The sequence below is a fragment of the Polistes dominula genome, unplaced genomic scaffold (assembly GCF_049000335.1).
Source record: "Polistes dominula isolate Pdom_NZ unplaced genomic scaffold, Pdom_raw_medaka contig_241, whole genome shotgun sequence".
NCBI lineage: Eukaryota > Metazoa > Arthropoda > Insecta > Hymenoptera > Vespidae > Polistes > Polistes dominula.
Genome location: NW_028300875.1, coordinates 90363 through 161985, shown reverse-complemented (window position 1 = coordinate 161985; position 71623 = coordinate 90363). Strand labels below are relative to the sequence as shown.

Genomic DNA, 71623 nt, shown 5'->3' with positions numbered 1-71623 from the left:
CAGAATTTGAAAAAAAGTTGAAAATGGTTAAACGAATTAAGTTATAATTATTGCTTTAAACGTTTTATTGATTCAATTTTTCTGTTTAGTTAAGGGGTTTAAGCTTTTTAATGGGTACTATGTTGGAATTAAATGCCGTTTGAGCGACTTCGGAAGTTTACTAAGTGTTTGTTACTCAGAGTCAGAAAGAGAAAACATAAAAGTTAAAAAAGAAGACGGCATTAGACTGTGGAATAATACTTCAATTAGTCCCGTTTAAATCGGGATAGCTTTGCTGGTCATCATCATATATATAAAAGAATGTTTCTTTAATTTTCTAACCCCTATTTCTGATAAAACAGTAAAAAAGTTTTAAGAAATGTAAAGTAATTTTCATGTCTTAAAAACATCATCTATCAGCATTTTTGTATTTAATTATGTATTTTGACAATTTCTCTGTATATTTGGGTCTAATTTGAAGTCTTTTTGATAATTTTAGAATATTATACAAATTTGATTAATTTCTTCACAAAAAAAAATTTTAAAAAAAGCTTTCAAAGAAAAAAATTTTGACCCCATTATGTTTACATCAAGTCAGCAAAATAAAGATTTATGTGAACTCAAAAGTAACACATGCAATAGTATCTCTCACGAGAATAACAATAATACAGATAACATTGTTAATCTGTTTAACAATAGTGTTACTTTTAAAACTGCTTTAAAAAACCACAAAAACAATGGTGACGAAAAAATTAGGATTAACAGCATATTTAGTTTCGTTTGTGATGATGAAAATCTGAATTCTGTGTCTAGGACTCTACCAAGACTTGAGAATGTACAGAATGTTGAAGAACATTATTGTGGAGTGTTAGATAGTAAGTGTAAATTCTGTGGAGCATTACACTTTCCTGATGAAGCTAATAGAGAGGGTCTCTTTAAAAGTTGTTGTCATTTTGGCAAAGTAAAGCTGCAAAGGACCAAGAAGTATCCAGAAATGCTGCAGAGTCTTATGGCTGGGGAGAATGATCTTAGCAAGAACTTTAAGACTATCAGATCATACAATTCAACATTATCTTTTGCTTCAATGGGAGCAGATACTGAGACAATAAGCAATGGTCCATATTGCTTTAAAATCCATGGACAAGTATACCACAATGTTTACAATGTAAACAATAACTGAGAAGGTGATGTTAAGAAGTACTCACAACTCTACGTCTTAGACACAGAAATAGCAACAGACATTAGGTTACAAAATGGATCTAATTTCAAGTGTGATAGGACATTAATGAAAGACTTAGATGTTCTTTTAGGAGAAGTAAATCCCTATTCAAATTCATTTAAGAATATGGGAGAGGTAATCAATGAACAAGTTAGTGCTGGCAATGAAGTTAAAGATTTAGGATTGTTCTTTAGAAAGAATTTATTAAGAGACCAAAGAAGATACAACAATCCTAGAGCAAATGAAATTGCCATAGTGTTTACTGATTCAAATGGTGAACCTCCATTTGAACGTGATATTAAGGTATACAATAGAAGTGATGCATATAATTATACACGTTTGAATATTCTAAGTCCACATCTGGATCCCATGACATATGCTATCTTCTTTCCACATGGAGAGTCAGGATGGGAGCCGAATCTAGCTCTTAGATCATATACCGGTGAATTCAACACGATATCTCTTCTTCAATACAAGATAGCTCAACTCAAAATAAAAAGCGGTGTTTTTAATCCATTATTACATGGAGGAAAATTACTTCAACAGGGAGCTGTTGACTCTTATTTGCAAGTTGAGGCAAACAATCTTAACTTCATTAAGTTGAACCAAAAAAAAGCTAAGAGTAGATTATTATAAAGGATTGGTTGACTATGTCAATAATAATTCAACAGACACATCAAGACCCATATTACTTCCATCTACATTCCAAGGATCTCCTAGGAATATGAGGGAAAGATATCACGATGCCATGGCTATTGTGACTAAATATGGGAAACCAGATCTATTTATTACTATGACTTGCAATCCAAATTGGAAAGAGATAAAGGAGAACTTATTTAAGGGACAAACTCCTTTTGATAGACCAGATTTGGTAGCTAAAGTTTTCCATCTCAAGTTGAAAGTAGTCATGGATGATATTCTATCTGGCAAAGTATTTGGAGAGGTGGTAGCTCATATATATTCTATAGAGTTCCAAAAACGTGGACTACCTTATGCTCACATTTTAGTTATCCTAAAGAGTAAAATTAACAGCATTAAGCAGATAGGTAACTTTGTTTCAGCAGAAATTCCAGATAAAACAGATTAGATTCTCCACGAACGTGTCCTTAAGCATATGATACATAGACCATGTGGAGAAGCAAATATCACCCAGTCCATGTATGGAAAATGGAATTTGTACAAAGTCTTTCCAAAGGAGTTTGCTGAGAAAACAAAAATAAATAAGGATGGCTATCCATCTTACAGAAGAAGCAAGAATGGTAGCTGTAATATCAAAGGGTACAATGGTACTAATGCAAATGTTGTGCCTTATAATAAGTACCTGCTTGCTAAGTTTAACTGCCATATTAATGTCGAAGTTTGTACTTCTATAAAATCAGTCAAGTACATATTTAAATATATTTACAAAGGATATGATTGTGCAGAAATACAAATTACAGACAATAATGAGATCGATCAATACATTAATTCTAGATATGTCTCTGCACCTGAAGCTATGTGGAGACTGATGGAATATAAGATGCATGATAGGTCTCACAAGATCAATAGACTTCCGGTACATCTTCCAAGAGAACAGATGGTGGTATTTAAAGAAGGTAGGGAAGAAGAAGCTGTTAGAAATTCTGATTTGCAACAAATTCAGCTTCTTGCTTGGTTCAAGCTAAATGAGGAAGATCCAGCAGCAAGAGATTACTTCTACAGTGAGATACCTCTTCATTATACTTATGTCAAAGGAGTATGGAAAAAAGGAGAAATGCATACAGTAAAATAATAACAAGACTGTATGCTGTTCCTCCCTTCTTACAAGGAAAGATTTTTCTTGAGACTTCTCCTCTTAAATGTTAAAGGAGCAACATCATTTGAAGATCTTAGAACATTTAATGGTGTTGTATATCCTTCATTTGAGGAGGCTGTAGAGGAGAGAAGACTACTTATAAATGATAATGAGTGGGATAGGGTATTAGAAGAAGCAGCTAATACTCAACCACCTGTTAGCATAAGACATTTGTTTGGATATATCTGTGCATTCAATCAGCTAAGCAGTCCTCTATTACTCTTCGAAAAATATTATGAAGACATGATAGAGGATTTCAAAGAGATAGATAATGCAAAAGATAGATTATTATCTATCATTAAGGATATAGTAAACTCACATGGTTGAAGTATGAATTCTTTAGGATTACAAGAACCATGTGTATATATCAGAGAGCAAGTCGAGCAATCAATTTCAAATTCTGAAAATGTACAGACAATGATTAGAAGTTTGAATTCGGATCAGAATGAAGCGTTTAATTTAATAATTGAACACATCGATAAGAAAGGCAGTCTATTTTATCTTGATGGTCCAGCTGGAACAGGTAAAACATACCTGTATAATGTGCTTTGTTCTTATCTTAAAAGCACAATACAGTTAGCAACAACTGGCATTTCTGCTGATTTACTACAAGAAGGAAGAACAATGCATAGTGTAATGAAGTTGCCAGTTCCTCTAACAGAGTCTAGCATATCTAGACTACAAAGAAATACTCCTAAGTCAGAAAGAATTATCAAAGCATCATTGATTCTGATTGATGAAGTTTCAATGATGTCTTAATTTGCATTAGATGCAATTGATGAAGTTCTCAAAAGGCTTATGAGCAATCCGGATATCTTTGGTTGAAAGATGATCCTGCTGGGTGGTGATTTCAGACAGACTTCAAACATAGTCTTAAAAGGATCACCTATGGATATTATAGAGAGTTCACTATTGAGTTCTAGATTATGGAAGCATTGCAAAGTATTAAGATTAAGTGTTAATATGCGTGCTTACAACCAGTCAGAATTTTCTAAATAGTTGCTTGAAATTGGCAATGAAACTTCAAATGACGCAAATGATGAAGTTTTTATTCCAGATAAGTATATAGAGAAGCATGATTTAGTTGGGAAAATCTTTGGTCAAGCGAAAATTTCTCAAAGTGATCCTTCTGTTCTGGATAAAATTATACTTACCACAAAAAATGATCATGCAAACAAGATCAATGAAGTGGTGGTACAGTTAGTAGAAGGTGATTCAAAAAATTATGTGGGTGCAAATTCAATTGTGACTAAAGATGCAAATGAGTTTATGCGCTTCCCACTAGAGTTTTTGAATAAACAACAGCCTTCTGGATTGCCACCTGATAAGTTAAATCTTAAAGTTGGATCAGTTGTGATGTTGTTAAGAAACTTAGATCCACAAAATGATCTGCTTAACGGAACTAGATTGTGGGTCAAGGAGCTAAAGGAGCATTTCATTGTAAGTGAGATCATAACAGGAAAGGCAAAGGGCAAAATTGGTGTTATTCCAAGGATTGATATGCAACCTAGCGATACACTCTTGCCATTCGTTTTGAAAAGACGACAATTTTCTGTTGTACTTTCTTATGCAATGACTATTCATAAGGCTCAGGGATAGTCATTTGAGAAGGTTGGTGTGTATTTACCTGAGCCATTATTTACACATGGACAATTGTATGTGGCTTTGTCTAGGGTAAGGCATGAAGACAGTCTTAGCATATATTTAGGTTCTAATGGTATATATAAGACAAAGAATATTGTCTTTAAGGAGCTTTTGCAGAAAAAGACATGAATAAAAAAAATTAGAAAGATTGTTTTTTTTTAGAGCACAAATGTATGAATTTTCTTGAGGAAAAAATCACTAAAAATTATTTTATGAATATGTAATGAACCCTTTTAAACCGTTTCTAGAACGGGTACCTACAACTAGTCTTATTAATAAAATTTTTATTTTTTAATTTTTAACTCCCAAAAATTTAAAAAAGTAGAAAATGACAAAAACAGTTAAGCATGTATAATAGCTTTAAATATTTTGTTGCTTTAACTTTTATGTTTAAACGTGTTTTTTAAGCATATTTATGTGTACTAAGTTTAATTTTGATTTCTTTTCTATAACTTTAGATTTTTTAGTACTTCAAAGTACAAAAGACTTAGTTAAAAAATTGGGCAAGAACAATTACATGTACAAGAAACAGTACTCAAAAAGTCCCGTTTTAAACGGGATAGCTTTGCTAGTCATCATATTAATAAAAGGATTTCAAAAAAATTTGTAACCCTTCCTTCTAAGAAAAACGAAAAAATTTATATCAAACAAGTAGATATTAGTAATTGAAAGGTTTTAATAATAGAATTTTTGGTTTCAAATAGGTTTTTAGAGCAATTTAATGGGTAATATGTTTAAGTTTGATTATTTTGTGAAAACTTTAGATATGAGATATGATTTTGAAAAAAGAGCAAGAAAGCCACGCACATACAGAATTTTGAAAAACAGATTGAAAGAAAGGGTTCAAATTTTCACCATTCCCGTTTCAAACGGGATAGCTTTGCTACTCTTATTAATAAAATTTTTATTTTTGAATTTTTTACCCCTAAGATTTGAAAAAGTAAAAAATGACAAAAATAATTTAGCGTGAATTATTGGTTTGTATGTTTAAGTAAGTTAAGCTTTACGTTTAAACATGTTTTCTGAGCATTTTTAAGTGTATTTTGTTAGTATTTGATGTCCTTTTGTCAACTTTGGATTTTCAGTAAGTTTTCTTAGAGAATAAGACAGAATACATCAAATTTAAACTAAACTAGAATAAGACAAATTATATCTAATATAGTCATATCTTAACAAGTCCCGTTTTAAACGGGAAAGCTATGCTAGTTTAATTATAATTTAAATTAATTTAACACTATTGAATCGAACAGGATATTTCTTTTAACCTTATAGTTATCGTTTCTAAAATTTAATTTTGATGAACAAAATTAAGTTAATGCAAAGATAATTTATTCTTAAGCTAAAAAATTTTCAAAAAAGGGGGCCGCGAAAAAATTCTATCAAAAAAAGGTTGAAACCTCTTGCCCTAGAGTGATAAATTCTTGAATTAAATAGTTTTTATGTATATTGCTAAAAAAAACAGCTTGAAAGTGTCCAGTTCTTACGTGTTAAAGATAAATCTATTGAATTAACTTTTTAAGAGCCAAACCAAGTTTCTTTAAACCTTGTTTTAGACGATTATTAAAATAAAGTTAATCAAATTTTATTATTCTTTAGTTATTAAATTGTCTAGTATTGATAAGTCTTTTTTGATTATATAGGAATAAAGAGCTTCTGATACCTCTATCAATTTAAACTTGTTAATATCTCTAAACCTGTTAAAATATTTAGAAATGTTATCCTTTGAAATGTTTTTACAATTTTTTCTAGTCTCAACATCTTTTATTTCAAAATCATCCAAAAGTTTATTTATAAAAATAATTTCTAATGAATAAAAGATATGCTTCAGAAAATTCTTTTTTAATATCAAAGTATCATAAATTTTTTTAGGGTCCCCTCTTAAGATTTCATTCATTCTTCTTTTCTTATCTTTACATATTAAGTAGTTTGAAATAAAACATATACCGTAATATGTATTCTTCATTGATTTATTAGTGATCTTGCTTCTAACTTTTGAAGTCTTTTTATCCAAAATAAGAAATATTAAATTATAACAAATAAAAATTCTATTGCCTTTATCTTCAATATCAGTATCTAACATCATGTTCATTACTCTTGTAAGAAAATAAACCATAAAAATTTCATAAAATTCATACTATTTAAATTTTAAAATGCAATAAATAGTAGTTAATTCTTTAAATTCATTATTTTTAGATTTAATCCTATCTACTTCCTTTATTATCTCCATAAAAGGGCTTGCCTTAGTACTAAATTCCTTCTGAATGCTTTCAACAACCTTTCTCAAGATAACTGAGATGTACAAATATGTATTCTTTCTATTAATTAAACTATTATTTCTCCTTAACAATGTAGACAATAACTTTTGGTTACAATTTAGAAGTACTCTAGTTAATGTAAATTCTGACAAGTATTGTTCTTTTTCCTCAAACTGATAAGATTTTTTTATATCGAAACTTGAAATAAAATTATAAAATTCTATGATTTTGTTGTTAATAAATTTCATGTATGATTGATCGATAGAGTCTACTCTACATATGGATTTTGAAGTTATATTTGAATAGTGTGAAAATGACATATCTTTTTCTGCCCCTGCTATCTAATGTTTTTTTCTAGATCTAGTATCTTGAGAAAAAAGAGACAACGGATGTTCAATAAAGTTTTCATATTTTTTAATAACTATGCTACAATTGTCCATGGTTGTCTCTAAACTATCTGTATCGAAAAAGACAGGTAAATATTGAGCAGGACTAAATGTTTCTGTAGTAAGAAAAAGATCATTGTAATTTATTTCGGAAAATAAATCTTCTTCGAGAGTCCTAAAATAATCAGAAGAATTATGAATTCCCCAGTTCTCTTGATTAGATAGATTAAAATTGGTTAATGCTTGTTCTATTGTTTGCAATTCATATATTGGCTTTTCTATTAAACTTAAGGATTGGTTTACCAAAGAAAATACTTTAGGGATGTTTTCATGCTCAAAACTATCTTGGTCTTTGGAACTAGTACAACTAATTGATACTTGTTCATTACAAAGTGTTGTAATCTCTCTTTCTTGCTTGTCATTGCATTGTACAATGTTTAAATTATTTGAATTAATTTTTTTAAACTCAACAAACTGACTTGATTTTAATAAACTATTATCTCCGATTAAATCTTTAGGTAAGCAAAGTGCATTGTATAGTATGGGATACTATAGTCTCTCTTCTTGAATTATTAAATTGCTTTCTTTTAAACAAGATGTATTAGGCACAAAATGTCTTTCTGCAAATGAAATCACAAATTTTTCTAAATCCTCTATTGGCAAGTACGAATTAATATGATTTTTATTTGAACCTGCATAATCTTTTCAAAAGTACAATCTATTTCTACAAGACACAGTAATATGAACATGGTTATAAGAACTCAAAACTTTATAAATTTTTAAATTAATATTTCTGATGTTTTAATAAATTTGTCTTTGATATTAGACTTAATACAAAGCAAATAACTCTATATTAATAAATCGCTAACTCCAGCTAAACTTTTTCAAAAATAATTTATCTATCCAATTATCCAAGGATACATAATGATATTAGAATGTGATCATGAAATCAATCTTATAAAAAAACGATTTTTAATCATGGAAAATAACAAATAGATAAGTTAGAAAAAAAATTGTAGAGTGTTTTTTACAAAAAGAATCAACTAAAAATATAAATTTATCAAGTATTATCTGATTTTATAAAACAATCTTTGAAAAATTATTATTAATTAATTCTTGTTATTAACGTCAGAAAATCATTGAATCTGAACTACTTCATTTATTTTTCTCAGTCTAAAACAAGTGAACAATTATTTCTATTATTTGTTAAAGAGTCCATCTTATATTTGATACACTATCATGTCTAATTTTCAAATCCAGAAATGTTAATGTTTAACCATTGGTGTCAACATTTTGGATTAGGAAAAACTTTTATCAAATCAAGTTATTATGTTGGTTGTTTACAACATGGAATTCTAAATAAACTTAATAATTAAGAAAATTACTTGAGTCCAACAGTTTATAGAAAATAAAAAAAATGATCATAAGTTATCAAAGCTATGCTCATTAGTAGTTTTTCAGATATGTAAAATATTGCAACCCTTCTTATTCTATGAAGTATTATCATGTTAGTAAATGTATTTTTCTTAAATTCTATTAGAATTTTTTCAAATAATTAAAATGTTTGTCTTGCTTTGGTATGGATTGCATCGTGTAAAATATTTTAGAAATATTTACGTCCCGACAATGTCATTATTCAATGCGCTTATCATTGTTGTTGCGTCGCTGCAAGTTATTACTTTATTCCCTCGTTCGTTGAAGAGTTTTATAAAATTTCATAAGCCTATAATTTAAAGACTACCTAAAAAAAAGATGAGGCGCCAATAATTAATGTAATGAATAGAATTACGAAAATGATCATTTTACAAATATAGTTATTAAAGAAAATTTATTGCAAAAAAAACAAAATAGACGAAGTTGACAAAATTTCATTTCAGAATGAAAGGGTGCTATAAAAATATTAAAAGTGACCATAGCTCAGCTGGTAAGTTACTGATCGAGAGGATAATGATGATAGTTCGACTGCCTCTGGCTGCTTAAAACATTAAGAAAAGACATATATATTATTTCTTGAGAATGGAAAAATTCTCAGTGTAGTGAAAGGGTTTTTTGGAATTACGTCTTTTTGGAAGCTGCAGGTAATCCTTAAAACAAATGGGAGACGTGAGTCCTATCATTATGAGTTTGTAGTTTAAGCGGGTGTGTTTTAATAAATTAAAGATAAGAATCGACTACACCGGAATGATGATAGTTTTCCGGTCTTAAAACAGACTTATTAATGCTGTATACTGTAGATCTAGATGTTCAACATGGATTTAGGCAGGGCTAATGAAACGATTTTATAATTTAATGGGTTTAATATTTTTTGACACATGGAGATACAATAAGATCGGGCTTTTATGAATATAAATATCACATTAATTAAGTGAGATAGAACCACAGTCTATTCGCAAAAGTCTTTTAAAGAATTTCTCTCTACACATGTGGGAAACAAAAAAAAGAATTGAGTTAAACATTACTTACGGGGGTTGTGAAAAGTTTAATTTGTGTCATGTTTAGGTAGAAAGTTTTCATTTAAGGGTTCATTCTGGTTTCTACGCCGAAAAAAAGGCTATTTTCACGATTTTTTTTTAGGCTTTGTAGGATACATATACATATGAAAGTTGTTGGGTATGATAAATACACTCTAGAAGTACAAGAAAAAAAATTTTTTTTTATTGTTTTTAACGTTTTTTGACATCCAAAATGGCTGACAAACGTGAACCCGTCAAAAAAAGGTATGCTGTTGGCGGGCATCGAAATTTGAGAACGGGTGATCTAAAACAAAAAAATTAAACGGTTTTAAATTTAGTATGACAATGGCTATCGGGTATGCTAAAACTATCAATTTTTATGAAACAAAACAAAATGACAGCCATTTTTCGAAAAAAAAAAATCGTTGATTTTTTCGCAGTTTTTTGTAAAAAAAAAATAGTAACAATTAATATTTTTACTTGGTTGTAGCATGCAAAATAGCCATTCATGTGTAGAGTATGTGGGTAAAATTTCAGAAGGATCGGTTGAGTAGTTTCGGAGATATCATGCCCGCCAACCGAAAAAACGTTGTTTCGAGAAAAACGCGTTTAAAGTTTCTTTTAACAAATTTTTAAAAAGTCTGACTTTACCTTATTCTGCGATGCCTGCATCATACAGTATGCCTTCTGCTTCTTCAAAATACTCATTTTCTTCCACTTTAGCCTTTTTTCGTTGTGTCCTGGCCTCTATCAAAGCTTCTCCGCTCAAACAATTGGCTGAGCGCACGCGCGTTTTGCCGCGGTTACTAGCGTAATTGACTGCGATAGGGCCAAGTTTTATCACCAAAACGTGCATTATTTTCAGTATTGGATCAAAACCTTCGTTGAATATACAAGCTGCCAATTTAAAAGCTATTTCCACAATTTTTTTACCATTAAATAGGTGTTTAGGCACCATAACCCAAACGCATTTGTTGAAGCACTCATTATTATTTTAAATGTATGGCCACCTAAACATCTTTCAAGTAATTCTGTTTTTGTCAGGTCAATATCAAACTTTTGTTTTTTGCTGCTATATTCATGCAGAGACATTTCCACTTACACCATCGCAGATGGTTTGTCTCCTCTATCTGTAATATCTCTATGTGTTTGGGTCGCAAAATAATATACTTAGACTGCTCGGATCGTTCTAAAATTTTTGTATGATAATTCTACACATGTCTACTTTCGAAAAATGCAAAAAAAAAATTATTTTTTTCAAAATGATAAACCAAAATGAACCCTTAAGTTAAAATTCTGAATTAATATAACTTTCTTGATATTATTCTATTTTGAATCTCAACTATGTAATCTTGTATCAAAAATAAATTAATACACTATGGTATTACAACCACATTTAAAAATATTTTATTTTTATTATTTCTTCTTCTATAATGTTCTAGAACAAATCATGTTAATAATCATCATCTTTTTAATAAAAAGATTTTAAAATAATTTTTTAACATCTTCTTAAAAAAAAGAAAAAATTTATTTAAAACAATAAAGTGAATATTATTGACTAAAGGACTTTGATTATCTAATTTTGGTTTTAAATATTTTTTTAAAGAATTTTTTTGAGTACTATGTTCAAGTTTGCTACTATATTTAAGTTTAATTAATTTTTTAAAACTTCAGATATGAGTTATGATGTGTTAAAATAAGAGAAAGAGAAAGTCTCATACATTATGAATTTGAAAAAAAATTGAAAGAAAGGAGCCAAATTTTCACTATTCCCGTTTTAAACGTGACAGCTATGCTAGTTAAATAATTCATTTTACTGTGAAATATGTAAGGTAAAAATGAATGTAAATAGAGCAAAAAAAATGCTGATAAGGAAGTTTTTTAAACGCAAGAATGTTCTTTCACTAAATCAATAATGTAGGGAACGTATTTTTTTGACATGCGTTTTTCATTGTGTCGCTGTTAAGATCTTTTCATGAAATTATTTATTAGGGTAAAAATTATAGATTTTTTAAATATCATTAACACATTTTATGAGCTTTTGCAGTTGGTGGTCTTATTTGTTAAAGATGAGCATTCCAAAGATGTCTATAGAACGGGGTTTTATTCGAAACCAAAAGTTGTTTCGTTTTTAGGGGTGTTAAGAAAATCTAGTACAAGGTATTGTGATAAGCGTTTTGATCAAATTGGTGCCAATGAAGTAGTTAAAATTAATGAAACTTTCATATAAGTATACGAAAATACAATAGAGGTCGGATCGCTTATTCTCCAATAGTTATTTGGGTGCATAGAACGTGCCACGGACAACTTTTGTCTTAGACTGATCAATAACAGGAGCAGATCGGTGCTAGAAAGTTTAATTAGGGATTGTATAATTAAAGATTCTATATTTCATAGTGACTGTTGGAGTTCTTACATGTCTCTGTTTGCATCTAGCACTGATTATCAACACTATTCTGTAAATTATAGCCAGAACTTTGTTGATCCAGTTACAAGAGCTCACACCCAATCATTTGGATCCCTTTGGTTTAGATTAAAGCGTACTTTAAGAAATAAAGGATTAGGTGATTATAGGTATCTTAATGATTATCTGGGAGAATTTACATTCCGAGTTAAAATAAAAAAGATTGCTTCTCAATTTCTATTTTTTCATTTGCTAAAAGATTTAAATGAATTTATTTAATTGTCAGATTTTTATATAATTGAATTGATCAATTAGAAGTTCTTTTTTTATTTTCCCTCAACATGACATGCCACGCCATCATATTTTCCTGCGCTACCCAAAATTCACCACACCCTTTTTATCTTCATTTAGGAGAAAACTTTTATTTAGTCATTATTTTTGAAAAATCCTTATAAATAAAATCTTTTAAGGGTAGATAAGAAGAAGAACAATTAACGTATCAAAATTATGACATCCCCAAGTTCGCTGTGACCTTAAATCTTTTTTTTTGTTGTTTTTAGCGATCTCATAATGTTTTGAATGCACACAAGATATATTAATACTTTTACATTAAAATAATTCTTTAATGATCTAAGCATGATAACTTGAATTAAATATGTTTATTAGAACTTTATATGCAAAACAACATAATGAGGTTGTCAAATGTATTCGCTTATTGCTGTTCAATAAATACAACATCAAAAGCACAAAGAAACTAAAAAGTCACACAGTTTAGAAAATAGTGTCAAATAAGTATGTAGAAATACGCGTCGATACTACTATTAAAACAGACATTTAGATTAAACACGATAGACCAGACTTAGTAACTATCAAAAAATTATTAAAAGAAATTTTAATAATTGAAACAGGAATAACTTCGCTGGAAAATCTACACCAAGTAGAGACTGAGAAACTACGAAAGTATTATGTTCTAACAAATAAGCTGAGTCTAATACATTGATCCAAGTCAGTGATAGTACCTTATATATTAACATTGGATAGTGTGATAACTAAGTACCATGATATGTATAGAAAGAGAATTAATCTGTCTATCTACATTGAAGCCTACATCAGTCTATAATGCTGAAAAAACATTAAAGTGTGTTTCCTTAAGGCACAGGAGAAAAAGAGACATAAGTGAGGAATGTAAGAGTTTGAAGCAATTCTCATGGGTCCTAAATCCCTCTTCTAAAGTCCTTAGAGCTAAAACAAAATAGCCTAAACTTTTGCTTCATTAATAAATTATTGAATTAAAGCTTTAAAAGAATTTTTTTGTGAAAAACTTTTGATTTTATGCTACAGGAACTTACAAAATTTCAGGATTTTTAAGTAACTATTTATGAAGGGGTCGCCAGAAAAATTTTAGTTTAAAAGGGCCATGGATCTAAAAAGGTTGCGCACTGCTTGTCTAAAAAGTCAAAAGCTTTCTTTAAATCTATCCATGCTTCCTTAAGTCTACTGTCGCATTCTTTATTAATTGCTTGATTTATAATTACTTACACATGTTAAAAGTTTCTAATCGATTTTCTGCAAGTAATTCTCTGCTTTTCATCTCAAATTATATAACCTGTGTAACACATTTTATAGTTAATTTATAGAGATTGTACATGCATGTTATAGGCCTAAGACATTACCTTTTACAGACTACCTTTGTGTATTAAGTATGTTACGCTTTTATAAAACCATCCTTCCTGTCCTGAACCAGATAAACATATATTTTCTATTGCTTCATGCAAAGATTTGTGTAAAATTGATATTTTCTCGAGAAAGAAATTATAGACTCCATCACAACCCGCTGCTTTCCAGTTAAGAGAAAATTTAATAACTTCTTTAAATTATACAAAACTAAAAAGTTTTTAGGAGTTTTGGGCAGGGGCAAAGTCAAGCATATTTTCACTATATTTTAATGAGATTTCACCAGACCAATTGTTTACACTATGTTTTGTTATAGCTAATTTATTTTTTTTGTCTATTCATTTATCTTTCATCAAAGATCGATGTAAACAATGATAGATCAATCCAAAAGCTTAAATACAAGCAAATTTGCCCTATAATCAGATCTTTATTTAAGGGGTCCTCTTCAGTTTTCTTCTTGAGTCGCAACGCGACACTGTATAGAAAGATGATAAGGCTATTTATAAAAAAAGGTATTTTGGTGTATAAAGTTAATTAACGCTCTGTTTATCAGATATTAACTGATTTTTAAATACCAGATTTAATTTACATGTTAAGATCTTATATAAGCCATTAATTCACATAAACTTTTATCCGAGCTCTTTTTCTTCTTCTTGCAAATAATCTATAAATTAAGTAAAAATCAATGTTTAAATAAAAAGTTAAAAAAGTACTGATTTGAATTCAAGAACAATGATTATATGTTTCAGGTCCTTTTTGTTATGGTACTTTATATGTAAATTTACTTATAAAAAACTATATAAGTTTAAATTTATTTTAATTATTGTTTCTGTAGACAATATAAAAGTAATATGTTAATTAAAAATATTACACTATTGACATTAATATTATGATAAATTCAAAGACAGATTAAATAACAGAAATCTTACAATATTTTGTAAACCTTTTGGGAGAAAAATGAAAATGATACCTGAATCATTGTTATTTTTTTATTGCGTAATAAAAATCATAGTTAAAAAAATTGACAAATATTCTAGATAATCTTGTAAAACATATTTCAACCTGGAAAAGCGCATATAAATACTTTCTAGATATAAACTTTTGTGGTCATTTGAAAAATTACTGCATTGATATGAACGAAATAAAAATTATAGAACGTTCGAAAAAAAAACAATAACTTTTGTCATCTTGCATCTACAAAAAAGTCTACTTCATACAATCGAGTTCAAAAAATATTTTAGGAAAAATTACTAAGAGTTAAGTCAAGATTTTTAATTAATTTGAAGATTTAAATACAAAATTCTTGTCAATCCCATGAACTTAAAGTATTTAATCAATTACTTTTTGTTGGAGAATGAAGGCCAGTTGTCAAAAAATTATGATCCAGTATCAGATTTTGAAGTTCTTCTCAATTCTTCTTTACCGTGTAAATATGTAATAGAAAATTTAGAAACTAGAATTCTTCCCAAGATCAAAGAGATTCATGAAAACCATGTTATTATTAATGTCAAAATTCATCGTTATTGGATAAGCATTTTAAAAGATGATATAAATTTACATCACAGTGCTTTATATCACAGAGATAATATAGAAAAAATAATTAAGGAAGAAATAGCAAATCATTTAAAAAATTGCAATGTTATAATTAATTTTGAATGTCATGAATCAGTAGAAAACTTTATCATTTCTAATCTAACCGAAATTATAAAAAATGTCGTTAAAAGAATTTTTATCGAAATTATCGTCGTCAAAATAAACAAAGATGCTATGTTCAAATTCTGCAAAAGATCATACCCCACAATATTTCAATATTTCTATAAAAGAAACGAAGACTATTTCTGTGCTTATATTAAAAATGATTTTTATAGTTTAAAAATTATGATGATATACCAATACTTCATTTTATGGTTGAGAGATTTACATGAAAAAACACCTTAAGCAAGAGTTTTCGTGAGTTTGATGAATTCTCTGGTGGCAGTCAGGATATTTAGTAATACATGGGTATATCTCTTATGTGGTCGAAAAGATTTTTGAAATGTGTGATTCGTTGACATACTTTGAAAATTACTTTCTAAGAGCAGATACCAATAATTTTTTAGATTGTTATGATTTGTTTAAAAGCAAAAAGGAATACAAACATATCTTAAAAAATTATTTAAATTTCATATCTGATGAAAGAAAAATTAGATTGGTTTCTATATGAAATTTTTTTTGTCTGTGCTGCACAGAAGATTCTGACAGGTATTCTCTTTGTCATAAAAAAAATAGTAGTTTTAAAAACGTTGGAGTCTGTCAAACAATAAGTGAATTTATGGATTCTGAAGATATTAAAAGAATAGTTTTAGAGTCTGTCAGCATGGAACTACAATCCTTTTTTGCATTTGTGTTTAAAAATAATCTTGAAGTTATCATGAAAGATAAGAAAAAATATGGTAAAATTATGAATGTTAACATAATATCGACGTTTGAGAAAGATTAAGAAAACGAATTCTATTTATAATATGCTATTACAACATTCGTAAAGAAGAAATTGAAGGTGAATATTATAAAGAAGTAACTGAAATGTTTAAGAAAGAATTATCTTCTAATGATATAACAATAATTGATGATTCTTTGAAAAAATAAAAATATTTTTTATTGGAGTTGTACATTTTCTTTAAACTTTTATGATTAATTACATTTAAAAAATTTTGAAAAAGAAATTATAACTAGGAAAAATAGGATAACATCGAAAATTTACTAAAACTAATCGTATTTTAGTAGTTTTAGCTTTTACTATGAATGTAGTGACAATTTCTGGAGATTTTATACTCACACGATCCTTCTTCGTCGCTCAATTCTAAAAAAGATCACACTCTTCACTAAGTTTTTTTTTGTAGTCAAAGATATGCTAAATAAAGTCCTTGCAAGAAAATTCGAAAAGTCAAAGGCCTCTATTGAAATTAATACCTATATTTTTAATACTTGTTTTGTGATATGCTGCCATTGTACTATCCCATGGTAGGGCAAAGGTTTTGCCTATTTGCTCTATCGAAAACTGCGCAAACGGCTAAAACCGATGTGGAAACTTTAGGTTATTGTGTGAGTTGGTAGTGAAAGAAATGTGTTTGCAATAAGTTAGAAGATAAGAAGATGACCATATCAGTGAGATTATGTTCTCTAACTTCGCTTGAAAACTGCCTACTTTGGATCTACGTATTTGGCATGGATATGACAAGCGTTCGCCACACACGAATACATAAAAGGAGAGGATTTTAGTGATTAAAAATTTCACGGTCCTCAAGTGGGTACATACCTACAGTTCATATACGATATTCTCTATGAGAATGTACCTTTACCTGTAATATATAAAAAAAGAGAAAGCTATCAGTTGTATTAAAAGTTACTTAAATTAATCTATATTTCTATAAAACTAATTATTATTGTTACTACATTTTAAGTGAGCTTATCGCTTCAATGTTGTTTTCTTGATTTTAAAAACATAAATGAATATTTATTTATTTTTTTCGAGAATCTAGAACTTTGATTCTTCAAAACCGAGTTCTAGATTTATGGAATTTTTTTTAGGTTAGAAACTTACTAAATTTGTATCATTTAGTTCTGTTTTCCTTGAAAGCTGGTAAATGCATTGTATGACTATTTTTAAATAAAATTAACATCTAGAAATATATGATAAATATAGAAAACAAAAATCTAATCTGCATTTTAAAATCTCTGAGGTCTTAAATCTTAAGATAAGTTTAAACATGAATGTTACATTCTTCAGAATTTTTAGGAAAAATGCTTTTATTTAGTTTACTCATACTTGTTCTGACAGACAAGTATTTATATTTAATTCTGCAACATAAGTTTCGGATACTATTACAATATATAATACTATTGGTATATTCGTTGATATCAATGTTTACACATTGATATCAACACTTAATTTTTTATTCAACTTTTTTAAGAAACTTTGGTATTTAAAGCAAAATGATGATTGGTTCTGACTAAAACACTTTACATTTTAGGCTTTTCATCCTTGCAACTAGAACTGATTTAAAGTTGTCTTAGATCATAGTAAAAAGCATTTAAGATTATAAACTTACAAACTCATAAAAAAATAGGTGAACAAACAAAGATATCAAATAAAAAGTCTTTAAAATAATTTGTTTTAGAACGTTATTTTTCAGGAGATCACGTTAAAAACAATTAAGATCTTTCAAAAGTTTCTGAAATTATCACTAATAACTTTTAACCACATACTTGACTTGTTTCGAAATTGAAAATATTATCATCGAGTTTTTGTACATTACAGCATTAAATATAAAATTCCTTAGATTATTTTAAAAAGATATAAAATGTCTCTTTGTCTTTTTTGTTGCATAAATTAGACTTCATCTTGCCCTTAACAAGATGCAAGAATATTTTATGTCATCTTTTTGATATATGAATTTCTTAAATTGGAAAGGTTCCTTTTAAGAACAAAATAAGAAAAAATAAATTATTTTATTCCTAAAAACTACAAGAAGTAAATCATATACATTCTATTAGCTTTGAAAGACATAAATGTACATACAGTTTATTTAATAAAATAATCTCCTCATCAAGTTGATTATTTATTTATTCAGAAATATTTTTAAAAATATTGAAAGTGATTAGAATCTTATTTTATGAAGAAAGATCTTTTATTGCTTTTGTACTTTATTAGAATATTTACCACGTTTACCTAAGAATTATATTGTTCTTAGATGAAGTTTGGAATACCTAAGACTGATTTTAGTTATTTTTAAGAATTATATATGTTTTTCAAAGATAATATTTGTAATACGTCATCAATGATAATAATTTATCATTTTACATTTTGCATAAGAATTTTATAAATTTCTTTTTAATTCTAGAAACTAGAACTTGAATAGTTAAAAAATATTTGTTATCTTTTGAGGTGTATTAATTTATTTTTGATACAAGATTACACAATTGAGACTTAAAATAAAATAATGTCAAGAAAGTTATGGTAATAAAGAATTATAACAAAAAAGCATTTCATTTATTTTTTAATGTAAGAAGAAGTAACACATAATCATAAACTAACAGTAAATGAAGAAGTGTATATAAAAGAATATTTAATTTATTATTCAAGAAATTCTTATAAAAACAAAAAATAGATTAAAATGTTGTTATTTCTTGTTTTATAGTTAAAAATACTTAGAAATCTTTTTAAGCATAAAATAAAGCATATAAGAATTATTAGATAACTTTTGTTCTTATCATAAACATATTTCTAAAATTGATAGTTACAGACTTTCTAAAATTAAATTTTTTAATATTTCAAGTCAACGAAATCTTAAAATAAATCTAGAAGTTTATGTTGCAAATGAAAATCATATTTAAAAAGTAATTAATCTACAACGGAAGTTATTCTGAGATCAAAATTCTCTTTTTTTTTGTCGAATAATAAGACTGCAATTTAATTTCAAAAAATAATTTAATATTTTAAACTCAACTTTAAATTTCCTAATAAATCAGGAATTTAAATATAAATAATTTAATTTATCAAGAAAAAAACTATAAAAAGAGATTACAGAGGGATCCTCATGCTTAGGATCTTATTCTACTTTATGATGGGTTGGACAAGAGATGCTTATTATCGTTTTGTCTTCTATCTCGGTGATCGTGAAGAAGATGTTATTTATGAGTACTGTAGAAACTTGTAGTGAAATTGAAATTGTAGTGATCCGGACCATGAAATCATTCTAAAGTGGTATTCTATTTATGTGTGGGACTTGAAGAAGAGTGTTCAGCAGATGGAATGGAGGATTGGGTTTGATGAAAGTGACGTGAAGCGCATTAGAGAATGTGAAGGAAAAGAATATGCAACGTAGTACGTTCGAGTTCCCCCGGAATATTTTGATGGTCTTTCAAAGATGGTTTTTTGTATCACCATAGAGGATCCTGCTAGGCAAATTAGAGATGCGAATGGTCCGTATTATCTGCAAGGATCAGGTCGTTTACGCTGCGGGTGAGTAATGGAGGATCTCTATGATGAAGATGCTAATACATTTAATGAAGACTTTCTAAAGGATAAATGTATGGGGTTCAAAGAGTTTGATTACGTTGCTAGTTGTACGGGTGATGATATGTTCCATTTTAGTGATAGAGGTGTGAGTGAGACTCTCACCAATTTCGTAAGAGAGTTTGCACGTGTAGCTTTTAAGAGACAAGCGGATGATGCTCATATGAATGCATTGGAATTTAAGAATTCAATTGGTATAGGTCCACTATGGTTAACATTTGAAGGTGAAAGGGGAGAAGGTTTCCACAAGAAAATAATACCTAGTAAAGTCGAGTGTTCTATTTCTTAATAAATTTAAGTTTATTGGATTTTTTTATGTTAATTTATTTTATTTGGGAGAAAGATGATTTGACCCTCCTATATTATGGGGTTGGGACGGCTTGATAGGGTGAGGAATGATGGACTTTTTTTGTTTTTAGGGTGTTTTATCATTTTTTTATATGGAGTAATTTAGCTTGCATGAAAAATTTGAATTCTGTTTAATACTAAGTTTATGGTTTATCTTGTGCTCATCTTCATTTATAGTAACGTTACTTTTTTTGTAAATTTCAAGAGAAGGCTTTATTGAAAAGGGGTTTTTATATTATTTTATTTCATAAGTTATCTTCATTATATTAGGTTGGGGAAAAAGTAATCCATTATTTTTTCGTTACATTACTTTAGTTATCGATTTCTCGCAAAATATCAATCAAACAATTTTAAATTTATCCTTGCTAGAAAGGTGACATTTAGAGCTAAAAAAATTCCTTTACCATTTTTTGTTTGGTCTATTCAATTGTGATTTACAGGGTGTTTAAAATGAAAGTCAACAAAGAGAAAATTCCGTACATTTCACACTTTTCTTTTCTAAAGACGAAAATTCAAGCTAGGCGGGTGAAATTGTTAATGGTGTTTACACTCTCAATACTGTAACAGATAATTACGTGCAATTTTGGTTTCGTCGATTCCGTTCAGGTATTTTTGATGTTAAAGATGCACCTCGCACAGGATAGCCTATTGTCGAAAATGTCGATAAAATCACAGAAATAATCGAAGTTGATCAGCTTCTTAGTAGTTGTAGCATCGCCCAGGAGCTAAAGATCGACCATAAAACAGTTTTAAACCATTTGCGCAAAGCTGGATTCAAAAAGAAGCTCGATGTTTGGGTGTCACACCAATTAACACCAAAAAACATGATGCATCGAATTTCCATCTGCGAAGCCTTGGCCAAACGGAATGAAATCGACCCATTTCTTAAACGGATGGTGACTGGGGATGAGAAATGGGTCACATACGACAATATTGTGCGAAAACAATCGTGGTCAAAGCGCGATTAAGCAGCTCAAATGGTAGCCAAACCAGGACTAACGGCCAGGAAGGTTCTACTGTGCATTTGGTGGGACTGGAAAGGAATCATTTATTATGAGTTGCTTAAATATGGCCAAACACTAAATTCAGATCATTACTGTCAACAACTGGATCATTTAAAGCAAGCGATTGACCAGAAACGGCCAGAATTGGCCAAAAGGAGAGGTGTTGTGTTTGATCAGAACAACGCCAGATCACACATGACTATAGTGACTTCCCAGAACCTCCAGGAGATTGGTTTGGAAATTTTGATGCATCCATCATATAGACCAGACCTTACACTAAGCGATTATCATATTTTTGTTGCACTGCAAAACTTTCTTATTGATAAGAAATTGACATTATAAGAAGATTGTAAAAATCGATCACAAGAGTTTTTCGCAAATAGGGACCAAGACTTTTATGAGACAGCCATTGTGAAGCTACCTTTAAAACGTTAATAAATTAACGAACAAAACTGTGCATATTTGAGCAAAATCAGGCAACCAGAAGTATGTTAAATAAAGGTTTGAAGTTAACGTAAAAATAATGGATAACTTTTTCCCCAACCTAATATTTTCTTAAGGTTGTTGTCCTTCAAACTATTTTTTAACTACATAGAAGCTGTTTCTAGCTTTTTTTAAGCACTTTTTCCACTATAAAAATTTTTTAAAATGTTTATTTATAAGATAATCTGAGTTGTATATGATTTACACTAAATTTTTTTATTTTTAATGTGTTTTTATAATTTTTTAATTAAAAATTTTCATATATATTTAAAACGTCAACCTGAATTTTTCTTTGAAGATTTGAAAATACCTATTAGGGCATTAAAAACAGACCATGTTTAGATAAATGAAATCATGGCTCTGAGTAGACATAAACCCGCTGGCTCTACTTAAAAAAAAGAACCCCCTCAAAAAAAAGAAAAGTTAAAATAGAGATAAGAAATTATGAAAAGTATTTAATTGATCATTTTAAACTTTTCTAAAAGTGTTATAAAGCCAACTTTATGTGTATATGAGTCAAAGTGAACAATATATTTTTTTTTCCATGAAAATTCTTCTAAGAAATAACCTATTCTGTTGTGGTTTAAGCCATATCTCCCCCTATATTCCTGTTTTAAATGAGACCATATATTTTCAATCTGGTTAGTATTTACACCTGAGGCAGTTACGAAACCTAAGCTATGGTTAACTACCTCATGTACAGATCCAAACTCATTAACTGCTTGTGGATACGATGGGTATCCATCAGTTACGATTACTGAACCAGAATATATGTGTTGTTTAAAAACTTCTGTCAAAACTTGGGATCTTCGATTAGGCACCAACTTTAGGAAAAACTTTCTACAGTCTCCCTCTACAACACCACCGACTATCCATTGTATGTTAGGAAGATTGTCCAGCTCATTCGAAGGATTACTAATTATTAAACCATTGCAAATGGCCGTCTCATCTACTTGAACCCTACTCCTACACCTCCTATTTTTTCTACTTCTAAATTACTGTCTCCTATTATCTCCAAGATAAGCTCTTTCATTTTAATATATGATGGCTCTGAAATCCTGCAAAGATTTATTGCCTGGTAATTCGTATAAGAATATACCCAGCAATAAAAACATCTCAAAATTTTCTTGCAATCTATAGTGAACCCCTTTAAATTTTGATCCTATCTTCACAGAAAACAAGCTTTTACATTTTTTAGCCCTACATCTGAATCCCATGCCATCAGAAAACTTTGTTGTATTTTGAATCTTCAAGATACCATCACGGTTAATCTTTTTGCATGGAATTTCCGATATAATAAGACCATGTCTTATCATGAATGATATTGCTTCTGTGTTATCTGTGAAGATTTTGTGGTAAGGATCGAGTTCAGTCATTTCAAGAGGAAGTGATTGCATTTTATGGGGTATGAAAAAATTTTTAGATACGTTCAAATTACCTTTACTAAAAAAAAAGAACCCCCTCAAAAAAGTTCTTTTAAAAGTGCAAAATAAATTATTTTTTTTCAATTTTTACCTTTACTTTTTTAAGGGGGTTCTTTTTTTAGTAGCGCTAACCCGCTGATCCGTAAATTCTATACATTATTTAGAAACTTATTTAAACCAATGTTTTTATTTAAAATGCATGCTTAATATTTATTGTATAAAATAGAAACAAGCATAAAAAACTTGATTTATATTTGTAAGACAATTTAAAAAAACCATTATCATTAAAGTATTAATAAAGTTTTTTGATAATCTAAGGAAATTAAAAGTATGGAGAATACTTGATAAGATTAAATAGCAAATCCTAGTGAATTTGCCCACAAGCATAAAAAGAATAATAAATTCCTACATTATGATATGAGATGATGTGGTAACTAAATTGCACAAGAGCTAAAGTGTTGTTTTTTGAGGATTGTTTTTGATGAACAGTTTCATGAATTCTTACATTTCATGAATCATTCAGTAGAGTTGAATGAATAAAGAGACCATTGAACGAATAATGAGAACGTATAACATTTGTAAGACAAAGAAGAGTAGTAAAAATATTTTTAAAGGTAAGAGATTAGAACAAATTAAAAGTGTGAATAATGTTTATAAAGAAATAGTCGACTTAGAAAATTTTATCAATATTAAAAACATTAGATATAAAGTCATCATAGACACTGGATCTGGGTTTAATTTCGTTGCAGAATCTCTTGTGAGTAAATTAAGATTGAAGGTTAAAACTTTGGATAAGAAAATAGATTTTTTTACATGTTTGAAAGAAAGATATTTTGTTACCAAACAAGTTGAGATTAGGTTTCAATGTGATGGGAAAAATTATAAAGAAAAATTTTATATTCTGCCTAGAAGAAGAGACGAAGCTATTCTTTTGGGAAGGTTCTGGATTAATAAGAAAAATGAAATCAAAAGAGATATATTATGATGCTGAAACGTGTGAAAAGTTATTAGAAGAATTATATAAAGATAATCCTGCAGGCGTTAAAGATTTTAGATGTGAAATTACGACCCCAGATGGTAAAGTTATTGCAGAAAAACCTTATAAGATTCCTCAAGCTTACGAGGATAAGATAAAAGACGAAATCAAAAGGTTATTAAATAAAGGATATATCAAAGAGTCAAAGTCTTCTTGGCTAAACAATGTTCGGCCTGTTATAAAAAAAGATGGCTCTATAAGACTTACAACTAATTTGATTAAGCTAAATAGCATTGTTGAATTAGATAAATATTCTTTACCTCGAACGGACGAAATGGTTTATCGTTTAAGAAATAAGAAAATATTTTCTAAGTTAGACTTAAAAGAGGGATTTTTCCAAATTCACATCAAAGAAAAAGATAAGCATAAAACAGCTTTCAGAATAGGCAACAAGTTATACGAGTGGAACAGAATGCCCATGGGATACAGAAATTCACCCGCCATATTTCAAAAATGCATGGACACTATATTAGGCATGTTATAGGTGAATGTTGTTTCGTATACGTTGATGATATTCTGATTTTTGGCAAAGATGAAAGACAGCACGAGGAAAACTTTAAGAAGGTTGTAAAGCTTTTGATAGAAGCTGGTTTCACACCTAATCAAAGTAAAGTTGAACACAAAAAAAAGGAAGTAAAATTTCTAGGTTACATTATCTCTGAAAATAAAATAAGACTTGCTATAGATTTATCAAAAGCTATGAAAGAATACCCTGAACCAAACAATGTGGATGATGTAAGAAAGTTTCTAGGTATCGTTAACTAATATAGGAAGTTTATAAAAAACTGCTCCAATATATGCGAGCCCCTACTGATATTATTAAGAAAAAATGTAAAGTTTCATTGGAATGAGGAACAGAAGAAAGCTTTCGATGAGTTAAAAAATTCCTTGGTATCTCCAAGATGTTTAAATCAACCAGATTTTACTGAGGATTTTATTCTAGAAACTGATGCCTGTTCAAATGGAATAGGTGCGGTGTTGACTCAGATTATTGACGATGTAGAGGTGCCTATTGCGTATGCTTCAAGAAAACTGATTCCTTTTGAAAGGAACTATAGTATAACAAAGAAGGAAATGTTGGTACATTATGGGGTATGGGACATTTTTGTTACTTTTTGACAGGAAGAGAGTTTATTTTAAGAACGGATCATAAAACTTTAGAAGCTTTCAATACAAAAGGATCAGTGCCTTCAGTTAGAATCTGGAGATGGATTGAACGAATCCCAAATTTTAGTTTCAGAGTTGAATATAAAAAAGGTAAGGAAATGTTAAATGTGGATGTTCTTAGCAGGATGTTTGAAAACCAAGTTTCATTGATTTCAACAAATTCTGAGGATTTAAAATTGAGAAAAGAGATTTATGAATTACACGAAAACTTGGTCCACAGAGGATCTAAAGTAGTTACTCAAGAATTTAACAAATTAAATAAATGCAACATTTCTGAAAAATTAGTAAGGGATATCTTAAAAGAATGTAAAATTTACAAAATGTACAATCCTATTAGAATTTCTGGATTTAGGAATGTAGAAGCTTGGGCTACCAGTCTGAGAGGATACTGGTGACGGGTTCGAATCCCCGTGGGACTCAAAACTTTCAAGGTGGGACTTGAACAGACTTGAACTCCATAAGGAGGGCTAGACTAAGTAGGGTGAAAGGACCTGCGGAGTATGACCTATCGGATGACTGCGCACACGGCTCGAAACAGGTGGGAGACTTGAGTCCAATCTAACAGAGTGTTGGTAGTGTAAGAGAGTGTGCTTGCAATCAGTCAGAAGGTAAGGGCCGACCACACCAGTACGATGATGCTCTCTCCCCGGGTCTCTAACCACGCTTGTAAATACTGCCTACTGTGGATCTACATTTTCGGCATGGATTAGGGTGGTAAGGCTAGTGGTTTCGTTCTCCTGGAATCAAAGCCAAATGGGTATGATAGGTGCTTGCCGCACAAGGCCGCTTAAAGAAGGGGGTTTAAGTGAGTAAGAATCTCACAGTACTCGAGTGGCAATGAACCACAGTTCACCCGCGAGAGTCTCTATGAAGATTTCCCCCTACCTTGGCACACAAAAAAAAATGTAGAAGCTTACGAAGTGGGAGAAAAGATAGCATTTGATATGATCGGACCTATTGAAGGAAAATACATAATAACAGCAATAGATTATTTTACAAGATTTGGATTCGCTAATGTGGTCAAGTTGAAAGAAACGAGACTTATTTTAGGATTTTTAAAGAATATCCATAAAGAAATTGAAATAAAAATGTTAATTTCTGATTCAGCTAAAGAGAATAAAGCAAAGGAAATTAAGGAATGGTGTAAACTTCATAGCATAAAACAACATTTTACAACTCCGTACCATCATCAGTCTAATAGGAGGGTAGAAAGGTTAAATAGAACCATTTTAGAAGGCATTAAAAAGTTGAATCATAAAAAGAAATCCTTAAAAGCAAAGGTCAAGGCAGTTTTAGAAGTTTACAATAGAGTAGAACATAGTAAGATAAAAATCTCACCTAAAGAGAAACTTAAGTCAGAGACTTGGGATAAGATTCGACGTCTACAATTCAATAGCAGAATTAAAAGAAATAAAAATATTCTTGATGTTGGTAAGAAGGTAAAATATGAGCTAAAGGATGAATTAATTATTAAAGATGAGATTAGTAAGTATAAAGGTCAACCTTTATTCAAGGAAACAGGTGATATTGCTGAAATTTTAGAAAATGATGTTTACATGATAAGAACACATAAAAATAAACTATTAAAAAGACATGCAGATCAGCTAAGAATATAGAATTCTAGTAAGCTTATTTAGAGAAGAAAATGTTGTGTAAAATACTTTAAAATTTTTTAAAAATGCCCTCAACTTACAATATCTTATTACAACTATTAAGTATAAATAATCTTAAACAAAATAAAGTGGACGTATTTTTATTTAATGGTTGAGAAAAACTTTTAAATTTTAATAAACATTACAATTATCCAACAGAACTCAATAGCAATCTGTAACTATAGTGTAATCTTAAAAAAACATAGTTATTGTGATATTTCTTATCCTTAAATCTATTTTACTTATTTTCTAATTCTCATAATATTTATTTGTTAACATTTTAATGTTAACGGACAGTTCCGCCTGACTATAAAAAAAAAAATTAAAAAAAAAATACCCCCTAAAAACGATTTTCAAAACATAAAATTTAATTTAGAATGGAATCTTTAAAATTATATAGTCCACAAATTCTTTTTAAAATATTAACATGTTCACCATTCTTCATCTCTTGTAATAAAGTAAGTATCTTTTTCTTTTTGTCTTGTAGATTCAACTGCGATTTACATAAGGTATTTGTCTTATACAAAGACATTTCGTTGATGTGATCTCTATCACGTAAACACTTTAAAAGTTCCACTATACTAGGATGAGGATTACTAATTTCTCTGTTCAACGAGGAATTAAACCCTTCCGCACCATTATTTGTGAACGGAATATCAAATAATATTCTTGTGTAGAGATCATCATTTCTAAAAAAATTTCCTAAATACCAATTTATATAATAATAATTAAGTAATTTCTTTACTCTTTCATTTCTATATGAATTCAAAACTAAGTTTGCTAAATCTTTAAATGCTTGTTTCCTATTTTCCTCCTTAGTAAATATAAAGCGTAATAATACTTTAATTAAAAATTTAAAGTTTTTATCATTACGATACATACTTTCAAGTTGAAGGCTCTTGATTTTTCTATAAATTGCTTGTGAATAATGAAATACACAAAATCTACCTATACTCTTCGGAAAATGACTCATAAGAGCATTTTCTATGGTCAACTCAAAATCTAAAATTACATTATCCATAAATACTAGTCCTCCCATAGACTTAAGGATGCTAAATGCAATTTCATAAGTACTCTGCTTTTTATCAGGTAATAAAAAATAACAAAATGGGACAAATCTACTATTCTTTACATAATATATTACAAAAAGCTGATAAAATGACCTTGGGCAAGCATAAAAAGTTCCATCAACCGCAAAAGTATTCGATAATTTTGCTTCATTTAGATTCTTTGAACTCCAACATGCTATTAAACGTTTACTATTAAGTTTATAATTATCATAATGTATAAACTTTTCACCTGATCGTATTACCAATAGTTCATCAGGTATATCATAGTTATTAGAAAAGCTATATGTAGGATGGCTGATCTTAGATATCATGTTTTGTTATGGATCTAATCTTATTCTGAAGCATGTGTTTAGGAAATAAATATATAAACACTAATAAACAAATAAATATGTTTAATCCCAACACTATAATTTCCTGAAATAGATTGTAACCTCCGTATATTTCTTTTTAAACTTTCTATCTTAGGAAGTTGTTGCTTTTCAGCATCATTAAGTGTACGATCCAAAAGGATCATACGGTAATTAGCAGTATTCAAATTTCGCGCGCGTCCACCTCCATCAAAATTCTAGATCGATACTCATCGTGAGCATCGATCAACCACCAGTAGCTACCGAAGCGTCCCTCTAGCTACCCCCACCTCTCGCCTCCCCACTTCACCATCCACTAGTGCGTACGCCCTGCTGGGACGGTACAAAGGGATATTCTTCCTATTTCTTCACCGGACGCTTACGAATACACATCTTCACGGATTATAGAGGCCACAGTGGACAAAGGGCTTTAAGAATTCACAAAGGACAACGAAAGATCACCTTAATCTTTAAGTCTTGTGAAGGCAAGCCTATTCGACATCACAACCCTTAAGGTCGTGATTGCTATAATTCAGGAGAGCGAGAGGTGAGATCTTTCCATTATTATAATTTCTATCAACGATATTTTTCCCACGTGGTTATACCACGTGGTAGATTTTCTTGTTATAATTAAAATACATCCAGGGTTTTTATGCCGCAAGGCTTTTCCCTGCCGAGCCAATAAAAAAGGCATTGTTTCTTTGTTTGGCTCAACCACGTGTTTTATTTTACACCTTAATCTAATCCTTTATTCTCCACTTCATAGCATATAAGTAATGATCAGAGGAATTTTCATTGAAGAATCTTTTGGTCAGAACATTTTGGTGCAATCCTGTAAGGTGCGAGTTCCCGACTTCTGATTTACGAAGCAGTGAATAGACTATCACCACGCCGAGCAAACTGATTAGAGAACAACGAAGTCGAGAAAGTCCGCCATCTTGCGAACATCTTCAACGCTCAGCTCAACCATCATCACGAAAGATCTAGAAAGGAGGTAAGTAGTTTCAATTATCCGTGTGTGCGCTTATGCGTACACACTTTTGTTCATAAACATATATTTCAAGTGAAACTGCGTCTTCGAATCCAGTAGAAGTTTGCAATTTCTAATATCATTATTCATTTATTCATCATTTGTAAGAAATTTCATATTAAGCTTTGAATCGATATATGAATAACTTAATTATTAATATCAACGGTAGAAACGTATAGATTCACGAAATAGTTATTTCTTAATCACGCGGAAATCGCTTTATCCTTGTACAAACAACGATAACATTTTCGGCGGTCCCACCGTCACGCCGTATTTCTTTATTTGAACGATCGACTAGAGAACGAAGACGCCGCGACGTGTAGAGGGTTTCTCTATAGTGAAATAAGACTAGATTAAAATTTTTGCGACTTGCTTCCCTTCATTGAACATTTATCAACGGCTACGTAAACTAATAACTACTTCCGGTTAGCGTGATTCCCTAGTCTTCTAGTAACTTTAGAGGGCGCGATCTTCGGTCGTACCGCCATAGTCGTCTCGCCGGTCACTCCATCTATCGGCATACAGCTAGCGACGATCGCATACCCCCTCCAACGATTTACGGCAGCAGGACGGTACTCGCGTGATCAAGAACCCAACGCACGGCCATATACTCGTGCAAAGGAAATTTTTATAATATCATAAATTCATTTGAGTAGATTTCGAAGAGTAGAATAGTTAATAACGGTTCGTGATGGCATCGCAAAAACAGCTCGGACAGCTTGAACAAAAACGGCTAGTTTTAGAATTGGGTTTAACGCACGTCGAAAATCTAATCAATGAAGGAAATCTAAATAAGCAGGAATTAAGAAGGCGCTACGAACGACTTGCACCACTAGTAGAGAAATACGAAACCTTTTATGAAAAGTGCGTTACTGCTATCAACGAAGCAGGAGGAGTCGATAGTTTAACTCCAATCATAGAGAGATATTGCGCGATCGGAGACAAACTTCATTCAAACGATACCGCCACAGTTAACAACCCGAATAACGCTGACGAAAGCAACGATATCACGAAAACCCGCGATCAACAAATACCATTACGGCGCATTGAGATCCCGCAATTCGACAGGAATATAGGGAAATGGATCCCATTTAAATCTAGCTTTTTAACCCTCGTAGACACGCGTAGTGATATATCGGATTTAGAAAAACACGTATACCTTCGCGACTCTCTTCGCGGCGAAGCCCTTCAAACGATCGAGCATTATCAATTAACTGGGGAAAAATATAAGGACGCGTGGGGAGCTTTATTGAAGGCGTTTGATGTGCCACGGATACTATTAGCTCGGGTAGTCGACGCGTTAATCGACATATCCCGACCGAAGGCCGGATCAGCAAAGGACGTAACGGCATTCTTGAACGAACTGCGTTCTCACATCTCCACACTCGAGACATATAATGTAAGTTCGGTGGTCTGGCCAGTACGCCTCGCTGAACGCGCGTTACCCCCCGAGATGCTGCAAGAATGGAATAAACAGATAGATTCCGACGAATATCCGACTATCGAGCAATTCTTTAATTTTTTAACCCGATATGCGCGTGCGTGTGCTCCGCTGGAAACATCATCAACATCCGCGAACCTCAAGCCCTGCGCAAAACGTAGATATCTCGAGAAGATGATTTTACGACCACGAAAACGATAGGACACACGTCCGACACGCACGTTTCTTACTCGTAGCATGACGAGATGTATTCTTTGTAGACGAGCTGACCACCCTTTATATCACTGCCCTCGATACAATAACATGACGGAACAAAATAGTTTGACAGTGGTCAAACGTCATAGATTATGTCAAAATTGCTTACGGACGCATCAAGGTCCATGCAATTCTTTACATTGCCAAATCTGTAAACGACCTCATCATACATCACTACATAGTAATACTAGCCAACAGAAGGCCGCGATACAGGAGACCACAACCTCCACGAAGCAGGAGACCGCGTCAACATCCCAAACTGAACCCATCTTCACGTGACTAACTCCGATCTTTAATAGCAACGCGCGCGGTGTATCGAATCAACTCCTTATGAGCGCGATGTGTCGCGTAAGAAAGGAAGACAGAACTTTCAGACTATGTCGGGCGCTATTAGATACGTGTGTCGCCGCACACTTTATCACCGAGAAGGTCGCGAGAGACCTACGTTTGCCGATCAAACCATATTCGATCCCTATTCACGCTATCAACGACACCACAACTCAAACGACGGGCGTTATCGAGATAAACATTCGATCATTAGATAACAAATATAGTCGAAACCTTTCACTACTCATCGTTCCAAAGATAGCTGATGAGGTACCCAGCGAAATCTTCCCGCGAGAACTCATCAAAATCCCGTCCGATCGAAAACTTGCAGATCCCCAGTTCCATTTACCACGACCGGTCGATATCTTGATAGGTTCTGGAGTAACACTAGCGCTCATGACAATAGGACAAGTTTCTTTATCACCAGGACGCGGCGATCTGATACTCCAGAAAACACGATTAGGTTAGGTAGTCGCCGGGGGAATCGAATCTGACGATCGTAAGAGAAATCAAACGTTTTTGGCGACAACCGAATTGAAAGAACAGTTAGAAAAATTTTGGTTGTGGGAGGAAGCGAATATAACGCGATCGAACCCGGTAAACGAAATAGATTGTGAAAATCATTATGTCCAAAACACCAAGCGCGATGAGTCAGGACGATATATTGTGCGTTTACCTTTTCGCGAAGAAGGACATGATTACAGTTACCTACGCGGTATAGCTCTACGTCGATTCCATAACCTTCGGAAGAAATTGTACGCGAATACTGAACTTCGGAAGGAATATGAACGAATTATGCAGGAATATATCAATTTAGGACATATGTCGATCGTCGAAGATGAATCCAGAGGGGTTGCTATCTTCCCCACCACGCGGTTATCAAATCAGCTAGCACGACAACAAAGGTACGGGTCGTATTCGACGCCTCCGCGAAAAATGACAAGAGACTTTCTCTCAACGACACCTTATTAGTCGGACCTACAATACAAGACACATTAGTAGAACATTTATTACGATTCCGGACATATCGGTACGTATTAACAGCGGATATTGAGAAAATGTATCGGCAAATATGGATTCATCCAGACGATCGCCAATATCAACGGATATTTTGGTGGCATAACGAACAGATTCACACGTTCGAACTTAATACGGTAACATTCGGAATAGCGTCAGCACCGTTTCTTGCCATACGAACCATCAAACAACTCGCGAAGGATGAAGGTGCTAATTATCCACTCGGAGCCGAAATACTTAACCGCGATCTATACGTAGACGACCTCATTACGGGAACTGATAATGTCAAAACCCTCGGAAAGATACGCGATCAAACTATTGAAATATTAAAACGAGGCGGTTTTAATATACGACAGTGGGCGTCTAACTTCCGACCGGTACTCGAAAATTTAAATATAAAAAACATCGATGTCGAGCTCTGCTCTGGGGAAAATCCTATTTTAAAGACACTCGGTATTTCATGGAACGCACATCATGATTGTTTAATTTACTCCGTCGCGCCAGTAGATATTCGCGAAAGAATTACCAAGCGACGAATTTTATCCGAAGTCGCAAAGATCTTTGATCCACTCGGACTTCTAGGACCCGTCATTCTAACAGCCAAAATCTTCATCCAAGACTGCTGGAAAACACATATCGACTGGGATGAATCGGTACCCAATACGTTACACACCTCGTGGATAAAGCTCGCAGAACAATTGACATTAATTGACAGTTTAACGATAGAAAGACGCATCACACTCGACGACCCGATTGACGTGCATGTGCATGGTTTTTCCGACGCGAGTCAATCTGGTTACGGCGGCTGCTTATATGTAAGATCGCGAGATAAATTCGGTAACACATATGTACGTCTACTTTGCGCGAAAGGTCGTGTCGCTCCCCTTAAGAATACCACTATACCACGTTTAGAGCTATGCGGAGCATTAACACTCGCGCGATTATATAGAGAAGTCCGAACTGCCGGCGGATTGAAACCCGACAAGATAACCTTTTGGTCCGATTGGATGATTGTACTGGGTTGGCTGAAAAGAGACTCCAACACGTTAAAATTATACACGGCGAATCGCGTGCGCGAAATACATGAAATCTGTGAAAATATCATATGGCGACATGTGCGATCCGAGGACAACCCAGCGGACGCTTTATCTAGGGGACAACTTCCGCGCGATTTTTGAAGAACAAGGCATGGTTCCGTGGACCACCCTGGCTCGCGCGACCAGAGACTGAGTGGCCCTACCCGACGGAAGGGGAAATTGTCGAATTACTGGACGTAAAGGAATTGTCGGTATTAACGACGCGAATCGAATCCGGAAATGTATTTCAGCGATTCTCCAACTACGCGCGATTATTGAAAATTGTGGCTCGATGCCGACGATGGCTCAAAACTAACTCGTATAAGGGAGAATTGTCGACGGCGGAAATAACAGAAACAGAACGACGCGTTTTAAAGATCGTACAAGGCGAACAATTCCACGCCGAAAGGGAAAGATTAGAAACAGCGGGGGGAGTCAAGAGCACAAGACTAGCCGCGTTAGATCCGATCCTCGACGAAGAAGGCTTAATTCGAGTGGGGGGCCGACTTCGAAACGCGAATTTAAGTTTTTATGAAGATGTCCGATATTATTGCCCTCACATCATCACGTCACTGATCTCCTTATCCGAAAATTCCATGAACAAAATTTTCACGCTGGCATACAGACTACCCTCTATGCTCTTCGACAACGGTTTTGGCTTCTCGACGGCAAGAATCAAGTGCGAAGAATCGTACGTCATTGCGTACGTTGCATTCGATTCCGTGCATCCGGCATCCGATATAAAATGGGGTATTTACCAGGCTCGCGAGTGCAGGAAACCACTGCATTCTCCCATGTCGGAGTAGACTTTTTCGGGCCGATCTACGCGAAGGAAAAGAAATACCGTAATAAGGGTCGCGTTAAAATATACGGGTTTATCTTCATTTGTATGACTATAAAGGCGGTACACATTGAATTAGTCAGCGATCTGACTACGGATGCTTTCTTGGCCGCGTTCAGGCGATTTGTGGGTCGAAGAGCTGTTCCAACTCACGTTTATTTTGATAACGGAACAAACTTCGTCGGGGCTAATAACCAGTTAAGGGAGCTATACGCCCTGATGGAATCGAACGAATATAAAACTAAGGTCCGTGATTTCGCGATAGATCATAGGATATCGTGGCATTTCAATCCACCCCTCTCACCTCACTTTGGCGGTTTATGGGAAGCAGCGGTCAAATCTTTCAAACATCACTTTAAACAGGTCGTCGGTGAACTTCTCTTCACGTATGAAGAACTATCTACCTTCGCGATCGAAATCGAAGCTATTTTAAATTCACGCCCATTATGCCCCATATCGTCAGATCCGAATGACGTAACAGCACTAACACCCGCACATTTTTTAGTTGGAAGACCTATTACGACATTACCGGAGGAAGATTATGTTCAAACTCCAGCCAATCGACTGTCCTCCTGGAAACATATCACGAAAGTGCGACAAGATTTCTGGCGACGCTGGCATATTGAGTATCTACGAGAACTGCAGAAACGACAAAAGTGGATACAACCCAAGCAGAAAATCGAAAGGGATACCGTCGTCGTTCTCATCGACAAGAATCAACCTTGCATGAGATGGCCGTTAGGCCGGATCGTGAACGTACATCCAGGAGAAGACGATGTAGTACGAGTGGTTACCGTGAAGACGGTCCACGGAATTGTCAAGCGTAATGTGACAACTATTTGTCCATTGTTAATTCATTGTTAACTTCTTCTATTGTCTTTAAGACCCAACGGTTCCCTTGTACGTACAAGAAAGGCGCCTGGCCAGCGATAATTCGAGAATGCTGACTAAGTCAGCAAAAATACGCTGAGCGATTCAGCGAATACGTCTAGCGTTATATCATAAGCAATCGAATGAACATGTTCAATAACTTATACAACTAGCGATATACTTAACTGATTCAATGACCTAGGTCGAAAGCATTGTAAATCGATGAGAATAAGCGTACAACACAACACATGTATTAAGAATATCATTGATCGTTACACTCTCAACGGGGGGAGTATGTACGATCCAAAAGGATCATACGGTAATTAGCAGTATTCAAATTTCGCGCGCGTCCACCTCCATCAAAATTCTAGATCGATACTCATCGTGAGCATCGATCAACCACCAGTAGCTACCGAAGCGCCCCTCTAGCTACCCCCACCTCTCGCCTCCCCACTTCACCATCCACTAGTGCGTACGCCCTGCTGGGACGGTACAAAGGGATATTCTTCCTATTTCTTCACCGGACGCTTACGAATACACATCTTCACGGATTATAGAGGCCACAGTGGACAAAGGGCTTTAAGAATTCACAAAGGACAACGAAAGATCACCTTAATCTTTAAGTCTTGTGAAGGCAAGCCTATTCGACATCACAACCCTTAAGGTCGTGATTGCTATAATTCAGGAGAGCGAGAGGTGAGATCTTTCCATTATTATAATTTTTATCAACGATATTTTTCCCACGTGGTTATACCACGTGGTAGATTTTCTTGTTATAATTAAAATACATCCAGGGTTTTTATGCCGCAAGGCTTTTCCCTGACGAGCCAATAAAAAAGGCATTGTTTCTTTGTTTGGCTCAACCACGTGTTTTATTTTACACCTTAATCTAATCCTTTATTCTCCACTTCATAGCATATAAGTAATGATCAGAGGAATTTTCATTGAAGAATCTTTTGGTCAGAACATTAAGTATGGAAGAAGCACAACAAATAATATCATTCTTTGTCTTTCTGGTACGAGTGCTATCAGAAAAAATACTTTCTCTGAAAAACAAAAGCTCCGATGAGGTCATGGAATCATGATTATGGTCTTTCTGCTCAAAGATATTTTATCTTCAGTTCGAATTTTAAAAGATCCCACACATGATTTGACGTAACATGACCATTTTATGTATACCAAAGTTTCAATTTTTTTATAGTACTTGTGCCCTTTGTATACAAGAAGTACTTTTCTCTTGCTTGAATGTATTTCTACAAGAGTTTCAGATTGTTCTAAAATCTTTTTTCATATTCACTTTTCATTTTTAGGGGGTAATTTTTAAAAATTTTTTTTATAGTCAGGCGGAACTGTCCGCTCACGGTTATTGTGATATTTCTTATCCCTAAATCTATTTTACTTATTTTCTAATTCTCATAATATTTATTTGTTAACATTTTTAATAGGTCTGTCACAAGGAGGATATCCTTGTGCCTGTAGTGTAACTCTACTTGTTCTCTATATCTGGGTGGAGGACTTTTTAAATATATTATTTTTATAAACCCTAGAATGAAATATTCTTAAATAAATAGCTTTAAAACAAATGATAGCTAAGAAGAGTCCAAACCTTGCAATTCCTTTTCTAAAATTATTAAAGATTTTATTATTATTATTGTTAATAATTTTTTAAAAAAATTTCTCCTAGAAATCCCAGAATTCTTTGAGAAACTGTTATTTTCTCAGAAGCTTTTCTAAATCTTTTTTTCCTGTAGCTTCAGTTTTTGTTTCATCTAAATCATCGAATGTAAGACTTAATAATTCAGGTTCATCGCATTGTTGAATTCCATTAAACTCAGAGAAATTACTATCCCAAAAAAAATTACTTTGTTCAGTTGTATCCTCTGACATGTTTTTTATCGGAGTTTTTGATGTGCTTGGTTCGTTAAACTTATCAGAATCGTAAGTTTCATGATCAAAATATGAATTTCTTTGCTGTTTCTTATCCACACTCAAATTTTCAACCCCAATCCCTTAATTGCTTGATGAAGCTGTTGGATCTTGATGTATGTCTACGTAGGTCAAAAAATTGTGTTCCTTACCATGAGATTCTTTTCTTACGGTATTGTCAACGTACTTATCGGACTTAGAAAAATCTTGAAGTTCATGTTCTTCTGTTTTCTTACCTTTTTTAAATTTAAGGATGTTCTTAACCCTATCATAAGCATTTGAAGTAAAAATCTCATCCAACCAAATGAAAAATATTAAGTATAATATGATATAAGTAAATTTTTTACAAAATTAGTAACCAATTTAAATTTTTTTGGTAATTTGAAAAAAATTATTACTGTAAAAATAACAAAAAAATTGTATCTGGACATTTTTCTCGAAATTACATAAATAAGAAGAAACTATATGTGGTCATAAGGAATACCTAAAAATATTTTATTCAAGAAATTTAATGTATTTGAATTCCTTAATTAAGTTTTAATAAGCATATTCTCATAATTTTTAAATAATCAAAAAATTTGACTACATGAAGAAATTTTAGTTAATCAATTTTAAAATACATACACAACAAATAAAATTATTTAAACTTTCTCTATTCTAAAAAAACTCAAAATAAGGTTCCAGATACAAATTTGAATGTTGTACCAGCTAATCATTTGTTTAAAGTACACCTTAGGGTATATCATATACAGTGGTGCTCAAAAAAAACGCACATTCATAAAATCAATTTAATGTTAATCAGTAAAGAACTAAAAGGTTATTTATGTACTATACTTTAAAACAATTATTATAATGTTTAGTTTAACTCTATTAGCATTCTCTTTCTGGTGAAATTATAAATTTACTAAAAAAGTTGCTCTAAACAAACGCATATTTTTGTAAAAAACATCTTTTTAACCTTTTATTTAAGAACAAATAATTTTTTCAAAAAATATAATCCTTTATGAGCAGGAATTTATCAATATAAGAGAAATCTTAAATTAAGGCATTTTTAGAAACTGGACATGAACAAGTTGATATTGGCGAAAAATTGCAACTGACCCAGTTAGCAGTCGCAAGGATTGCAAAAAGATATGAGAAACTAGATACATAAACATAAAGGTAGGTTTAGGGCGGTAGAGAAGTCTAAATAGTCATAATTTAGGCCATTTAGAATCATTAATTAAAATAAATCCTCGGCTTGAGTCAAAGGAGATTAAAGAAAACCTTTTAAAAAAGAAAAAATATTCTATGTTCAAGTGCAATCGAGAAATATCTGGTCGGCATAAGACTTAGAAGTAGAATATCATGCCTCAAGCCACTTTTATCTAATAAGCATATTAAGGAAAGATTCGAATCAGTTGAAAGGAGGTATCATTGGACAGAAGAAGACTGGAAGAAAGTTATTTGGAGTGATGAGACGAAAATTAACCTTTTTGAATCCGATGGAAGAAGATATGTAAGACGTAGAAATGATACTCGATTCTTTAGTAAAAATTTAACCCCACTATCAAACAGGGCGAAGATAGCCTTATGTTTTGAAGATGTTTTAACTATAAAGGAGACCATAAAATTTACTTAATTTAAGGCATAATAAATAGAATTATGTTTATCAAGATTTTTAGTACGTTTTTGTGGAGGAAAAAAGGTGGGACTCGGCCTGTGCTTAAGAAAAACTCTATTATACACGGCTCTTTAATGTTCCCTAAAGATACATTTTTATATTAATACTTTTATTAGTACTATTCGAGCTTTTTGGTTTTCATCTATATATTTATATTTTATTTTGCTTATATAGTTTAAGCAAAATACAATAACTAATCCTATAAAAAGATCACTTAATCTTTTACTAAAAATGAAGAATCAATTATAAAACAAATAAAAACAAATAAAAAGTTTCCTGTGGTAACATTTTACCACATTTTGAAAGAAATATCAAAAATTTGATTAGATGAATATACTTTTCAGCATACTAGTGCACTTGTTGAACAATTCTTTCAAAATAATAACATAGATGTGATGTATTGGCCTATACAAATAACTGATTTAAATTCAATAGAAAATCTTCGACACGTAATTAAAAGAAATGGTGAAAAAAGATCTCCCAAAAATTTAAAAAATCTTGAAGAAATATGTAAAGAGGAATGGGAAAAATTGGGCAATTAATTTGTAAAAAAGGTAGTATAAAGTATAAAGAATAGGTTTAGAGAAGGTTTGAACTCTAAAGGAGGTCATATTTTATATTAATAAAAAATATGCTTTTTTTGAGCACCTTTTTCAATAAATTTATAATTTTTTCCAGATAGAGAATGCTAATAGAGTTAAACTAAACATTATAATAATTTTTTTTAAGTATGGCACATAAATAATCTTTCATAATTCTTTAATGATTAATATTATATTGTGTTTTTTGAATATGCGTTTTTTTAGCATCCTGTAAATACTTCTTAATTTCTGTAAAAAATAAAAATACATTTTAAAATTAATGTTAAGGATTCCATTGCTAAAAATTTATATAGTGTATATTTCATCGAAGTAAAAAAGTAATTGTGATATTCATTATCAAAAGTTTTGTTTGCTATGTACACGTTATCAATTACAATTAAATAAAATAAAGGTTTAAGAAAGAGTATTAGAATGTTAATTAAAATGTATCTGTTGAACTCAATGTAAAATATTGATATCAACGGATACACCAATAAATATATATGGTGTATCTGAAATAAAACTTATGTTTCAGAATTAAATATAAATACTTGGTTGTTAGGACAAGCATGAGAAAAGTAAATATAACTATTTTTTTAAAATAATATTTTAAATGTTATATATATGCGCAGAAATAACTTTAGTTGAGTATTACTCAGTTATAATAAGATCTTGTTTACAAAGGATTTTAATCTTAAATTGTATAAAAGCAGGTATCAATTTCAGCTTAGTTAATGTCCATAGATTCTAGGACTTCATTTAGGTTAAAAAAACATGTTTGCGACAACTTTGATAGAAAAAATATTTATACGTTGTTAGGTTGTAATGAAACTTGCTTTATTGAATTAGAATCTTCAGGCTTTTGCATCCGTCATGCGAATAATCTTATATTCATAGTTTTACCTAAATCATATGATTTTCTTGTGTTTTAGATGTATAAGATACCTGATCTTATAAAACCATTGGATACGACATAAGTATTTTGTAACATGTTGAGAGAATAAACAAGCACAAGGGATTTATTGAATATTTATAGAATCCTTAAGGTAACAGTTTATTGCAATTTGTAAGAGTAATTGATATCAAAAGATAATTTTTGATCATTAACAGGATTTTTTACTTTATAAAATAAACAATTAGAATCTACAAATTAATTCTTAGACAATAATTAAAATTTAAACTGGTTGTAAAACTTCAATATTCTTAAATATAATGGTTTAAATTAATGGGAAGGGTGCTTTGATTTTTTTAGAATATAAAATATATTTTCTTACGGTTTACTTTTAATTTAAAAAATAAAAAATATTTAATTAAATTTTCATAATCTTCATTTTTTCTGTATCAGATAAAGGAAATACATCTCTTTCGATTGGACTTTCTTGTTTCGTACAATAAAACAATTCTGAATACGTAATAAGGTAATTACTAAAGTTAAATTTAAGATAGAAAATTTTATCTAATAATTCACTTAAATTATCTTCTGAAAGATATATTTCTTTATTGAGAGTAGTATAAGGTATTACTCCATGTATCAGATCTCGAGTTACTTTCTTTTCTAAAACAATGTCAGTTGTAATCTCAAAAAGAAGTAGTCTCTTAATACCTTCTACATTATACTGATAAAATGATACAGAAACTCTTCTTGGAGTATGATCATCTAGAAGAAATTCTTGTTTTAAATCTAAAGAAGAGTAAAATTTATCTCTAAAAAAGAAACTCAGGTTAAAACAAATCAGATATAATTTTTTATCCATGACAGGTAAAAAATTATTCTTTTTATATTTAATTAAAATAACCTTAAATCAATAAAATAAAAGAAATAGTATAAGTTTAACTTAAAATAATTACGATCTCTAAAAACATACTAGACTCAAGAATTATAAATTATTTCTACGTCATGTTTTGAGAAAGAAATTTATTGAAATATGTATTATTCATAAGATCTCTCCCTTAGGGTCATTGATACTGTGGTATCCCCACAAGATAGATAATCTTCTGTCATACGATGTTTTAGTTTTCTTTAATTGTTTCATAAAATTCTGAAACATAGTTTCAGAATTAAATATAAATAAATTAAGAAATTGAAGATGATGAAAAAACAGCCAGACTCCAGACTAAAAACTACAGACACCAGACACCAGACTGCACGAGGTGAAAATCCCTCACCCAAAAAATTAAATAAAACCCTTTCTTTTAATCTTATTGAGACCTATTTTACCTTAGGATACGTCAGCTACTTAAATAGTTTTAAATAAATTACTCACACCCACATTTAATTTTTAATTAGATTAAATTATAGATTTCTCTAATTTAGTTTACAATTAATTAAATAATCAATGACGTCATTCGAAGTCATGACATCCTTCAATTTGATTTATAATTTTTATCTTAAATAACTTCAATAAAAAATGAGATTGCAAGATCAACAGAAAAACTTAAAAATCATAAAGAATTAGAATCAGCTCTAGAATATCATAGATCTTAAAAATAAAATATTTTACAACTACTTCAATTAAAATCAACTTGAATCCTTTTTAAATATAGCTTAGTGTAACTAGAATATATTAAATTTTATGTGTTTCTTATATTGAAAGATACTACTTTATCCTTTAATGTATAAAAAAGTATTTTTTTGAAGATTCATATAAAAATTAAGGTTATGCTTTTTTACAAGCAAACATATAGTCTAATTTTATTAACTAATTTAGTGTTAAATTATATGATTGAATACTAGCTTCTGTATTCTTTTATAATAGATTAATTTTAGTGTTTGTACAGATTCTATAACTTTCAGTTAAAATTTTTTATGTTTTGTTCTTTCTTCTAATTCAGAAAGATCTACAGTGTTTCCTCAATTTAAATATAGTTGTCGGTATATGTATTTTCTAAAATATTTTACCACAAGCAAGACAATAGTATTGTTGATAAATACATATTAAAATAATTATCTGATTTTAAATCTGCTCAAAACTAAAACAACATGTTAACTTTGGTTGATGGTAGCTTTTGGGGGCCCTATTTTTTGAAAAAATTTAACCCCTAAAATGAAATTAGCTGAACTTTTCAGACAGACTGAAACCGAGCAAGATGCCTTTAATCTCTCTGTGTCTCTAAATCTTATCAACATGAGCCCAAAATTGTGTGAGTGTGGTAAGTTGATGCATATTGAAAAGGGTAAGATAAGACATGGAATCGATGGCCGTTGGAGATGTTATGTTAAGGACTGCCGAAAAAACAAATCTTTCTTTGAAAATACGATGTTTAATAACTCTCATGTTTCCATATCAACTACATTAAGAAATATTTACATGTATTGTATGGGAGTACGCACGAGTTTCATTGTTGAAGAAATGGACGTAAGTAGGCATGCTGTATACGGTGTAATAGATCATCTTTTAAAAAAAGTTGACAGTGGATATTACAATGATACATTTAACAAATTAGGTCCTGATGAAACCATTTTTGAAGTCGATGAGACCCATATATGCACAAGAAGAGACGGGAGAGGACGAAATTTGAGCGGGGAAAAGTATGGATTATAGGTGCTATCTGCAGACGTAAAAAAAGAATCGCATTAAAAGTCACGCAAAGAAGGCGTAGTAGCGATTGTATTTCTTTTATTCGAGATTTTGTACGTCCAGGCACTCATGTTGTGACAGATTGCTGGAGAGGATATGCACAATTGTGTAATAATGGTTATGTTCATAATACTATTAATCATAAATTACACTTTGTCGATCCTGATAATCCTTCAATCCATACTCAGACGATAGAAAGACTATGGAAGGATTTTAAAAGTACGTGTGTCAACACCAATGATTTTTCTTCCATCGTAAAAGCTGCAAACAGATATGTTTTTAATAAAAATATGGGATAAGTCAACGTTTCTACAAAGTTCATGACATGTTTATCATTCAATACTTAGTTTTTTTTTTTTTTTTGAGAAAAATAGGGCCCCCCAAAAAGTATCAGTTACCGATTCATTAAAGGGGCTTCCAAAAATTATATACCCACACTGACCAACAAGTCCGTAAGCTAACATTCCTACTAAAGAGGTAAAGAAGGATATAATTATGATGTTTTTCCATGATTTGTCTGAAATACTCTCCGTCACCCCAATCATATTTGATTGACATATCATACATGATATAAAAAATGGTACCCCATATTTAAAATTAGTATTGAAAGCTTTCATTTCCGAATTGTACACCCCTCTTCCAACGATAAATGAATACAAAACGATAAGGAACATCATAAATAGTACAGAAAAACATCCAATATGTCCAATGATTTTTAGATCAGCAAGATTTTTCTTGAAACAAAGATATAGAAGAATAGGTATCAGAAGAACAACTACAAATTTTCTGCAGACCTCTTCGTCAGAGTTTAATTTTTTAAAAAAAGGAACTCCATCAACCAGAATATTTGATAAAAACCTATAGAATCCTACGTTCGAGAAGAAACTATTAAAAAATATAGCCAAATTTACCGTATAATACTCAAATTTCGAGACGTCTAGTGCAAGAATAGCATAGCTAACTTCTTTCCTTAAACTGTTTTTTACAACATGAGCTAATGCCAACAAAGAAAAAAATGTACCTACTGCAATCAATAAAAGATGTATCCAACTACCAATATATCCAAGACAATTGAATGCAAATGGCATGAATGTAATTCCAGTCCCCATCATGGTCGTAACAAGCAATGAGATTGCAGCAATAGTGGATAATGATTTTTTTTAACTTCTCCCATAGGGGTGCTATTTTTTATAGTTTAATCAATTATTTAGAAAGACATTAATTACTTTTTTATATACATTAAAGTATTGTCAACATAATTCAAATGAAGTCAAAGATAATTATTTTATGTCATTGTTTAAAAATACTTTGTTATCAGAATGTGTTAAAGATGGAAACATTAAAAACAAAATGAATAACTTTTTAACGATTATAAACAAAAAGGTAAATTTTACAACAGCATCTATTAAAATAAGATTTATAGAAATTAATAATCTGAGACATTTTAATATATATTTTTTTAATAAAAATAAAATAATTGAACTTTAATTGCTGACAAAACAAGATTAGGATCAAGAAAACACTGCAATAAAAAGGAAGATTACATCTTAGTGTGTTTAAGTAAACATAGCTTATATATATATATATATATTTTTTTTTTTAATTTCTATGTCATAAACATCAAATATTTTTAAATTATTGCAAAAAATTTGATGTAATAAAAAAAATATAAATTATTTGTAAGACTGAGAAAATGTGTTAAAAAGATTTCTAATATAAAAGATGCTTATATTTTTACTGAATTAAAAGACTTAAATTTTATAATAAATAAAATATAATAATAATAAAATAATATAATAATAATAAATTATAAAATAATAAAATATAATTAATAAATAATTAATAAATAATAAAAAAATAATATAATAATAATAAAATATGATTTTTATAAAAGGTAAAATTTTTTTGAATTTTATAGAACCTAATTTCAGGAGATATTGCACAAGTATACATCAAAAAAATTCTATGGTAAAGTAGATCAGTTGAATTATCTCTACCAAGTAATATCAATGAAATAAATTTTGCCTAGTACAAAAATTTAATAGAATTAAATTAGTTAAAAGTTTATGAAATAAATAAATTTTAAATAAGCAAAACATCTATATTTCATTTATGATTTTTGTAAAATTAAATATACACCTGTCATAAAAAACCACACAAAGCTCATCATATTAATCTTATTTATTTTTTTTTGATGTGTTGTTTACCCTGATTAGTCGATTTTTTTACTTTGTTTACAATAGATTTTAATTCAGTAAAAATTTTACAGATATCATTGTACAAAGGTATTGATAAAAATTATACTGTCGGTCAAAGCAAAGCTTTCATCTAGAATATGATACCTCCAAACAAAATATTGTAGTGAGAATTGGTAAAGGAGGTTAGAAATATATTTTTTAATAATTTTTTCTAACAACCTGAGGAAAAAGCTTAAATTTAATTTTAAACATCAGACTTCTAACCCTATGTTTCATTGTCAAACTCACAGGTATAAAATCATGATAAGGTTCTTATTCACATAAAAATTTATTTAAAGTTATGTAATTAACGTTACTTTGTTATTAAAAACTTTTATTTAATTTACGCACCCATAAAAGGTCCTGTGGTAGATATTATGTTTCTATATCCAAATTTAATGCAATACAGTGGTGTATTCTTTGTATAGAAAATTCCAAGACAAAAACCCTTTTGCATCCGTCTTATCCCATAACCTTACACAATTGTCTGCATCACATGATGCTATTATAGTTCCATACCAACTAAATGACACTGAAAAAATAACATTATCATGTCCTATATATTTAATGAGGCTTTTTCCATTTTGTATATCCCATAATATCAAGGTCTTATCTTTACTTCCTGAAACAAGCAGTTTTCTACAGTGAGAGATATCTAAGCATGTGACCGCATCCGTATGCCCATGAAAAGTCCTAACCAATTGTGCATTTGATATATCATGCATACTAATTTTGTGATCAGAAGAGCCTGTAAATAGATATTTTGAATTAGGATGAAACTTTATAGAAGTAACATCACTCAGAGATGTAACAAACAATCTTTCTGGCTTTTGTCCTGTAACAGACCATACTACCGTTTGTCTATTCGCAGGTCCGCTTGCAAAGTAGAAATCATTAGGAGCAACATCCACACACCAAATAGGGAAAACATGTGATTTATAAACACCAATTTGAGTCAACAAATCCAAGCTCCACAATCTTACCGTACAATCCTGAGAACATGAAAGCAGAAATTTATTTGAAGAAAAAAACTTAACACAATAAACAGGACCTGAATGGCCTATAAGTCGATACGTGCTTCCAACCTCTTCAAACTTTTCCTTGTCTAAATTTTTGATGTCAGTCTTTGCTAGATCAGAACTTTTCTTAAGTCTTCTAAGAGGTTCTTTTGTTAAAGAAAAAATATCTCTAAAACTGTCTTTAAATCCACATGCAAGAAGTTTAGAATCAGTGCTTATCTCCGCAGCAGTAAGCCCTTCATAAGTATTATGAATTGTATAGCAACAAATACTAGGAAGATTATTTTTATTAACAGAAACTCTTTTGCAAAGATCTTTCAATTTTTTAATTTCTGATATTATTTGCGAAGCATTTGGTTTAATCGTAGAGTCTCTGTCCTTTGCTTCTCTTTGTTTTTTTAGTTGAATGGCATATGCCTCTAAATGATCGTACTTATACTGTTCATCTGCTAAAATCGCTTCCTCACACTCTTTTGACGCCAAAAATGTAGTTAAGTCAACCTCACAATCATCAATCCCCTGCGGTTTATCCTCATTTTTTGTTCCTGTGTAAATATTAATATTTAAATACTGGTTCAAAACTTTTAAGATATATGTAAAATTATTTTCTTCCAAAAAATTAATAAGAAGATCAAAAGCGTATCTTCCAATAGGAAGATAATATTTAGATGTTCGAAAAGTGTAAGCTAAATTATTTTCATGAATGTGTTGAGGTGTGTATATGCTTTTAAAATATTTGAGTTCTTCTTTTTTTATTCTCATGGTCTGCCGAATATTTTGTAAAAAAAGCCTTTGCCTCCTCTGTTTTGTTTTGCTGAATCAAATCGAAATAAATATGAACAAATAGAGGATAGAAAAGTGGAAGCAAATCATTTTTAAAAAGGTCCAATGAATCTTCAATCCAATTCTTTAGCTTCAAATATAATGACTCCAGAGAGTCTGAAGAATATTTTGTTGATGAAGCAGCAGGCGATTGGAATTCTCTCTTTTGAGGCTCAAGAGGCTTATCATCCATGTTGGGGTAAAACAAAAAAATATTTGGGATAAACAGGAAAATGTAAAACAGCAAATACTCTAACCCAAGGGTTAATTTTATATGTAAAAATTTAATAATTTAGTATTTTGTAAATAAACATTCTATGATATGATTCCCAGATATTCATCGTTAAGTGTTCCAACGGCATATATTTTGGAAGAATCAATTTTTGTTCCAATGATTTTTAGCCTGACGACTGCCTCTTTAACCAGACCACTGTCTTGTATATCTGGAGGAATTTGATGGTTCGAAACAAAAATGGTTAAGGGTCCAACAGAGGCTAAAATTCCCATTTTATTCATTTCGACAACGGAAGCCTCTACTACCTCACCTTTGTAGGGCTTTAATACAAGAGCTTTGTACTTAATGGTAAATGTTGTTAACCCATTAAAACTAATAATACCCTCACTTACATTATTAATATCCAAAACCGAAATTACGTAACCACTATCGGTACAAGATCCTTCAATTGTCTTATAAAGATAATCCTTGATTAATGACTGTATTTGAGGACCGAGATAACTAGGACTTAAGTGTATTTTATGAACAAAGTCCTTAACAAAAAACATAACAAGGGTATAAAAAAAACATTATAAAATTTAATCTTATCTCAGAAATCAAGACCATAAAAAGACAATACAGCAGGAAATTTTGGATTCAAATGTGCTGCAGTGTTTAAAATAGATAAACTACTTATTCCTCTCTTTTGTAGAAAACAGTCCTTCCTGACATAGAAGTTCTTCTTTCTTCCCTCATTAATTTTTTTTCGATAAACTTAAAATCTTTAGGCATACATTTTTTAGTTTTTTTCTTTCTAGGGTTACAAATTTTTCTTTTGAAGGAACAATCTGAAAATCAAGAAACAGAAGTTTCACATGAGTCTTCAATAGAATCTAAATTTACAGATAAAATCTCATCAAGAACGAAATAATTATCGCCGGACTTAGGATCATCTGCCAAGTTTTTGTCTTTACTACTGGTTATCTCTTCTTTTTCAGAGAAGTTAGATGTTAAATCATATTTTAATTTATCAACTGGTTCTTCGAGCACCAAAGCATTATCATCGTCATGCTTTGTCTCATCAAAATCAGCTACTTTTGCTTTTTCACTATCTAACAAAGAATTGCCCTCACTTTCATACTTTAAGAACACACTTTTCTCAGTTAAATTTTTCCTCATTTGATCTTGCACTTCATCTTTGTTTTTAACAGGATTTATGATGCGTGATGTATTTTTAATATCATCTTCAGTCAAACTATTTATAATTGTTGAAATATCTATGGATTTACGATTTTTAGTCCTAAACTTTCTCCGCATAACTTTTTCGTTTCCATTTCCGATAACATATTCCATATGGTCATCTTTTCTTTGCTTTTCCTTCAAAGTATGGCTTTCAACGTGCTCAGACACCATATCTTCAACTAGGTAGGTATCTTCTTTTTTAAAATCTTCTTTTTCAAGATCCTCCTTACCGTAATAAATTGAATCTACACCAAGATTAATCTTGCCACCATTCTTGTTCTCACCTATTTCTTCCATAATTTTAAAGTTTTAACTGTTCAACATGGGTAAATCGTTATCTTTTTCATTTATTATTAACTTAATATTTTTCTCTGTCCCAGAATTCTTAAACTCTACCGTTTTTTTATTGAGAATAATATCATCATAAAGTATCTTTTTGTCTCCTAGTTTCATTGCTTCTTCTTTTTTATATGAAGAGTTATTAGAATCCTCAGAGGAATTTTCCACTTTTTCAGAATCTTCATCCAACTCATCGAGTACAAACTTTCTCTTCTCTGTATTTTTAAACGATGCAGATGTATAGTCAGAATCTTTAGTCTTTTTTGAAAAGTCTGCAACTGCAATGTCAGCCCCTTTAATTTTAATAATAGGATACTTTGAATTGATTGTGTCTTGCCTTTTAACTTCTTTTCCAACCGCCGAATCATTAGGTCTTTCAATTCTAAAGATTTCTTTTTTCTTATTTGATTGTTTTACCGAATTTTTACTCTTTGAATCATTTCTATTAGTCCTTTTTCTATCCGTAAATAACTTTTGACCAAAATCATGTCTTTCAGAACGATCATTTTCATTTTTTTCAGAGTAATTTTTCGCACCAGGAATTGTTTTCTGGTGACCAACGTCATAAGGATGGGAAGTATTAGAATTTTTGATAGAAATATCTTTTGATTCTGGATATCTGCACATATTATTGATCTGATTTTCAGTAGTACTTTTTTCATGCAAATAAGAATTCTTGTATGGTGAATAGTACGATTGGTTATTACTTCCACATTGATAATTTGCATCATGATAAAATGAGGTTTTATTATTTCGATTTTCTTTAATGTCCTTATTAGCAAACATGTCCTCCTGGTTATAAAACATTATTGCTGTATCAGATCTGTTATATCTGCCATTATTAAATTCTTCCACGCGATTTTGATTAAAGCTTTTCTTAAAAATTCCTTTATAAGAACTAATTTCAATGTTGGTATCATCAAGATAAAAATTCCGAAGTTTTTTATGTTTCTTTAAATGATCTTTCACTAAGTGATGATTAGAATCAACATGCTGAGCCTTTACTGTTCGATTCGAATCACTACCATTTTCAAAAATATTCTTATGTAAAACATCAAACAGTTCGTCCGTTTTTTGGATATTCGCATATATTTTTTTCTCCGTCGACAGAGAAATCACACAATCTTTACCATAAATTCTTGATATCTGTTCCTTAATTATGCTCTTCCAGTCTTTAGGAAACCCATTTAAAAATTTATTAAGCTCATCGACGTTAAAAGATGGAGGAGGTAATTTTTTCTGTATAGTTGTATTATACTTTAAGTAATACCGACTATTTTCAGAAACAACTACCCTAGGAGATTCAGCATCTAAAATAGGAGAAGATTCTATATACGTACCATCCTTTAAGTATCCTGCTACACATACCCAATACTTGTAGTTAATTTTGGGATTGTTGTTCTTGACAATTTTCATATGCCACATATCCAAACATTTCTTGTTTATAAGATTATACTTTTTATTTCCTGGTGTTTTTCTTTTAAATATAGTATAGTTAGTGAGATTTTCTAATCCCCCATTGTTCAAAATGTCTTCTTTTTGATTCATAGGATTTGGGATATTATTTTGGTGAAATAAATATTAACAAAGAATTAAAAAATCAAAAAGAAGATCAAAATTTGTTTATCTCGTCGAAATTTTTCTTTAAAATCATTATTTTTATGATTTAAAAGTTTTGATGAACTTATTTTGTTATCAACCTCAGATTTTTTGAGACGTATTTTTAATTAAAAAGTGACTACATTGCATGGAAAAAAAGTTAAGATCAAATTTGATTTAGAACATAAATATGTTTAAGGTCAAACAAAAAGATTTATACTTTCCTCTAAGTATTGGTTTAGACGTTATGGATGTTATTTTTGCATATTTAGAATTTATATAAAACATTGTTGCTTAATTCTTTGTGCTAACTGTCTTTTATTAAAAAACTTTTGCGGCTCTAGTAAAAGTAATATGTAGATTTGATGATATAGATAAGAAGTTCAAGACTAAGTCTAATGTAACTGGTTTTGCAGAAGCTCATTAAGTTTCCCTATAGAATGTTTAAGTTTTTTAAACACTATGTTCTGATGTATTCTGATTGTTCTAGAATAAACTATAAATACCTAGAGAATATTGATCAGACATATAAAAAGAGATGATCACATTGAAAATTACCAGATCCACAAAATTCTTGATTTACCAAAGCAGCAGGTCCTCCAAAACAGATTTAAAAAACATTTTCAAGACGTACTCTACCTTGGGTTGTCACTTATGTATAAAACGATTTAGCTTTAAAAATTAATTGATTTCGCATAAAATGCATCAGTCCTTATTTTTAATTGTCTAAAGATTAAGATATTTTTAAAAATCTCTTCTACTATGTAAATTTATTTCGAATTTAAATATAAATAAATTTATTTATTAATAAAAATTAAGTTAGTCATAAAAACAAATTAAGTAATAGCGTACATTTTTGTAAACTAAAGGATAAATTTTAGTAGTGTACTAAAAATCTCTTTACTCCTAGTTCAGGAAAACATATAAATTTCACAAGTTATCTTGTCAGATGTTCTCCTTAAATCAAGAAAATATTTGCAAAAAAATTGCCATTTTTTTTATTTATTCAAACAAGACGATACAACAACAAAATTCTTGACATTTTTTTGCTTAAAAATAATTGTGACAGTAAAAAAGTCTTCCTAATGGTTTTAACCCAAGAATGTGACAAAAAGACAAAGAAATTTCTAAAAAACATTTTTTAAATTATTTCTCACAAATTGAATTTTTTCAGACCCTAAGCTATCGAGGATAAAGATGTAATTAACCTTGTGAATTTCTACAAAATAAAAGGAACAAAAATATTATGAGCGTTAATCTTAGAATGAGATATTTTGTTAAATAAACCTTTAAATAGACTTTAACATCTCATCACTTTGAAAGCTCTAAAAAATATGTGGCGTTATAACCGAGTAAACATCGAGAGCTAAAAAAGCTCTCCACAATGGATATACCGGAAAAGAAACAGGGGTTATCGTTAAAAGATTGACTTTTCCCATGTGAGTTCTCTGAAGATTTCTCGTTTTTATAATTGAGAACTCAGGGTAGAATTTCTTATAATAAAATTTGTTCTAGGACATTCTAGAGGAAGAAATGATAAAAATGGACTATTTTCAAATGTGGTAATTATTACCACACACTACTTTATTAAATAAAAAATAAATGTTATTGTTCGAACATACAAAAAAATTATTTATAAATTTAAATCTCTCAGATCTTTGTCTACATCTGAAATGTAACACCCAAATATTTCATAATTGATCTTATCTGCAATCTTAAACCCGATGTAAAAAACTATTTACAAACATATTTAGGAAATATTAATAAATGTTAATTAAATATTAAAAGATTATTTCTTAGAGACATCTTCGTTCATAAGTCCACTAGTAACACATATAAGAATACTTTTTAACTATAAGAATGTTCTTGAGACATCATATATTATAAGATTATTTCTTATAAATCACATGAAATTTAATTAAATTATACCAATAACAAAAGAATGACATCATTAAGTTATGTTAAAATCCGTTTAAAGAATCTTTAAATAAATTCTTAAGAGCTTAGTAAGACAATTTTTACGATCAACTGTAAAAATAAAAATTACCAAAAAATATTTCAAGAATAAGATTTAAATTTGAATCTGCTTTCAAAAAGTGTGGTATCCACCACTCAAAAACAAGTCCAAAAAGTTTTTATTCGTAATTGGACCTTTTGCTGATTGCATCATACCCCTTGGGGTAAAATCCTTATATAGTTTTGGCGGGAAAATATGCCAATAAGAATTCAGCGATTTATATTTCCTGCCCAATAGGAGGGAAAACAGTATAAAGTTATGATATTGAAGAATATCATAAAAAGCTAAAAGACCTAGATTTGGATGAAGTTTTTTTTAATAATTTTCAAATTTTTTAAATCTTTTATTTTTAAATAAATTTTTAGATATTTTTATAAAATAATTTATGAATTATATAACACAAGGAAGATTTTTACTTCATAACACCTTTTTTGTGAAATTTACATTTCTTTTAATGCTAGAACAAAATCATTTTGATAATTTAGAATTTAATTGTAAATCGGACATCGTTAGAAATGATAACTTTAATGACAACTTTTAATGCATAATGTTTATTCTAAACTAAAATTGAAGTAAGAATGTATTTCTTAAAGAAAACTGTCTGACAATTATAGTGTATGTCATTATCTAAACTAAAAAATTTTATATCAGATTATTTCGCTGTAATATTGTTAGAAATTTAAAATATGTATATGTTTTACTTTAAGCAACGTATGTGTGGAATTTCTTGCAGGAAGTCGGCCAGAACATAGAAATGCTTCTATGATGCTCGTCCATGTATGCCCAAAAACTACCTTTTTTTTAAAACATTTATTTGCCATTCTTTGGTCTTGGGTCCAAAGATTAAAATTTATTTATATAAAATTTTTTAGTAAAAATTTTATCATAATGTGGAATAGTTATACCACAGTATGTTACCTGGCTTTAATGTCCTGCTGGTAATCAAACAAAATTTTGTAGATTTATAAAAAGTATTTATGAACTGTTTAAATTGTCAAGTTATTTATTTCTTAATAACAAGAATTCCGTTCAAATATTTCTTTAACAGTCCAAAGGATGAAGAATACGCTTAATTATTCTCGTAAAAGTACCTGAAAGAGATTTCAGTTTATATGCAATCTTTTCTTCCATTATTTCCAAGAGCTTTGTCTTATGTTGAATAAAAAGATCTTTATGATTTTCAAATAAATAACAAAAGAATATATGTAACTCTTTAACGTATGGATTAATTTCTTGTGTAGTTTTGTAAACTTGAGGTATATCAAATAGATCGGCAATCTCCTCTTCACCATCTGGAGTTTCCATTGTAAACGAACTATAGTTTTTTCTTAGATCAAATTTGTAAAAAATAGGCTTTTTATGAGCACTAAATCCTGCACAATACTTCTTGCAAAGATTAAAAAACTCATCTGAAATATTAAACAAAAATATATAAGACCTAAAAAAATTGTTGTACCCTATCCTTGTAAAGAATTTTTCAAAAAATAACTCGGAACCATAACTCTCAATAAACTTACTTACTATATACTGTAAATATCTATCGTCAGTAACAACTTTACCGTCTTTATCTTTCAATTTTTCACGTGGCTCGAAACAGTTCTCATTTATTTCATTGAAAAAACGCTTAACAAAGTATTCTAGCGCCGGAATATCAGAAAGAGTAGTTAAACCATATGGTTGATAACTTTTTAAATAAGCACAATAATATTTATCATCTTTTTCGTAAAAATATGGAAACATCTGTCCTAAATAACCTTTTTCTCTCACTCAGGACTTGTCCTCTTCGTTAACCACTACAATGGTTATTTCACCACATACAGATTTATTATGGATATAATTACTTCATCTAGGTAACTTTTAGTGAATCTTGTAGCTGATTCAACAGTCTGAAAATTAAGAATAACATTATGACGTGTGATATATTCCCTAATGTATTCAGCAACTAAACTTTGGATGGTCTTTTCATGAAGAAACTTAGGGCTCTCAGGGTATACAAATATTAAGCTATTTTCCAGGATTACCTCTTCATCCTTATAAATGCTAATACTTTCATCCGCAATTTCTACTCTAACATACACATGTTCTTTGTGAATTTTATCAATGTCTGTAAGAATATTATCATGTAGCATTTTCTCTACACAATCAAAAAGTATAGGGGAAGAAACAAAATCTCGAAGTTCAGAGATAGGATCAAAATCGCTTGTGAAATAGTTTTGTTTTTGTTGTAATAAAATTTCAAATAAGATATTCAAATACATGGATAAAAATTTAAAAGTTGTTTTTATCAAATTTATAATATATCCTGAAAGGTATAAATGTAATATTTCTAAATTAAGTTTAATTAATGGTTAAGAGATTTCTATTTAAGCATCCTTCACTTCAAATAAATTTGTAAAGCATATTCATATCAAATTTAATTAAATCAAATTTCATTGATTACTTTTAACTATTTTTTAAAATATTATTAAATTTTCTTTTCTTTTTTTAAGCAATAAACAGAAGTAATTCTAAACAAATTATATAAATAAACATAATGATGTTCTTAACTTCTAAAAAGTAAGTAAAATAATCATCTTTCTACCATAAAAAACTTACCTCTATAAGAATTTTGGTTTAGTAAAAGACTGAAATTTTAACTTTGTTAGACAAATAATATAGTTGGTAACTCTAAGAAATCCTTTGAAGGACTAAAAATTATTAATAAAGGTTAAAACTAAACAGATTTCTAAGATCTTGATGTTTTGATTATCGGCTCTAAAAAGGATTATACCGTGATTTTAATTAATAAAGTAATCACTGTTTTAGAAATACAATAAAGTTTTTACGGAGAAAAATTTATAATAGTTTAATTTTTTTACGAAAACTGAATAAAAAGATTAAAATTTAAGGAAAAATTACAGAATTAAAAAATAAGGATACAAATTCAGCATGCCTAAAAAGCGCGGATTATAAAAAATTTTAACGTTTTATAAAATTTGAAATGGAATTCTTGATTTTGATTTTTATTGAAATCAATAAATTTTTTTTTGTAATTAAGTTAAAGTTAAAAAAATCATCAATTTCATCATAGAAAATGGTAAAAAACTTATATAAATTTTTCTTTCTCCTTTTCAACTTAATATCATATTTATATTTTACCATTTTGATATCTCTTTTAACCTAAAGTAGAGATACGCTCTTTCTCAGATCCACGGCTCTTTTTTACCAAAACAAAATTTGAGAAGTCTTTTTATCAAAGAATTATTTAAAATTCAAGGAAAAGTTTAAATTTCACAAGCTTTAACTCAATAATCACGAAAATTTGTTATTATTTTTTTTGCTTGTACTAACATGTTTCCAACCTCATCATAAACTTATTTTTGTATATCAGCATTAATATTCTATTTAACCATCGAAATAAAAAATTTAAACTAAAAATTATTTTCTTAAATCAATTAATATTTTTTTAAAACTATTTTCTATTCTTACAAAAGTATATGCTGTATTTTTACTGAAAATACTACTGGATAAGTAATTTAGTCCTAATTATACTATTTTGAACAATTTATTCTAGTTTACGAAAGAACTGCTGTCTAGCTTTAAGCTAATTGATATAGTCTTATACATATTAAAATTTCAAAATTTAAAAAACTTTGATTGCAAATGAATCATGTGGAAAACATTAAATTAGATCAAAGAAAATTAAAATTTAGTTTCTAGTATTTAGACAAGATAATGCTTACAGTTGCTATTAGCGGATACAAGTAGAAAAATAAGGTTTAAAATATTTTTAAATCAGTCACTCGCAAAACAAAAAATAATAAATGCATAAAATAATAAAGTAAATTAACTTTAATAAGTCTATAAAAAATGTTGTAAGAAAGGCTTAACAGAAAACAACAAACAGCCCAGTGGAAAAATCAAATATACAACAAGCAGAATTCCACAGAAAGACTAACAGAAACCAAATCATAACCATAGAGAATTAAGCATACAGCTCCAGCATATCTTCACTTAAAAACTTCACTTACTTTATGAATACATTTTTCTAAATTTTTTAAAACAGCTATATTATCCTTTAATTATTGTCAATTTTTCATTGTATCATGCTTAATTATAACTTGCAAACTATGAGAATAAAATAATATCAAAGCGGGTGTGGTCAATTATAGGTCGCGAGAGAAAATTACTGGTCGCGCGGGAAAATTCAATGATGTGTTATGACGTGTTAAAGAAAAAATTAAAAAAAGAACTTCTTTTAGAACATTTAAATAATTTATAAAAATTTACTGTTTTTTCCTTACTAATGAATTCACCTAAGAATTGCAGCAAGTTGGAACAAATTTATATTTTGCTTAAATCCAATTCTTTTATAGACCAGGCTGTTCTGAATAACTGGTTGAGAAGTGAAGGAGTTTTAAATTATTCATTTGATTGTGAAATATGTAAAGTAAGAATGAATGTAAATAAAGCAAAAAAAATTTTGATAAGGAAGTTTTTAAATTCAAAAAATGTTCTTCCACTAAATCAATAAGATGGGGAACGTATTTTTTTGACATGCGCTTTTCATTGTATGAGCTTTTGCAGTTGGTGGTCTTATTTGTTGAAGACGAGCATGCTAAAGATGTTTAAAGTACGGGGTTTTATTCGAAACCAAAGGTTGTTTCTTTTTTTGGGGTGTTGAGAAAAGCTTGTACAAGGTACTGTAATAAGCGTTTCGATAAAATTGGTGCCAATGGAGTAGTTGAAATTGATAAAACTGTCATAAGTAAACGAAAGTACAATAGAAGCAAGATCGTAAATTCACAATGGTTATTTGAGTGCATAGAACGAGCCATGGACAACTTTTGTCTTAGGCTGATTAGTAACAGGAGCAAATCGGTACTAAAAGACGTGATTAGAGATTGTATAATTAAAGATTCTATAGTTCATAGTGACTGTTGGAGTTCTTAAATGCCTCTGTTTGCATCCAGCACTGATTATAAACACTATTCTGTAAATCACAGCCGGAATTTTGTTGATCCAGCAACAAGAGCTAACACCCAATCAATTGAATCCCTTTGGTCTAGATTAAAGCTTACTCTAAGAAATAAAGGATTAAGCGATTATAGGCATCTTAATCACTATCTAGGAAAATTCACATTCCGAGTAAAAACAAAAGATTGCTTTTCAGTTTATATTTTTTCACTTGCTAAAAGATTTAAACTAATTAATTTACCTGTATTTTTATAAATTATTTAAATGTTCTAAAAGAAGTTCTTTTTTTAATTTTTTCTTTTACACGTCATAACACATCATTGAATTTTCCCGCGCGACCAGTAATTTTCCCTCGCGACCTATAATTGACCAAACCAATCAAAGCTTCTCATTCTGCAATAAAAATATATATTTTTTTAATTCGAAAAAATTTGCGACTGCTAAATTACAGAAAACAAATAAATGATTCAGTAAATTATTCATCAGGATTTTAGAGAGGTTATAGTAAATATTTCTTACAAAAGTTCTTTTTCCTTTGTTTTAATTTAATCTAAACTTCTTTAATAAAAATTTAACTGATCTCGATGTAATTCATTATTAAAAAATCAATCAAAGCATAAAAGTTTTTTTTATTATCTTTTAATTTTACATGGACATCTTAGTATGTCATACTTTTTCTACAAAAAAAAATATAGAATAAACAAAAATTTTCCACCAAAAACTTTAATACGATCTTGATGATTAGTAAATTAAATTAATCTCCTCTTCGGATAATATTTCTTTTAATTTCTTATTGAGCTCATATCGATAAAAATTATTTAAGCTTTCTTGTTTTTCTAAACTAAATAGATTAATAATAAAGTTAGCTTTCCTTTTAAACTTAATAAACAATGATTTGACTTCTTTTAAGATTTTTGAGTCCATTATTTCAAGAAATTTTGTTTCAAAGCTTAAGATATATTTGTTGTGTTCTTCATGAAGATAGCTAAAAAACAATTGTAGTTCTTTTTCAAATTTATCTACGCTTATTTCGGATTTTCCAATTTGTTCAACTGAAAAAGATCGAAGTATATAATAACTTCTCCCAGTTTTTTCGCATAAAAAGGATTTTGACTCATCTGCTGTTTCTGTAAGTTTTCTATAAAAAAATGGTTTTTTACTAGAATAGAATTTTTCACAATAACTTTTGCAAAATTGCACAAATTCAGGCGAATTTTCATACAAAAAAACATAACACATAAAAAAATTATTGTATCCTATCTTTGTAAAAAAATTTCAAAAAACGACCCTAAGTTTAAAAGATCATTTGCCTTTTTAACCACGTAAAGTATATATTCTTCCCCCTTAATAAACATATTGGTGCTGCTAGATAAACTTTTAAGTGTTTCAATATGCCCTTTTTCTATTTCATGAGGAATACTCTTTACAAAGTAGTATAAAGATGGTAAATCATAAAAAGAATTAAGTATCCGATAGTTATAGCTTTTTATAAAAGCACAATAGCATTTATTATCCTTTTTGTAGAAATATTGAAATACTTGTAAATAATTATTATTCCTTTTCAATCGAAACATATCCTCTTCCTCAATCTCTTTAACTGCAACTTCTTTAGATCTTAGTTCTGTAATAAATACAGAAATCCCATCTAAGCAATCTTTAGTAAGAATAGTACTTGTTTTAAGAGCGTGAAAATTAAGAATTACGTTACGATCTTCTGCATATTCTGTTATGCATTTGAGAGTCGCATTCTTTATATTTTTTTCAGTAATAAACCTAAATTCATCAGGACATGAAAATATTGAGTTATTGTCCAAAACTAGCGTATTATTTACGTAGATACCAATATTTCTATCATCAACTTCTACTTTAATATAAACATGTGATCTTTATGGATTTCTTCAATGGTTGGAAGAATTCTTTCTTTAAGCGTATCCAATATATGATTACAAAGTAAAGGCGAGTCAAGGAAACTTTTCATTTCAGAAATAGGATCATAGTTATCAGGAAATGATCTTTGCTTCTCTAATAACAGAATGTCCATCAATAAATTAAAGTTCATGGGGTCTTTTTAAAAAGTTATACTTATATTTTCTTTGATTAATTAATCCTAAAATGAATAAAGTTAAGTTTAAAGAAATAAAAAAAATTATGATTGATTAAATTTTATTTGAAAATGACATAGACATTATAAATTAGATTTAAGTTATATTATTGGTTATATTTGTTAATTTCAAGGAGATAGTTAGGTAAAATCAAGTGCTTATTTTTAAAATTTAAAAAAAAGACATAAATGTTTCTTATGAGTTCTAAGCTTTAACATCCTAATTTTTCAATTGATTCCGTGATTTTAGAGCTTTAAAGGAATGTTTTCGTTGAGTTAAACGAAATTATTTATCAGAGTACTGAAATTAGACTAAATTTAAGAATTTTTAAAGGCCCTCCAAAATAAAAAGGAAATAGGGGTTTAAACATATAAGATGGCTTCTATGTTTAAATTAAAACAGCCTTTTCTTGAAAGGAAAAATTAAAATATAAACAAAAATAGTTGTATAACACAAGAAATCGATTCTTTTTTCTTCATTTAACAGATCAGGAAAAATAAAAAAACAAATACATGAGTTTTTAAGTTATGGACCGGGGATGGAGATTTTTGAAAAAAAACCTGTTCAAATATGCTACAAAACCATTTTTGAGAGTTTGTGTCTTTAGTAGGTGTATTTGATCACACATTCAACATTATGATAATATTTTTTAGGTTAAAACTATAGCCTATTAACAGGCGTCTGCGTAGGAACATAAATATATGATGAATTAAAAATGGTGACTGCGTATGTAAAAGCACACAAAACAAGCTGTCAATGAAGCTAGAAGCAAATTTTTAAAAAATTACCTCTTAATTAAATATAAAACAAGACAGTCATTTCTATGAAAGTTAAATATTTCTTGTAACTAAGTAAAAGATAGATCTCATCTAAGTCGTTAAGAAGTAATCATAGCTGTATAAAAGAGGTTTCAAGAAAGAGAAGTTAATACAGCAACAATTTTTTGATAAGCACTTAATCATTAGACTTTTGGAGAGGATTGAATATCATCTTAAACCACCTAGACCGGAAAGTGTTGAAAATACTTACCTGGTGGATTATTTCAATGTGACCATCCCGCCTCAATAATAACAATATTGGGAGATAGATAGATTATGTGACTATTTTGTACGATCCGAAAGGATCATACGGTAATTAGCAGTATTCAAAATTCGCGCGCGTCCACCTCCATCAAGATTCTAGATCGATACTCATCGTGAGCATCGATCAACCACCAGTAACTACCGAAGCGCCCCTCTAGCTACCCCCACCTCTCGCCACCCCACTTCTCCATCCCCTAGTGCCTACGCCCTGCTGGGCCAGTACAAAGGGACATTCTTTCAGTCCATTATCGGAAGCCTGTGAATATACATCGAAATCAAAGGAGTTAAGTAAAATTAGTTAAGGAACGTAAGCGAAGCGAGCTAAAGGTGAGATCTTTCCATTATATACATTTTATATTGACGGTATTTTCCCGCGTGGTAATACCACGTGGTGGACTCTCATTTTTATAATTAAACCACATCCAGGGTTTTTATGCCGCATGGCTTTTTCCCTGACGAGCCAATAAAAAAAGGCATTGTTTCTTTGTTTGGCTCAATCACGTGTTTTATTTTACACCTTAACCTAATCCCTTATTCTTCACTTCATAGCATACAATCAATGATCAGAGGAATTTTCATTGAAGAGTCCTTTGGTCGTAACATATTTATTAATCATTGGATTAAGCTACTCATTTATATGGACATGAGCTCGTGTTACAGTGATTAATAAACAACAATAAATAGATTAAAGCCACTATCATAAAAAAATTTTTTTTCTCAGCTTTTTTTATTTATACATCCTTAAATAACAAGTAAGCATTAAGCTTTCAAGGTATTTCTCATCCCCTTAGAAAACCTAATAAACAAGAGTTATATTATTTAAAAAAACAAAAGCGTTAATCCAATGAGTCTTGTTTATAACTTTGAAATATCCTTAAATCTATTTTAGAAATTTTTATTTGTCATAACTAAAATATTTTACCACCCTTAATGTCTTTAGATAAAATAAAGGAATTGAAGGACAAAAGAAAATGGGATCAGATGTGTGTTGAAATTGCTAGTCAAGTAAACAAGGAAACATAAACATTTTATTGAGTTTATATCTAGAAAATTTAGCACAATACCATATAACATCTGTCACTAGAACTTCTTTACAGCTCTTTAAATTTCTTGATTTTAGAAAGGGGATTGAGCTAATTGATAACTCTATTGCATCTATAAAAGACTGCAATATGTATTCCGATCCTTTTGAAATACAGGTTGTTAACTTGGAGCTTCAAAAATGCGTGTATCTTGTAGATTTAAACAGTTTAGATGATGTTGAGAGAAAATTATATGAGGTAAGGAATATGCAATTACCTCAGAATGTCTTCTGTCTCTATAATTTTCTTGGATATAAATATTATTTAAGAATAGGAAACATTGAGTATTGTGTTGATTACTTGCTTAAGTATGTTAAAATGTCAAACGATGAGACATATATTAAGGATTTGGCTGCTTATTCTCTTATGAGCAAGAATTTTTTTAATTTTATTGAAGTTTTTTCTTTAGATATTTTTAGTAAAATTGATGAAACTCTCAAAACAATTTACGTTGCAGTACAGGAAGGTAATATTAGACTAATAAAAGAAAATGAAAAACATTTTCAGACAATGTTCGGTGAAAGGAAGGATGTGGTAAAAGAAAAAGCATATCTGATTGGACTGATTAATCTTTGTTTTAAAGAAACAGAAAGAAAAGTTACCTTTGAAAAGATTAATGAAGAACTCTTCATCGATGAAGATAAAATTCATGGATTTGTTCTTAAGGCTTTCGGTTTGGGTCTCCTTAAAGGATGGATTGATGAATGTAATAACATTTTATATTTCAACACTATTTTACCAAGATGTTTGCCAAATGAGGAGTTAGAAAAGATGCGAAACAAGTTTGTAGTTTGGAAAAACAAAATGAATGGTTCAATTGAAATGATAAAAAATTAAAGAATTATGTATCGTACTCGTGTTCTAATTTTTTTAGGTATTTTGTAAAGACTACTAATCAATGTAATACAAAGGTAAATTACTTAAAGTTTTATACTTCTCAGAATTATTACAAAATCTTTTATTTTAGAGAAATTTCATTCCTTTATTAATTTGCTTTTTTATCAAATCATTGACATATAGTCGTCTTTAAACATAATTTTGATTTTTGTTTAAATTATTTTTTTGCCCCTTACAATGGCTAAAAAAATTAGCAAATATCTTAGTATTGAAGCTTCAGAAGATGAGTCTGATATTGAATCAGAAGATTTAGACAATGTTGTAGACAGAATACCTGTTTCTAATTTTGTTGACATTGCGGTAAAGCTAGAAGAAAAGTATGCAACTATAGAAAAAGAGTTAAATGAGAAGGACAATTTTGATACGGACGAGACTGTTGAAGAAAGTCTTATGCAATCACAACTTATTCCAAAAATTATTCTCCACGTTTGTTTCTTGTACGTGTCAAAAGAGGAGCAGAAAAAGAAATTGCACTTAGAATTATCCATAATAAGCCTAATGTATGCAGTATCGTAGCTAAAGATGGTGTTATGGCCGAAATTCCTCAACTAAGAGTCCTCTGGCAATTGGTTTATACTATGAAGTGGAGAATAAAGGGTTAGGTTAAGGTGTAAAATAAAACACGTGATTGAGCCAACCAAAGAAACAATGCCTTTTTTATTGGCTCGTCAGGGAAAAGCCTTGCGGCATAAAAACCCTGGATGAATACTTGATTATACAATAAGAAGGTACCACGTGGCGTTACCACGAGGGAAAATACCGTCGATGTGAAATATATATATATTGGAAAGATCTCACCTCTCGCAATCCGCAAATATAGCGATCACAACCTTAAGGGTTGTGATGTGGAATGGGCTCACTTTCACGAATTTTGAAGATTAGGAGATTCTCTTCGTTGTCCTTTGTGAATTCTTAAAGCCTCTATAATCCCTCAAGATGTGTAGTCGTAGGCGTCCGGTGAAAAATAGAAAGAATGCCCCTTTGTACTGGCCCAGCAGGACGTACGTATTAGGGCTCGAGAAGTGGGGATGCGAGAGGCGGGGGTAGCGAGAGAAGCGCTTCGATAGTTATTGGTGGTAGATCGATGTTCACAGTAAGTATCGATCTAGAATCCTAATCGATGGAAGCGGATGCGCGCGAGTTTCGAATACCGCTAATCACCGTACGATCCTTTCGGATCGTACAGATGGTTTAAAAGGATATATCTATATTCAAGCTTTTCAAAAACAGAGTGTACTAGATTCCTTTGGTAAGACTAGAGGGATTAATAAAAATAAAATCTCTATCTTTCCACAAGAGGAGATGATTGCAGCTTTGACGTACAAAAACAATTATAGAAATGTAGAGTTTGGTAGAATAAGAAAGGGTAAATATAAAGGAGATCTTGCACAGGTGATTGATACCGAAGGTGATATGATTAAAATAAGAATAATTCCTAGAATTAATAGTGTCAAAAAATTGTTTAATCCACTTGAATACAAAGATGAGGCTATCAAGCAAGACAAAGACACGTTTATCTATAGAAGAGACATTTATGTAAATGGTTACTTGGAAAAGGAGGTTCTAAGAAGTACTGTGGATCTTGAGGTGGAGCCTAATTTTGAGGAGCTTGAGTCATTCAATGTTAGGAAAAAATTTGAATCTGATGAAAAGGTAAAGGTTACTAGAGGTGAACTTATTGGGACCCAAGGAGTCGTTCAAAGTAGTCTTGGGAATATTATTACGATTTATGACAAGGATAATGATCGTAAATATGAAGTACAAGCAGATTTTTGTGATAGATATTTTAACATAGGGGAAGAAGTATGTATCAATAACGAGAATGGAGTAATTACAAATATAAAGAATAATTTGTATTACATTGCGATAAAAAACTTTTCTGAAGAAATCAAAGCCACAACTGATCAGATCAAAAAACCAATTCCTGTGTTTAGAGAATTTAAAAAAAAAGGAGGCACCTGTTCTGACCAAAAGATTCTTCAATGAAAATTCCTCTGATCATTACTTATATGCTATGAAGTGGAGAATAAAGGATTAGATTAAGGTGTAAAATAAAACACGTGGTTGAGCCAAACAAAGAAACAATGCCTTTTTTTATTGGCTCGTCAGGGAAAAGCCTTGCGGCATAAAAACCCTGGATGTTGTTTAATTATAAAAATGAGAGTCCACCACGTAGTATTACCACGCGGGAAAATACCGTCGATATAAAATGTATATAATGGAAAGATCTCACCTCTCGCTCGCTTCGCTTACGTTCCTTAACTAACTTAACTTAACTCCTTTGATTTCGATATGTATTCACAGGCTTTCTATAATGGACTGGAAGAATGTCCTTTTGTACTGGCCCCGCAGGGCGTACGGACTGGGTGTAAGAAGTGGGGAGGCGAGAGGTGGGGGTGACTAGAGGGGCGCTTCGGTAGTTACTAGTAGTTGATCGATGCTCACCATGAGTATCGATCGAGACCTTTAATCGATGAAGGTGGATGCGCGCGAATTTTGAATACTGCTAATTACCGTATGATCCTTTTGGATCGTACATACTCCCCCCCGTTGAGAGTGTAACGATCAATGATATTCTTAATACATGTGTTGTGTTGTGCGCTTATTATCATCGATTTACAATACTTTCGACCTAGGTCATTGAATCAGTTAAGTACATCGCTAGTTGTATAAGTTATCGAACATGTTCATTTGATTGTGTACGATATAACGCTAGACGTATTCGCTGAATCGCTCAGCGTATTTTTGCTGACTTAGTCAGCATTCTCGAATTATCGCTGGCCAGGCGACTTTCTTGTACGTACAAGGGAACCGTTGGGTCTTAAAGACAATGATTTAACAATGAACAAATAGTTGTTACATTGTGCTTGACAATTCCGTGGACCGTCTTCACGGTGACCACCCGTACTACATCGTCTTTTCCTGGATGTATGTTCACGATCCGGCCTAACGGCCATCTCATGCAAGGTTGATTCTTGTCGATGAGAACGACGACGGTATCCTTTTCGATTTTCTGCTTGGGTTGTATCCACCTTTGTCGTTTCTGCAGTTCTCGTAGATACTCAATATGCCAGCGTCGCCAGAAATCTTGTCGCACTTTCGTGATATGTTTCCAGGAGGACAGTCGATTGGCTGGAGTTTGAACATAATCTTCCTCCGGTAATGTCGTAATAGGTCTTCCAACTAAAAAATGTGCGGGTGTTAGTGCTGTCACGTCATTCGGATCTGACGAGATGGGGCATAATGGGCGTGAATTTAAATAGCTTCGATTTCGATCGCGAAGGTAGTTAGTTCTTCATACGTGAAGAGAAGTTCACCGACGACCCGTTTAAAGTGATGTTTGAAAGATTTGACCGCTGCTTCCCATAAACCGCCAAAGTGAGGTGAGAGGGGTGGATTGAAATGCCACGATATCCTATGATCTATCGCGAAATAACGGACCTTAGTTTTAAATTCGTTCGATTCCATCAGGGCGTATAGCTCCCTTAACTGGTTATTAGCCCCGACAAAGTTGGTTCCGTTATCAGAATAAACGTGAGTTGGAACAGTTCTTCGACCCACAAATCGCCTGAACGCGGCCAAGAAAGCATCTGTAGTCAGATCGCTGACTAATTCAATGTGTACCGCCTTTATAGTCATACAAATGAAGATACACCCGTATATTTTAACGCGACCCTTATTACGGTATTTCTTTTCCTTCGCGTAGATCGGCCCGAAAAAATCTACTCCGACATGGGAGAATGCAGTGGTTTCCTGCACTCGAGAGCCTGGTAAATCCCCCATTTCATATCGGATGCCGGATGCACGGAATCGAATGCAACGCACGCAATGACGTACGATTCTTCGTACTTGATTCTTACCGTCGAGAAGCCAAAACCGTTGTCGAAGAGCATAGAGGGTAGTCTGTATGCCAGCGTGAAAATTTTGTTCGTGGAATTTTCGGATAAGGAGATCGGTGACGTGATGATGTGAGGGCAATAATATCGGACATCTCTCATAGAAACTTAAATTCGCGTTTCGAAGTCGGCCCCCCACTCGAATTAAGCCTTCTTCGTCGAGGATCGGATCTAACGCGGCTAGTCTTGTGCTCTTGACTCCCCCCGCTGTTTCTACTCTTTCCCTTTCGGCGTGAAATTGTTCGCCTTGTACGATCTTTAAAACGCGTCGTTCCGTTTCTGTTATTTCCGCCGTCGACAATTCTCCCTTATACGAGTTAGTTTTAAGCCATCGTCGGCATCGAGCTACAATTTTCAATAATCGCGCGTAATCGGAGAATCGCTGAAATACATTTCCGGATTCGATTCGCGTCGTTAAAACCGACAATCCCTTTACGTCCGGTAATTCGAGAATTTCCCCTTCCGTCGGGTTTGGCCACTCAGTCTCTGTTCGCGCGAGCCGAGGTGGTCCATGGAACCATGCCTCATTCCTCAAAAAATCGCGCGGAAGTTGTCCCCTAGATAAAGCGTCCGCTGGGTTGTCCTCGGATCGCACATGTCGCCATGTGATATTTTCACAGATATCATGTATTTCGCGCACGCGATTCGCCGTGTATAATTTTAACGTATTGGAGTCTCTTTTCAGCCAACCCAGTACAATCATCGAATCGGACCAAAAGGTTATCTTGTCAGGTTTCAATCCGCCGGCAGTTCGGACTTCTCTATATAATCGCGCGAGTGCTAATGCTCCGCATAGCTCTAAACGTGGTATAGTGGTATCCTTAAGGGGAGCGACACGACCTTTCGCGCAAAGTAGACGTACATATGTGTTACCGAATTTATCTCGCGATCTTACATATAAGCAGTCGCCGTAACCAGATTGACTCGCGTCACAAAAACCATGCACCTGCACGTCAATCGGGTCGTCGAGTGTGATGCGTCTTTCTATCGTTAAACTGTCAATTAATGTCAATTGTTCTGCGAACTTTATCCACGAGGTGTGTAACGTATTGGGTACCGATTCATCCCAGTCGATGTGTGTTTTCCAGCAATCTTGGATGAAGATTTTGGCTGTTAGAATGACGGGTCCTAGAAGTCCAAATGGATCAAAGATCTTTGCGACTTCGGATAAAATTCGTCGCTTGGTAATTCTTTCGCGAATATCTACTGGCGCAACGGAGTAAATTAATCAATCATGATGTGCGTTCCATGAAATACCGAGTGTCTTTAAAATAGGATTTTCCTCAGAGCAGAGCTCGACATCGATTTTTTTTTTTTTTATGTCTAAATTTTCGAGTACCGGTCGGAAGTTAGACGCCCACTGTCATATATTAAGACCGCCTCGTTTTAACATTTTAATAGTCTGATCGCGTATCCTTCCGAGGGTTTCGATATTATTAGTTCCCGTAATGAGGTCGTCTACGTATAGATCGCGGTTAAGTATTTCGGCTCCGAGTGGATAATTAGCCCCTTTATCCTTCGCGAGTTGTTTGATGGTTCGTATGGCAAGAAACGGTGCTGACGCTATTCCGAATGTTACCGTATTAAGTTCGAACGTGCGAATCTGTTCGTTATGTCACCAAAATATCCGTTGATATTGACGATCGTCTGGATGAATCCATATTTGCCGATACATTTTCTCAATATCCGCTGTTAATACGTACCGATATGTCCGGAATCGTAATAAATGTTCTACTAATGTGTCTTGTATTGTAGGTCCGACTAATAAGGTGTCGTTGAGAGAAAGTTTCTTATCATTTTTCGCGGAGGCGTCGAATACGACCCGTACCTTTGTTGTCGTGCTAGCTGATTTGATAACCGCGTGGTGGGGAAGATAGCTACTTCCTATAGGTTCGTTTTTGACGATCGACATATATCCTAAATCGATGTATTTATGTGTAATCTGTTCATATTCCTTCCGGAGTTCGATATTCGCGTGTAATTTCTTCCGGAGATTACGGAACTGTAAAGAATAATATTTCAGGAAATTATAGTGTTGGGATTAAACATATTTATTTGTTTATTAGTGTTTATATATTTATTTCCTAAACACATGCTTCAGAATAAGATTAGATCCATAACAAAACATGATATCTAAGATCAGCCATCCTACATATAGCTTTTCTAATAACTATGATATACCTGATGAACTATTGGTAATACGATTAGGTGAAAAGTTTATACATTATGATAATTATAAACTTAATAGTAAACGTTTAATAGCATGTTGGAGTTCAAAGAATCTAAATGAAGCAAAATTATCGAATACTTTTGCGGTTGATGGAACTTTTTATGCTTGCCCAAGGTCATTTTATCAGCTTTTTGTAATATATTATGTAAAGAATAGTAGATTTGTCCCATTTTGTTATTTTTTATTACCTGATAAAAAGCAGAGTACTTATGAAATTGCATTTAGCATCCTTAAGTCTATGGGAGGACTAGTATTTATGGATAATGTAATTTTAGATTTTGAGTTGACCATAGAAAATGCTCTTATGAGTCATTTTCCGAAGAGTATAGGTAGATTTTGTGTATTTCATTATTCACAAGCAATTTATAGAAAAATCAAGAGCCTTCAACTTGAAAGTATGTATCGTAATGATAAAAACTTTAAATTTTTAATTAAAGTATTATTACGCTTTATATTTACTAAGGAGGAAAATAGGAAACAAGCATTTAAAGATTTAGCCAACTTAGTTTTGAATTCATATAGAAATGAAAGAGTAAAGAAATTACTTAATTATTATTATATAAATTGGTATTTAGAAATTTTTTTAGAAATGATGATCTCTACACAAGAATATTATTTGATATTCCGTTCACAAATAATGGTGCGGAAGGGTTTAATTCCTCGTTGAACAGAGAAATTAGTAATCCTCATCCTAGTATAGTGAAACTTTTAAAGTGTTTACGTGATAGAGATCACATCAACGAAATGTCTTTGTATAAGACAAATACCTTATGTAAATCGCAGTTGAATCTACAAGACAAAAAGAAAAAGATACTTACTTTATTACAAGAGATGAAGAATGGTGAACATGTTAATATTTTAAAAAGAATTTGTGGACTATATAATTTTAAAGATTCCATTCTAAATTAAATTTTATGTTTTGAAAATCACTTTTAGGGGGTATTTTTTTTTTAATTTTTTTTTATAGTCAGGCGGAACAGTCCGTCAACCGGCCATGTTCACACTTTTTTATGAAAAAGACTCTCGAAAGCATTTCCCTCAATTATAGAAGAGGTCAGAGTGAAGGAGGAACAGCTCAATTAGATATAGAGGATAAATATGAAGGCTTATGCTGTAATGTAGATGTAAGGCATTCTAGAGCTTACTTTGTCACTAACAAGTAAAAATGAAAATTTCCCCTTAAATAAAAACCTTCTATTTTTATTTTAGTTCAATTTAATAAAAAATTAGATTATACCTTAACTATTTTTTACAATACTTTTTTAAAACAACTTTAAAAACAAAAATATTGTTTTTATTGTCCTACAATTAACGATCTATACAAATAAAATTAAATGGAATGCTTTCCTAAATTTTCTAATTTTTATGTTGTCACTGGTTCAAGTTCTATAAAATTGTTTTTTAATGCACTAAGATGTTATTTTCTTTTTGTTTTTTTAGTTATTATTTAGATTTTTGTCTACCAATAAAGTTATTTTATGAATCAAAAAAAATTAATAAAAGTTCCTAAGAGACATTAATTAAAAAGTAGAAGCAAAAACACAGAGAATATAGTTGTGAGCATCATGTCAATATGGTATAAAGGCCCAGCTTTTAGATTATTCAATGAATTTGTTTTTTTACTAAATATTGTTATTTCGTATAAAACAAAGATCTTAAAGATATAAATTTATACTTCTTTTGTTATTAATTTTCTAAGCCTGTGACTATTATTCCAAAAGAAATTTAACTAAAGTCAACAAAACTAGTACAAAATATGTTAGGATACACATAAAAAAAAATATTATGTTCTCCTAAACACGAATATACTACAAATAATAACTTTCTGACGTTACTTTTTTATTTATTTGCTGGTTGATAAAATTAATAATAAATCTCTTTTTAGAAATTTTCCTTCTAGTCTTTTTTATCACGTGAACAGTGATTTCATTAAGCTTTCTCTTTTTTTCTTTAAAAAGCTAAAAATTTGCATTTTCCTAAAAAACATATAAAAATTTAGATTCTCATTTTCATTCTCTTTTTGAATTTTTTTAAGGTAAAAATAAGAATAAACTTAGATTTTTAAACAATTTAAAACATGATATAAGTTTTTTAATTTGATTTTCATTTAAAAATTTCCTAGATTAAAATCATTCATCCTAATTTTTAAAAAATGATTTAAATGAGCTAGAAAGTTTTTTTAGTTTGATTTTTTAAAAACTGTAAATTTATTAAGTAACAACAATTCTAATATAATTTTTTGTATCTAGAAATCTTTAACAAGTTAACGCCATATCTTAAATTCTATTAAGCTTAAGATCTCTTTCGGTACAAAAATGTTTCTATTGTTTGCTAATATTAATAACTTAACATTTCTCCTACAACTTTAAACCAAATTAGATAAAAATGATTTTGAAAACATTACAAGCAGAACCAGTAAAAAAACTTAATAATAATAAATAAACAAACATATAGACCTACCTATCTGATAAAGAGACAATATTTGTAAATATAAGTAGAAAAGCTAACAGAGAACCAAGAACTATTCAATTTATAGTTTTGTAACCACATACATCTTAGTAAACAAAAAGAACCACAATCGCAACGTCATTGACAGACCTCCACGTCACAAAACCTACGAAAAAACTTATTTCTGATAACAGAACAATAAAAAACATAAAAAAGACCTTTTAATGTTACTAGATTTCTTCCCTGTAACTTTTCAAAAAGAACAATACGTCACACCAGATAAAGTAAATGTAACGCGATTAAATTAGAAGGAAAGATCAGCCTAAACGCGCTGCACCATCAGCCGCTAACATCACTGTTAAATATGCAAACCCCTCTTGGAAAAACTCTTGTAGACCCCTA

The 71623-nt window shown here is 30.9% G+C and overlaps 11 protein-coding genes across 11 annotated transcripts; 8 read left to right on the top strand and 3 right to left on the bottom strand.

The window, feature by feature from the left end:
- The first annotated feature begins 559 nt into the window (after positions 1-559).
- LOC107073305 (uncharacterized) lies at positions 560-2285 on the top strand. Its single transcript, XM_089171254.1, has 3 exons — positions 560-1123; positions 1178-1820; positions 1870-2285. The coding sequence occupies exons 1-3, from the start codon at positions 560-562 to the stop codon at positions 2283-2285; spliced, it is 1623 nt and encodes a 540-aa protein (XP_089027380.1).
- A 27-nt stretch (positions 2286-2312) lies between these two features.
- LOC107073306 (uncharacterized) lies at positions 2313-3791 on the top strand. Its single transcript, XM_089171252.1, has 3 exons — positions 2313-2960; positions 3006-3341; positions 3447-3791. Exons 1-3 carry the CDS (start codon positions 2313-2315, stop codon positions 3789-3791), a joined length of 1329 nt encoding a protein of 442 aa, XP_089027378.1.
- A 69-nt stretch (positions 3792-3860) lies between these two features.
- Positions 3861-4631, top strand: LOC107073308 (uncharacterized). Its single transcript, XM_089171250.1, has 2 exons — positions 3861-3974; positions 4032-4631. The coding sequence occupies exons 1-2, from the start codon at positions 3861-3863 to the stop codon at positions 4629-4631; spliced, it is 714 nt and encodes a 237-aa protein (XP_089027376.1).
- Positions 4632-32545: 27914 nt separating this feature from the next.
- Positions 32546-33682, top strand: LOC149033698 (uncharacterized). The gene has a single exon (XM_089171244.1). The coding sequence runs from the start codon at positions 32546-32548 to the stop codon at positions 33680-33682; it is 1137 nt and encodes a 378-aa protein (XP_089027370.1).
- Positions 33683-34325: 643 nt separating this feature from the next.
- Positions 34326-35285, top strand: LOC149033697 (uncharacterized). Its single transcript, XM_089171239.1, has one exon. It carries the CDS (start codon positions 34326-34328, stop codon positions 35283-35285), a length of 960 nt encoding a protein of 319 aa, XP_089027365.1.
- A 1964-nt stretch (positions 35286-37249) lies between these two features.
- LOC149033696 (uncharacterized) lies at positions 37250-39422 on the top strand. Its single transcript, XM_089171236.1, has 4 exons — positions 37250-37333; positions 38263-38321; positions 38517-38715; positions 39225-39422. Exons 1-4 carry the CDS (start codon positions 37250-37252, stop codon positions 39420-39422), a joined length of 540 nt encoding a protein of 179 aa, XP_089027362.1.
- A 3845-nt stretch (positions 39423-43267) lies between these two features.
- LOC149033695 (uncharacterized) lies at positions 43268-44148 on the bottom strand. Its single transcript, XM_089171231.1, has 3 exons — positions 43951-44148; positions 43438-43773; positions 43268-43300 (listed from the first exon to the last, which is right to left on the bottom strand). The coding sequence occupies exons 1-3, from the start codon at positions 44146-44148 to the stop codon at positions 43268-43270; spliced, it is 567 nt and encodes a 188-aa protein (XP_089027357.1).
- A 1471-nt stretch (positions 44149-45619) lies between these two features.
- On the bottom strand, positions 45620-47310 carry LOC107073319 (uncharacterized). Its single transcript, XM_015333913.1, is given in 3 exon segments — positions 45620-45730; positions 45732-47048; positions 47050-47310. Coding segments are annotated over 3 exon segments (1689 nt in total).
- A 14530-nt stretch (positions 47311-61840) lies between these two features.
- On the top strand, positions 61841-62780 carry LOC107073322 (uncharacterized). The gene is made up of 5 exons (XM_089171222.1): positions 61841-61948; positions 62160-62216; positions 62258-62532; positions 62625-62661; positions 62718-62780. Exons 1-5 carry the CDS (start codon positions 61841-61843, stop codon positions 62778-62780), a joined length of 540 nt encoding a protein of 179 aa, XP_089027348.1.
- A 44-nt stretch (positions 62781-62824) lies between these two features.
- On the top strand, positions 62825-64633 carry LOC149033694 (uncharacterized). Its single transcript, XM_089171211.1, is given in 3 exon segments — positions 62825-63062; positions 63065-63172; positions 63834-64633. Coding segments are annotated over 3 exon segments (1146 nt in total).
- Positions 64634-65468: 835 nt separating this feature from the next.
- LOC149033693 (uncharacterized) lies at positions 65469-68455 on the bottom strand. Its single transcript, XM_089171206.1, has 3 exons — positions 68425-68455; positions 65965-67749; positions 65469-65872 (listed from the first exon to the last, which is right to left on the bottom strand). The coding sequence occupies exons 1-3, from the start codon at positions 68453-68455 to the stop codon at positions 65469-65471; spliced, it is 2220 nt and encodes a 739-aa protein (XP_089027332.1).
- Positions 68456-71623: the final 3168 nt, after the last annotated feature.

Excerpts from the sequence above, each read along its gene's own strand:
- LOC107073306 (XM_089171252.1), top strand. The coding sequence starts at position 2,313 with ATGATACATAGACCATGTGGAGAAGCAAATATCACCCAGTCCATGTAT. Across the intron at positions 2,961-3,005 it reads AAAAAGGAGAAATGCATACA|GAAAGATTTTTCTTGAGACT; the intron begins GTAAAATAATAA and ends CCTTCTTACAAG. Across the intron at positions 3,342-3,446 it reads TATCTATCATTAAGGATATA|ACAATGATTAGAAGTTTGAA; the intron begins GTAAACTCACAT and ends GAAAATGTACAG.
- LOC107073308 (XM_089171250.1), top strand. The coding sequence starts at position 3,861 with ATGATCCTGCTGGGTGGTGATTTCAGACAGACTTCAAACATAGTCTTA. Across the intron at positions 3,975-4,031 it reads GATTATGGAAGCATTGCAAA|TTGCTTGAAATTGGCAATGA; the intron begins GTATTAAGATTA and ends TTTTCTAAATAG.
- LOC149033696 (XM_089171236.1), top strand. The coding sequence starts at position 37,250 with ATGAATTTCTTTGCTGTTTCTTATCCACACTCAAATTTTCAACCCCAA. Across the intron at positions 38,322-38,516 it reads GAAAAATTGCAACTGACCCA|TGCAATCGAGAAATATCTGG; the intron begins GTTAGCAGTCGC and ends TCTATGTTCAAG. Across the intron at positions 38,716-39,224 it reads AATCCGATGGAAGAAGATAT|CATACTAGTGCACTTGTTGA; the intron begins GTAAGACGTAGA and ends TATACTTTTCAG.
- LOC149033693 (XM_089171206.1), bottom strand. The coding sequence starts at position 68,455 with ATGTCGATCGTCAAAAACGAACCTATAGGAA. Across the intron at positions 67,750-68,424 it reads CAAAAACGAACCTATAGGAA|TAGATATTCGCGAAAGAATT; the intron begins GTAGCTATCTTC and ends CCGTTGCGCCAG. Across the intron at positions 65,873-65,964 it reads TCACTTTAAACGGGTCGTCG|ATCCGAATGACGTGACAGCA; the intron begins GTGAACTTCTCT and ends CCATCTCGTCAG.
- LOC107073322 (XM_089171222.1), top strand. The coding sequence starts at position 61,841 with ATGTATTCCGATCCTTTTGAAATACAGGTTGTTAACTTGGAGCTTCAA. Across the intron at positions 62,217-62,257 it reads TTACGTTGCAGTACAGGAAG|ACAATGTTCGGTGAAAGGAA; the intron begins GTAATATTAGAC and ends AAACATTTTCAG. Across the intron at positions 62,662-62,717 it reads CTAATCAATGTAATACAAAG|AGAAATTTCATTCCTTTATT; the intron begins GTAAATTACTTA and ends CTTTTATTTTAG.
- LOC149033697 (XM_089171239.1), top strand. The coding sequence starts at position 34,326 with ATGGGGTATTTACCAGGCTCGCGAGTGCAGGAAACCACTGCATTCTCC.
- LOC107073305 (XM_089171254.1), top strand. The coding sequence starts at position 560 with ATGTTTACATCAAGTCAGCAAAATAAAGATTTATGTGAACTCAAAAGT. Across the intron at positions 1,124-1,177 it reads GCTTTAAAATCCATGGACAA|TACTCACAACTCTACGTCTT; the intron begins GTATACCACAAT and ends GATGTTAAGAAG. Across the intron at positions 1,821-1,869 it reads GAACCAAAAAAAAGCTAAGA|ACACATCAAGACCCATATTA; the intron begins GTAGATTATTAT and ends ATAATTCAACAG.
- LOC149033698 (XM_089171244.1), top strand. The coding sequence starts at position 32,546 with ATGTATCGGCAAATATGGATTCATCCAGACGATCGCCAATATCAACGG.
- LOC149033695 (XM_089171231.1), bottom strand. The coding sequence starts at position 44,148 with ATGGGGACTGGAATTACATTCATGCCATTTGCATTCAATTGTCTTGGA. Across the intron at positions 43,774-43,950 it reads CGAAATTTGAGTATTATACG|AAAAATCTTGCTGATCTAAA; the intron begins GTAAATTTGGCT and ends CTTTGTTTCAAG. Across the intron at positions 43,301-43,437 it reads GAAGCCCCTTTAATGAATCG|CTTTTACGATGGAAGAAAAA; the intron begins GTAACTGATACT and ends ATCTGTTTGCAG.